Here is a 72089-nt window from a genome sequence, read left to right as displayed (position 1 = left end):
TTCGAACATTCAAATCAATAATATCATATTTCTTCATCGATGCAAGTTTAGGATTTGTAGAATGTTCAGGTTCATTTAACGCGTTCCTGCTGACTGATGATGAGGTTTCTTCAGTAATTGTTTGTTTCAATTATTGCCTCCGTACTGTTCGTTGAGATATCTCCCTTAATACGTCCATCATGCGGTTCGAAGAATTCGTTATTGGATTGTCGACAGTTCCATTATCTGTAGTTCTCATATTGTTTCTATAAATGATCCGGCTACTCCTCAATAGAGTATAATTGATATTTGGCTCAATGTTTGTTCGCTTCTACTCAACTTCGAAACGATACAATCACTCAGTCCCGGGTTTCGGCACCATATATAACGGTTCTTAAATATTTATTGATGAGCCATTAATAATGCAAAGCTCTGTTGAATAAATCTTCCATTTATTTATATTTAGTAGTCCTGACAACGACGTTCCAAAGACTTATTATTTTTGAAAACATTTGAATATCTTTATACATTGACAATCATATTATTTAAAACATTTCTTTCTCTTCTTCTGATAGTAAAAATCAGCCAGCTTAGTACATATTGGGAATATCTTATGATCCAAAATTACAAATATACAATGTACTGTTCTAGCTCAAACCCCATATATATTGAAAATTTGATCGAGACCAGTCGAGTGGTTCATGAGGTACTAAGTCACAACCGCAGCCACTTTCATTTTTATGTATTTCTATATATCTCCCTTCCCCTCCCCCTTCCAGTCAAAGTAAAATTATAAAAAACATCCCAGGCTCTAACCTGATCTGTGTGGCAAATTAGATCGAGATTGGTCTTGTGGTTCAAGAGTTATTAAGTTTTATTTATTTTTAAATATTTCCCCCTCCTCTTCGCTGTGCCATTAAAATCAAATTATAAAATACATTCCAGGCCCGAATCTTATCTATGGTGGAAAGTTTATCGAGATCGGTTGGGTGGCTCAAGATTTATGATGTCACAAGCAGAGTCATTTTCATTTTTATATAGGATAGATTTTCAAAGCTCGAGTTAGATATTTTCTTCTCATTATTTTAATGCAGTTATATGTTATTACAAAATATATACATATAGCAATATATAGAGCAATCTACATTGAAGAAATCGTAGTGACGACGTCTTATACTAACGACATTTCTTCCTAGGCGAGATTACGTCCCACGTACGTTTAGACCAGGCAAGGTTCTGCGTCCCGAGATCAGGACCGCGAGGTTTTGGTCATGCGAGATTTTGGGTGTGACGAGATTTTGAGACGTGAGGTTTTGACAAGGCGAGGTTTTGACCCTGCGAGATTTTGGCCGTGAGGTTTTGGTCGGTGAGGTTTTTGCCAGGCGAGGTTAGTGCATGGACCGCAAGTTTGATTTCATGGACGGATGCTTATACGTTGAATAATTGTTTATCAATATCTTTTAGCCTCCTTAGGCATACGGCAGGTCGAAGATTGACCGATACAACATTATACAACAATAAATAATCCATATTCACAAGTGAGACTGATTTTGTACAGTTATTTCAAGTAACTTGGAGTTTGATGCCGTTATTTTGTATTTCTAATATAGGTCAGAAATATTTATATAAATTGACTTTGCACAAAAGACATAGGCAGTTGAGTAGTTTTCAGTTTTCACTCAAATTATTCTAAAAATATTAAGAGGTTTGACTATAATCATTATTATTTTACGTCTTCTTTTATTTTTTGGCCAATATTGCTTAACATATCATCATCATTGCTATTCTGCCATAATTGGCAGGTCACTTGCTGGAACTGAGAAGTATCAATATACGGTAGTCCTCAGGTAGTCTCTTTGTCTTGTGACGTAGCAATTTTCTGTTTTAATATCTTCCTTCAAATACAGTCTCCTTCGCCCCTCCCTCTCTTTCCTTCCACCATATCTTCCTGCATGTCCCACATAATACAGTTCCTCCTCAGCCAATGTTCCAACCAGTTCCTCTTCCTCCTCTTAATCACATCTAAAATTCTTCTCTTCTCCCTTATTGATACTATTTCTAACACCTTCTCATTCATTTTCCGTCCAACTCAGCCAATTCGCTCCTTTTTCTTCATGCCCTCATTTTTTCCATCGCTTTTGCGTAATGTCCATGTTTCTACCCTATAGAGTACATATTGGAATCAATAAGACCAAATCTCAGTATTTAATTGGAAGTTTGTTCAATACAAAGATTAGCTAATCGTGGTTGAAAAAATATCTGATGTCTGTAGAATGTAAAAATAATTTTGCAATTCATGGTATTTGAGTAATCTGTACCGTCTTGATTTTCTTTCATGCGTCCCAGGGGTAACCTTCCCAGTTTGGGAACCAGTGAAGTATTGCATCTGTTAAAAATATGTAAAGATTACGAAACGTTGTAATTTATCTTATATGTAGTGAAGCGTGATCACTCATTGAAAAAAGAATTAAGGCCATCGCCGATGTTATACACTATCATCATACTTACACGAAGATAAACTATATTATGTTTAGAAACACACATTGTATTTTTGTTACTATTGGCGCATTGTAGAATTTATTATTCCTTATATCCAGAGTAAAATTTACCTATGAAAAGCATAAGATTTCTTAAAAGCAAGACTTGCAAGACTCTTGCAAGAAAGACCAAGACCAAGAGCAAGGATTCCAGTGCAAGACCAAAACCAAGACTGGATGTGCAAGACCCAAACCAAGACCAAGGCTTGCAGTGCAAGAACAAGACCAAGACCAAGGATTGCAGCGCAAGAAAAAGACCAAGACCAAGGCTTGCAGTGCAAGAACAAGACCAAGACCAAGGATTGCAGTGCAAGAAAAAGACCAAGACCAAGGCTTGCAGTGCAAGAACAAGACCAAGACCAATGATTGCAGTGCAAGAAAGAGACCAAGACCAAGGCTTGCAGTGCAAGAACAAGACCAAGACCAATGATTGCAGTGCAAGAAAGAGACCAAGACCAAGGCTTGCAGTGCAAGAACAAGACCAAGACCAAGGATTGCAGCGCAAGAAAAAGACCAAGACCAAGGCTTGCAGTGCAAGAACAAGACCAAGACCAAGGATTGCAGTGCAAGAACAAGACCAAGACCAAGGCTTGCAGTGCAAGAACAAGACCAAGACCAAGGATTGCAGTGCAAGAACAAGACCAAGACCAAGGCTTGCAGTGCAAGAACAAGACCAAGACCAAGGATTGCAGTGCAAGAAAAAGACCAAGACCAAGGCTTGCAGTGCAAGAACAAGACCAAGACCAAGGATTGCAGTGCAAGAAAAAGACCAAGACCAAGGCTTGCAGTGCAAGAACAAGACCAAGACCAATGATTGCAGTGCAAGAAAGAGACCAAGACCAAGGCTTGCAGTGCAAGAACAAGACCAAGACCAATGATTGCAGTGCAAGAAAGAGACCAAGACCAAGGCTTGCAGTGCAAGAACAAGACCAAGACCAAGGATTGCAGCGCAAGAAAAAGACCAAGACCAAGGATTGCAGTGCAAGAACAAGACCAAGACCAAGGCTTGCAGTGCAAGAACAAGACCAAGACCAAGGATTGCAGTGCAAGAACAAGACCAAGACCAAGGCTTGCAGTGCAAGAACAAGACCAAGACCAAGGATTGCAGTGCAAGAACAAGACCAAGACCAAGGCTTGCAGTGCAAGAACAAGACCAAGACCAAGGATTGCAGTGCAAGAACAAGACCAAGACCAAGGCTTGCAGTGCAAGAACAAGACCAAGACCAAGGATTGCAGCGCAAGAAAAAGACCAAGACCAAGGCTTGCAGTGCAAGAACAAGACCAAGACCAAGGCTTGCAGTGCAAGAACAAGACCAAGACCAAGGATTGCAGTGCAAGAACAAGACCAAGACCAAGGCTTGCAGTGCAAGAACAAGACCAAGACCAAGGATTGCAGTGCAAGAAAAAGACCAAGACCAAGGCTTGCAGTGCAAGAACAAGACCAAAACCAAGGATTGCAGTGCAAGAAAGAGACCAAGACCAAGGCTTGCAGTGCAAGAACAAAACCAAGACCAAGGCTTGCAGTGCAAGAACAAGAGCAAGACCAAGGATTGCAGTGCAAGAAAAAGACCAAGACCAAGGATTGCAGTGCAAGAAAAAGAACAAAGCCACTCGGTCTTGGTCTTGGTCTAGCATTTGCTCAGCACTACTTAGAAACGAGAATAAGGGGACCGAGAAAAGAAGAAAAACACGTGGGGAAAACTGAACAAATTACAATAATTAGCTAGAACAAAACAAAGGAAAACCACCGTAATCATAACTCAGCTCTAATGGTCACGCAAAGTTATTCAAATCAGGTGGGCATTTCCAATTTATTAAGCTGACAATATAATATCTTTTGTATGTCTTTGTCCTTCCGTACGCCTAAACCTGAAGCTAATATCACATGACACTGCTTTTAAAATATACCGTTTCTAGTCGAACTCTTTTTAAAAAAGTTATTTTAATTTTATTTGACTGAAAAATTATCATATTTTCCTTTCTTGTCTTACTACAAAAGGAAACTAATCTTCTATTAAAGAAATTAAACAAGAAAAAAAATAAAGAGAGAGAAAGAATTAGTTTCTTATACCCGATACTGTTCATAAAACCAGTTTCTTCGACTTTCGGTTAAAAGTTTCCAACTCCACTATATTGTTACTATCTATCCATATATTAAATAGTTTTAGAAAGCTGAAAATTAGTTTGCAACAGAAACAGAAGTTTTCAATTGAGTATTATCTTGTGATAAACTAATCCAGGCAGAATTATTGCCACCCACTTCCGAAAGTGTTATTCTCCTATCGTTTCAACCATCACGTAGTCTTTTTTTTTTTTTTTCATAAGTGTTTTTTTTTTTCATAGTGAGGAAGTGAAGTCACGATTATATCTAGGCAGGGGCAAGACTACTATTGACGTCCGATCCTTTTACTACTATAGATGTCGGATCACTTACTATGACACAAGAAGACAAACATCTCACCCGAGCATAGATAAGGTTTTCATGGTATCTAATATGGCGTTACACCAAGAGAAATACTTTTGTGTGCTCCGTTTTGTGATGTCGAAACCTGTAATTAAAACTCAGTGTGAAGTTCATTGAATCTTAATAAAAATGTTCTATCATTTCATGTGGTAGCTTGGCTTCCTAGGAAGGCAATGGTATTGGTGTTGAAATAATACCGTAACAGTGGTAAACATATTCAATTGTTTTCACACCATTGTTTTTTGCAGTGTACTATTTTATGGGCGAGTCTTATAAAGTAATACCTTTTTCTGTGGCCATTTTTTTTAAAGTGCAATTTTATTCCCATCTGAAGATGGGTGGGCCGCAGAAGGTAACGCCTTCTCTGCGGCCATGATCATTCATTTACTGGTAGTATCACTGGGAGATGGGGATCAGGATTTATTTATTTTTTGATATATTTATCCGGTTGGGCATACAGAAGAAGGTGACCTGAGCGTGGTATGTAATATACTTAGGTACAACATATGATGATGTTCCGACGTCAATCTTCTGCTCTGGGGCTACTCAGAGCGGGTTTAGACACTTGGAGCCCTGTTAGTTAGAAAACAAAGGAGTGTGTCCATGAGATTATGTGCAATAGATGAATGGATGGTGACAATATATACGACGACAGGGGTTCTAATGAGCGATGGCCTGATCATATTCATGGATAGTAAGAAGGTGATCTAACGGTGAATATGCATAACGTGGTAGAGCTGGAGTCTGGACTAAGAGTGCATGGAAAATCGGGTGAGCGTCTGCTATACGGCGTTGAATGTAACGAGAGCGAAGACCGTACAGATGTGATAAGAGTGTTGGTATAGTTGTGCGATGGAAGATCTCTTATTTTGGGGCCCGTGATGGTAACGAATGAGCAACGTGTATAATATGGCGTTCCAGAAATTGTAACTTATCGCAAAACTTTAGTGGAGCCGATAACCAGGCGACATGTCCATGCATAAAACCAAGACAAACAAAAATTTTATACGTATAACCGAATGAGTTTGATGTTAAGACTTCAGTTAACACCTTTTAAACTTCGTAACAAGTTGAGCCGACAACAAATATTAGCTTGTAAATTCGAGAGGTGGGCATTCAAAGGAAGATATTTGTCGAAAATGACACAAAGGTATTTCATGCTATTTTGTAATTGTAGAAACGAACCTAGCAATGTAAGATATAAACGTTCTGCAGTTCGTGTTAAGCAGCACTTGCTTCTTTTAAGTTCAAATAACATCAGTTGTGTTTTAGATTGGTTTAATTTAAGTTCCCGTTTGAGATACCAACTGACGAGTTTATCAATTGCTGGTTGTAATGTTGGGTTGATTCGATCTACTGACGAACATAAAGCAATATATGCTATATCATCAGCACTCTGAAGTGCATAAATTGGTGGTTCTGGTTTTGGCATATTAGTAACACATAGGATGTATAGTAGTGGTGACAAAACAGAACCTTGAGGAACTCCGGCATGCATGATGATTGATGGGATTTTGCCTTATTTATTTAAATGAAAGTGGAGCGTTTGTGAAGAAACTTGACTATAAATCGAACGTACGGCAATGGTAGAATGCGTGGTATTTTGAAGAGAATGAATGAATGAATGAATAGAGGGATTAATAGGGACGTCAGCATCGAGGCTATATGTCCCCGTCACGATGAAGTCCTTGGTGCCAGATAGTGTCAAATGCGCACTCAATATCGAAGGAAATAAGGACAGATGGCAGCAGTTTATTGAGATGGTTAACAAGATAGCTTGATAGTTTTAACAATTGGTCAAAAGTACTAAATGGTGGCCGTGAGATGAAGAATAAGAACGGAGTTGCTTTGCCAAAATTCGTTCCAATATTTTGCACAATACATTGCTAAAACCAACTTTGAGTCTTATTGAAACACAGAAACGATTATTTGTATAGTCGGAAATACATGGTATATGAATGTTTGTTCGCATTCATTTTATTGCGTTTACCTAGGTACAAGTAACAAGGTATATCTCTCCGAAGATAAATTATAAGAATTTTTAAAAATTAATCCTTTCAAAACAGATTTTCTTTTAATTATTAAAGGAAACATTTTTGTATTTAAGAGAATCAGAAAGGAAACTTGCAGACGCAAGCTATTTTATTAAGAGTGGAATCTAGTAACCATCTAAGATACTACATGTTCTCAACTAAAGTATTCCGTTATAAGAATAAAAAATTACATGATAAATTAAATCTCTATTGGTATGAACATAAAGATTTAAAGACTTAAAATTTAAGGATTAATGTTAAGTTTACGATATTCTGTCTTACTTACCATTACTTCCATCTTGCTATTGCAATAATGAGAGTCGACAGAGTAGAGTAAAGGTTGGTAATATCGTGATGTCAGTAATACCGTATGGTTATTAGCAACTATCCTGATGCCTAAAAGATCGGGATTTCCATTGAGCGTAATGGTACAGTACCACGAAAGCTGCTGCAATGCGATGAAAGGAGGTCGAAAAAAGGGGGGAAAAGCAAGGTAAATTAACGAGTACAAAGGATATCTCTGTTACAGGTAGGCTAGGCATGTACAAAATATTCGTAAAACGGTATATAACAGGGCTGCAAATAAGTAACAGAATTTTACTAGCCCAAGAAAAAAGCTATTAGCCCAAATCTTACAACAGAAATTATTTTCTTACCTTCGGTATGATACTAAATACTCGCCACACCGATGAACCACTCGCCCCGGGCGAATGGGCGAGTGGTTATTTGCACCCCTGGTATATAATGAAGAGAAAACTGGACTGTATCGATGCATAGTTATAAACAATGAAATAGGGAATGAAAAACAATATTATTACGATACATACGATCTCACAAAATGCAATTAGAATGTCGTTGAAGGTCAGCTACTTTGTATACAAAGCTGCAAAGATATATAGTATACCGTGGATAAAGAAGTTAGTCATTGTCCCTAAAAAAGTATTCGACTATCTCCTGTGTCTACCACAAGCATCAAGATCAGACAGCCAACAAACACAATACTGCAAATAGGTTCAAAACGCAGCTAGGTTGCTTACAATGATATCTATGATTTTTTTAAAAAGTAAGTGAACACGTAGAATGGAAGATACCATATGCGTACAATTATATTCAGCACCATGTGGGGCCAGAGCCGGATCCAGGGTTGTCTGGAGGGGGTGCACCAGTAACTACCAAAATTACCAATCATACTGACCCTTCAAAGTGACATGTGACAATATTCTTTACCCCTGACAACACTGATGCATAGAACGGAGGAAAGTTTTAAAGAGAAATAAAAATGAAATGAAATCTTTAAGTTTTACGTCCCACGGGTATGCCGGTTAGGCTCAAGGAGAGGGTGATGATGAGAGATGAATGAAAATGGTGGAATGAAGAAAGTGGGAGGAAACGGGAGAACCCCGAGAAAACCCACGAACACGGTGTTTGTCCACCACAAAGTCCACACGGCGCGAGCTGGGATCGAACCAGAGACCCCAAGCACCCGAGGTGAACGCTCTACCACTGAGCCACCGCGCCCCTGTTTTAAAGAGAGTCGCAAGTGTTATAGAGGGGGGAAAAATGTTCTTCTCTTCTCCTGGCTTCTGTTTTCTTTCGTACTTGATAAATGTTATATTGTTTTGTTTGGTGAATAATTTTCCTTCAACCTTTAGAAAAAACACTTAAACTATTGCTTTTGCAGAGCTCTACTTTTTTCTACGCCCCAAACAGAAACATGATGGCAGAAAGTTTCAGGAAGTGTTGCTATTTTCACTGTCAGCTTCTCATTTTAGATAGTGTATATCTAAAACGAAGGGGTTGGGGATACACGTACACCTTTGCACCTCCCTTAAATCCGGCCCTATGTTTGACTATTAAGTCTAATACAAGTTGAATTTGTGCAACTGCCGTAACTGCTACTGCAACAGTTGTGTGATCGAGAGTGCATAATGTTTACTTTGCAGCAGCTGGTTCCATCTGATGTGTACTGAATCACATTGTCCGCTATGTGTTTATGATGAAAGTTTACATAGCAGATGATAAATATCACTATCAAAGTGACTTTTTGAAACAAAGAACAAAAAATGACGATTCTCACATATACAGTAGTTAGGAAAACGTACAGATGGTGATCAGAAAAATGGAAACACCTTTAGTTGGCAACACGTCAGATGTATGGGTTGGCAGTGGTGTTGTGGCGCCCGCAGCGCCGGACCGCTGGTGGTGGTGTGTTAGGTCGGTCTCCATACTACGTCAGGCGCAGTGGAACAGCAGTGTCCAGTGGTTGCAACAGACGGAGGTAGTGTAAAATGAGAGACCTCTCATATTTTCAGAGGCAAATTGTTGGTGCGCGGTTATGTGGAGTGAGTGTGACGGCAGTGGCTACTGTGTTAGGTGTGTCGCGTGGGACAGTGTCGAAGGTGATGACGGCCTACACAGCATACGGGAAAACCACATCGGGGAAGCGGAACAGTGGGCGGAAGAAAATCATGAGTGACAGGTCACGCCGGGTATTAAAGCACATTGTCACGCATAACCGTCGTGCCACTGCGGAGCAAGTGACGGAGGAACTCAATCAGAACCTCCCCCACCCTGTTTCGACGATCACAGTCCGCCGCGAATTACATGACATGAACTTACGGGGTCGTGTTGCACGGGCCAAACCGTCCATTAGGGACCATAGCGCTTTCGCACGCCGCAAATGGTGCCACGACCATGCAATTTGGACCTTTGAGGACTGGAAACGTGTGATATGGTCGAATGAGTCATCCTTCACCCTATTCCCAACCACGGGCCGTGTTTATGTGTGGAGAACGCCCAAAGAAGCTTATGATCTGCAGTGTCTCCGCCCAACTGTGAAACATGGCTGCGGCTCGGTGATGCTGTGGGCCGCCATATCATGGTTTTCATTGGGTCCTGTGGTCACACTTAGCAGACGAATCACTGCCAACGATTATGTCGCAATTTTAGGAGACCACTTGCATCCTATGGTGTGGATGTTGTTCCATCCGACAATGACGCCATCTTCCAGGATGATAATGCACCCATTCACAAAGCTGGCGTTGTTGCAGCGTGGTTTGAGGAACATCAGGATGAAGTTCAACACCTTCCCTGGCCCGCCCAATCCCCAGAGCTCAACATAATTGAACATCTGTGGTCCATCTTGGAAACAAGACTCCGGCGACGATTTCCACCTCCAACCTCTCTCACAGAACTGGCCGATGCCCTGCACGAGGAATGGTGTAAAATTCCACTTGCTACCATTCACGACATCTATGCCTCCATCCCACGTGGCATCAAGGCTGTTCTGAAGGCGAAAGGTGGCCCGACCCCATATTAATCTGGTAAGTTGCAATTTTGTTCAGGTGTTTCCATTTTTCTGATCGCCATCTGTATATAAGATGGTTTACTTCTCTTTGCATATATGTATGCATTTCCTGTGATTCCTACTTTATGCATGTTTGAGCATTTACTAACGAAATTAGGGTTTTTGTACTTCCTGTTGCATCACGAAATTAAAAAAATACTTATCACGATATTATCGTATATCTACATCACGGTATTATCACACTTCAAGTAGCGACGGATAATCTTCAAATATTTGGTCATTGTACACAAATAGTCTCTTTGTCTCTAAGAATTTAGTTTAAGTCTCAATTTACCGTACTCATGTATTAAAGGTATTGGTACTTCGTAGTATTTATTGTTCCTGACTGGACTACGTATAATTCTTTTTGTCAAAACTATCACAGTAATAACAACCTTTACTCTATATTTTAGTTTCGACTTAACCTTAATAGGTTTTTAGCCTGTTATTGTTGGTGACGAATAACATACATTTTAACACTACAAAAATTAGTTTCTGTCCATTTTTTTTTCGAGAACCAAGATAATGATTAACTTAATTCAGCTCTATATTCAGATGTATTTATTTATATCAAGGTCCACCAGAACAGTTGGATGGTTTTAGAAATGAGAATAACTTACTAAATATTCACAGCTAAAGAAATGCATTAAAACTTAAATACAGCGTATTGTAAACCATTTTTATTTACCATCACATGGATTCCATCTGCTAATATGCGCAGTAGCAGTCCAAGGAAATAATTATGTATCAGCTAACTAACAATCAGTAAGAATAAATCACGTCTGCTAATATGCGCAGTAGCAGTCCAAGGAATTACTATGTATCAGCTAACTCACAACCAGTAAGAATGGATCCCATCGGCTAATATGCGCAGAAGCAGTCCAACGAATTATTATGTATCAGCTAACTCACAATCAGTAAGAACGAATTCCATCTGCTAATATGCGCAGTAGCAGTCCAACGAATTATTATGTATCAGCTAACTCACAATCAGTAAGAATAGAACCGTGATTAATTGATTGATTTTTTGAGTTTAACGTCCCGTTCAGAAGCGAAGCTATATGAGACGTGGACCTACTGATTAACGTGGAATCCGAACCACATTAGCTCCCGGCGGGAATTGACGAAACCGTGAAAATGAGCAACATCGAATGTTTGTTCTGCAGGAGCGCACACAGAAATTTTTGTTGGGAGGAGTTCAAGTTTTGGGAAGGACTCCAATACTACAAGCTACTACTACGTCTATGTTCTATTGAACGGGTATTATTTCCTACCCAAAACGATGCTAACTATAAAATATTTTCACCTATATTTCCAGAAAAAAAAATGATAGAACTAGATTTTTTTTATAAGACAAAGAGTACAGATGAAGGGTAAGATCAAATTTTCATGTTACATCAATCATTTTCCTGTTAAACAAGTATAATTTCATTGACAGTGTACAAATGTATGTTGAGTTAGGAAGTTTTAAGGGGGGGGTCCGGATTTGATGGACCCCATTGCTGCGCCCCTGTTGCAGAGTCATTGTTTAAAACTAGTGACTGAAAATCCAGCGTTTTTCTTCGTCATTTTTATGTGATCTGCCCTGGATGTGTACCTAGTTGCGCAACATTTCCACAGGTAGGTGCAGCACTTCAGATTGACAACATCCGCAACACGCTGACGTTAGTGCACTAAGAAAAAAAAGTGTAGTTGGCGTACTTAAAAAGAAACGTTACATGCATAATTCCTGTAGTTTTTGGACTTAACGTAGAGCAGACGTATAACTGAAAACGCATGTTTTATAATACTTTCTGTATAAGTGTTCCATATATACGTACTTTCCGTATGAAACAATGTAGGGGGTCAGGAACTCACATACAAATGGATGTATATAACATATAGCTGACGAAGGTAACATAAGTATATACATGTGATATACGGAAAATTGTTAGATGTCAGACATCTTGCAACGGCATGATGTAACATCTAAGGACAGTGCCTATGTAGCATACGGATAACGTATGTTCCGTACAGATTTCTATAGTAAGCACGAGGATACCGTATATTTGTACAATATACCACTGTCCGGAGAACGGATTTTTCTCTCTGTGATATGGAAATTGTGTAAGTGTGAAGTCTAATTGCTATATCACTATACTAAAGAATTTTGTTTAACCACAAATTTCGTCGACGTATGATTACTTAACAAGAACTTTGCTTCCAACAAGATTTAGCCACAGCTCACACATCTCGAGTCTCTATTGGCTGCCGTTCGTCAACTTTTCCCAGGACATGTCATTTCCCAGTGTGGGAACAAACCTTGTTCTTCTCGATCACCTGATCTTCCCATTTATTGAGAGGTTCCCTAAAATCCAAAGTATTCGTGCATAAACTTCGTACGTTACATTATCTGAAGCTTACCAGAATAGAGATATTGCAAACTGTTGTCCGTGACTTCTGGGGCTTTGAATGTGCAGAGGCTAGATAGAAGTCATTTGAAGGACATCATTTTCAAGAAGTGTCGTGGTAAATAGAAATGGCACACACTACTCTGTACTTCTGTCCTGATACATTCATTCGGCTCTGAAAATTCAATGAGTTATTCTGATTTCAACATTTTCTAATACTTCTGCTGAATCCAGTATATCTCATCTGTGTTTTTTTAAAATTATATGCACGTACTATTGAAGAGGACATTTTCTTATGCTCTTGTTTTTATTATATTTTTCATTAGATATTGAACGTACTGCATAATTAGCATGACCTTCGAGGAGTATCCTCGTATTCTTACAAAAGGAGTTTCGTTCTGGCTGATTCAAGCCCTAAAAAGTCTGGCTACGTGCCCGTTTCTTGTCTGTGCGAAATATCCCTAATTTTAATTCTTAATCCCTGCTTCATTCCAATTCCTTAATTTTCCATATTGTATTTGGCCTACTATTGCGAACGTTAGAGGAGAGTGCTACCTCTGATCTTTCGGCTTAATTTCTTCAGTAGTTCGGCAAGTAGCTTAGACCTTTCGCGTGAGATATTTAGGATTTAGGATTTACATTTCGGCATCCTTGGCCATGTTAGCCCATCACGTTTGAGTAATGACGTCGCTCGGCGAGCACACTATCAGGGAAAAGGGGAGGAAGAAAGGATTGAGGAAGAAAGGAAGCGGCCTGGGGCCTATATGTTAGGTACCACCCCGGCATTTGCCTGGTGTGAATGAGGAACTGTTATTATCAGCGGCGCAAATCTGTCTTCAGACCGTTCCCACTTTTTTTGTTTGTTTTTTTTTTTTTAATTAAGCGATGTTCAAAATATTTATGAAGTTGAAAAGCAATGCATTAGAGGATCGGAGGATCGGAAAGTTGTCTTCAACATTGGGAGGAAGGCAGATTTGAGGCTTATTCTGGGGAGACATCAATTTCATCTCACTTCCCTTTGTGGCAATCAGACACAAATCATCACATTTCTTCCCCAAAAAACACATTTCAATTAGGATTATTTCGGGAGGGACAGTCCCCCCAGTTCCAAGATTGGAGGGGCATGTCCCCCTCATCCCCTCGGGATTTGCGCCAGTGGTTATCAGAGTAACAACTCAATGTAAGAGGGGAAACCATCTCCAAATATGATATTTTCAATCTAAAGTGAAGGATTTTTTTTTAAATCGGACGAGCGTTTTTGGCTGTACACTCTTTATGCGCCCAATGTTAAATGGAAATGTAAAGTTGCCATTTACCTGGACCCACAACATAAGTGAATGAAATTACTGTCTTTTACGCTAACGTGTGGATGGCCAGCCCCCATTTCAAACAGTAACTTCATTCATGTACGTCGTGGATTCAGGTAAATTAGCAACATTGCATTTTCATTTAACATTGGGCACATACCCAATGTCAGGTGTCTTTTGAGACACCCTGTATATTTACCCTTCCTCTGGGCGTGTCCGCCTGCCCAAGGGTAAAAAATCTCAAAAACTATTATGATAGGTCATCATCGATTTTAGCCAGAAAGTAGGGGGTGAAGAATGGGTCACTGTAGCTCAGTGGTAGAGCTTACCACTGGTATGTGAAGTCCTTCGTTTGATTCCCAGCCAAGTAAGTTTGTAATGTCCAACATCGAGTCCGTGGGTTTTCTTGGGTACTCTCGTTTCCTCCTACATTCTCATTCCACTAATGCTTGCATTATCATTCCCTTGCCTTGATGATCTGTCTCCCTTAACCTACAAACGAAATTAAATGAAATTTTAGAGTTTTACGTCCCACGATTATGCCGGCTAGACGGTGATGACGAGAAATTGATGGAATAGTGGCATGAATAAAGTGGGAGTAAACGGGAGAACACCGAAAAAACCCACGCACATGGTGTTTGTCTACAAAAAAGTTCACTTGAAGCGAGCTGCAATCGAACCAGGGACCCCATGCACCATTAACCTAAAAAGGGTATAATTGTGGGAGGTTAAACTGAGAAATTTCATTCCCGTCATCATTTACATTATTGCTAATAACAATATGTGTTGTGGTGTCATGACCTTTCTGTAAAGTGTGTGATCAGTGAAAAAAGGTTGAGAACCACTGCTCTATCTAGATTATAATAAAGATTTCTATTCTTCACGACAAGGAACATTATTTAAACTACCGTAAGATGGCAGCACTGTTCCAGTCCAATATTACCAGTTGCTAGCATCATCGCTTAAAAATTTCAGGCACGAGTGAACATGTAATCAGGGTTTAATTACATCAGGATTTATTGTTTAAAGCTCTAAGAGAGTTGTATTGTTATTATTATTATTATTGTTTTTTTTCTGATTTTTCTTTGTTGTCTTCCGTTGATGGACGTGTGTGCTCGTCAGGAATGGCAAAACCGTGGTTTTTCTTATTAACGAAATGGTGCAGTAAAAAACGAAAAAAAAAAAAAAAAAGTGTTGGCATGTTAAAGCTGTTAATGTTAAGATTTTCTTCCCTTCTCCCGCCTTTCGTATCGTCTCTCTCTCTCTCTCTCTCTCTCTCATTACTTTCTTGATTAATTCTCTGCTCTACTCTTATGTTCAATAAACAAGTACAATCTCAAAACATAAACAATGGAAAGTTTTTTAAATTAAATTAGCTATTACTTTTAAGATCTGTTAGAAACTATGCAACCGATACATGCAACCTCCAACAATATTATCTTGTGCTATCCCCAGAACTATAATGTGGTGCTGTACAAAGTTTCTTCGGCCTCCGCTGTTGAAACTGCTTTGTTAAATATGAAAGTAGTCAAATAAATGTCGGCAATAGATAAATTCTTGTGTTACGAATGGGCTAAATGTAAGTCTTGTCACCTAAGGGTGTTTAGAAATTCCCTAAACACACTAACATTCTCTCTCTCTCTCTCTCTCACACACACACACACACACACACATCTATGCATAGTAGGACGGCCAATTCCGGATTATTTACTTTCCGGAATCCGGAAAGTAAAATTGGAAAAATTCCGATGACGGAAAGATTTCGGATTTTTTTTTTAAAAAAATCCGGAATTTAAAAATTCCGATTTCGGAAAATAAATTTTCAAAAAAATTTTGGCCATCCCTATTGTAAGAAAATAATAACTTTTAAATATACGTGGGTGTCCAAACTTGATTTGTGCCCATTATCTTACCTAGTTCCAAATCAGATAAATTTTATCTTACTTGTTAGGCCTAAGTTCTCTTACTACACAAACATTTATGCACTGATTACTATTCATATATTTATTCCACTATGTTTTATATCCACATAAGATTATCCAATGTAAAGCCTGATCCCGTTAAATCCCCTGTATCTATTTACCTAATCACAGATTACACCTAGAGAAATGACACAAAAGATTCCTAATCCAATATTCATTTAATTCTGATTGAAATCAATCTTGGTCTAATCATTTGTATTCCATAACAACAAGTCAGATGGAAGGAAATGAGTCTATGAATTCTGGAAATTTTACGTTCTTTTACAAGGAAGGAAATAAAAATCGCCAATTAGGAACAGGGTTTTTCTTTCACAAACAAATATTACCAGCAATTAAGCGGGTTGAATTTGTTACTGACAGACATTCTTTTTTTTTTACTCTTTAAGAGTCGGTGAAGTGATATTATTTTTAAATGTACATACCCCAACAGAAGATAAGGATGACGATATAAAAGACGAAGAAGAAGTTTTTATGAAGAACTGGAACGGATATTTGACCAACTCCCGTGATACCATATGAAAATTCTATTAGAGGATTTCAATGCGGAAGTAGGACGAGAAGATATTTGAAAACCGATTAAGGGAACGAAAGTCTGCATAAGGAAAGTAATGACAACGGTGTTAGACTCGAGAACTTTGCAACATCCAAAAACCTAATCGTGAAGAGTACAAAATTCCCACATCGCGACGTTCATAAATACACTTGGATATCAGCAGACGGAAAAACGCATAATCAAATTGATCACGTTTTAGTAGATAGAAGAAGGCAATCTAGCATAATTGATGTCCGGTCGTTTAGAGGGGCTGATTGTGATATTGATCACTACCTCGTAGAAGCGATAATAAGAGAGAGATTATCGTTGAATAAAGGAAATATTCAATGTCCGAAACCGGAGAGATTTAATTTAAAGAAATTAGAAAAGAGCCAGTAAAAGAGGAATACCAAATTGAAGTTTCGAATAGATTCTCGGTTTTAGAAGATTCGGAGTGCACTAGTGTTGAGGATACTTGGATTGAAATTAGAGATAGCATTAAGATTTCAGCAAAAGAAAAATTGGAACACGCGGATATACGTAGAAACAAACCATGGTTAGACCAGGAATGCATTAAACTAGCAGAGAAGGGAAAACAGGCAAAATTACGTTGGCTACAAAATGCGAATGAAATAACTACACAAAATTTCGTAGACATCAGGCGGGAAACTTCCAAAACTTCTAGAACAAAGAAACGCGATTTTTTGAAAGCTAAAATTAAAGAACTTGAAGATAATAGTAAAAATAAAAACATTCGGGACTTATATAAGGGCATCAACGAATTTGTGTGGAGAAAAGGAAATACACTTCGCAGAACCTTATATTCAAAAACCCAACCAAATAAAAGTAGAAACCGCTATAAAGGAATTGAAGAAACACAAATCTCCGGGTGTAGACGAAATTCCGGCTGAGTTAATTTTAGCTGGAGGCGAAAAATTGTGGAACAAGATACGCAAACTCATTCTCCTTATCTGTGACAAGGAAAAATTGCAAGAGTGGAAAGAATCATCGTTGTTCCAATTCACAAGAATGGCTACAAAACTGACTGTAATAATTATCGAGACATTTCTCTTCTGTCAACATCCCATAAAATCCTTTCAAATATTCTATTAGGAAGATTGACCCCATAAGCAGATGAAATTATTGGAGATTATCAGTGCGGATTTAGACGAAATCGATCAACTATCGACCAAATATTTACCATTCGCCAAATACTCGAAAAGAAGTGGGAATACAATACCCCGGTACATCAACTATTTATTGATTTTAGAAAGGCCTACGACTCGGTTAGGAGGGAAATATTATACAACGTTCCTACAGAACTTGGAATATCGAGAAAGCTAATTAGACTAATTAAGATATGTTTAAATGAATCCCAAAGTAAAGTCCTGGTAGGAAAATTTATGTCCACGAGCTTTCACATCGAAAATGGCCTGAAACAAGGAGATGTGTTGTCACCATTATTATTTAACTTTGTTCTGGAATACGCTATAAGAAAAATCAAAGATAGCAACCAGGGCCTAGAGTTGAACGGTATTCACCAGATTATGGCATATACTGATGTAAATTTAATAGGGGATGATAGGAGAACAATAGAAAGAAATGTAGAGGTCTTATTAAACGCTTGCAGGAACATAGGTTTATTAGTAAATGCAGAGAAAACTAAATACATGGAAGTGCGTCGGGACCATAATACGGCAAATTATGGATGCGTTAAAATATTAAATAATACTTTTGATAAAGTGGATATTTTCAAATATCTAGGATCAATAGTAACTGACGAAAATCATATTCACGAAGAAATTAAATGTCGACTAAAAGCAGGGATTTCGCGTTACTATTCGGTTCAAAATCTCTTGTCGTCGCGAATTCTGTCGAGGAATTTGAAGCTTAAAATACAGGGTGTTTCAGATAAAACGTCCAGTGCTTATAAATCCGAAACGGCTGAGAATAAAAAGATGAAACAAAAACTGAGATAGGAAAATGTCATAGGACGCATCACATGGTGTTGTTGTGGTGACCCCCAGGGCCCTCTTTCAAGGGGGCCCAGGGGCCAACTTCAAATTTTCAAATAGGAACATGTATTGAATCATACCTCATTCAATAGTACTTGAAAAACGAAACAACTTTTGTAGGAAACAATTTTCGATTTGGGCCACCGTTTTTAAATGGTCGCAAAAAATGGGTCCTATATCATATAAAACGTCCAGTGCTTATAAATCCGAGACGGCTGAGAATAAAAAGATGAAACAAAAACTGAGATAGGAAAATGTTATAGGGCGCATCACATGGAGTTGTTGTGGTGACCCCCAGGGCCCTCTTTCAAGGGGGACCAGGGGCCAACTTCAAATATTCAAATGGGAACACGTATTGAATCATACCTCATTCAATAGTCCTTGAAAAACGAAACAACTTTTGTAGGAAACAATTTTCGATTTGGGCCACCGTTTTCAAAATGGCCGCAAAAAGTGGGTCCTGTATCAGATAAAACGTCCAGTGCTTATAGGCCTAAATCAGAAACGGCTGAGAATAGAGAGATAAAACAAAAACTGAGATAGAAACGAGGATAAAGCATATCAAGTGATGTTGTTGTGGTGACCCTCAGGAAACTCCGTGAAGGGGACCCAGGTGCCAACTTCAAACTGATACAGGACTTTTTGCAGCAATTTTGAAAACGGTGGCCCAAATCGAAAATTGTTTCCTACAAAAGTTGTTTCGTATTTCAAGGACTATTGAATGAGGTATGATTCAATACACGTTCCCATTTGAAAATTTGAAGTTGGCCCCTGGGCCCCCTTGAAGGAGGGCCCTGGGGGTCACCACGACAACACCATGTGATGCACCCTATGACATTTTCCTATTTCAGTTTTTGTTTCATCTTTTTATTCTCAGTCATTTCGGATTTATAAGCACTGGACGTTTTATCTGATATAGGACCCATTTTTGCGGCCATTTAAAAACGGTGGCCCAAATCGAAAATTGTTTCCTACAAAAGTTGTTTCGTTTTTCAAGTACTATTGAATGAGGTATGATTCAATACACGTTCCTATTTGAAAATTTGAAGATGGCTCCTGGGCCCCCCTGAAGGTGGGCCCTGGGGGTCACCACAACAACATCATGTGATGCGCCCTATGACATTTTCCTATCTCAGTTTTTGTTTCATCTTTTTATTCTCAGCCGTTTCGGATTTATAAGCACTGGACGTTTTATCTGAAACACCCTGTATATAAAACGATAATCATGGCTGTTGTTTTGTATGGTTGCGAAACATGGTCACTTACTCAGAGGAAAGAACATAGACTGAAAGTATTTGAGAACAATTTCGGACCCAAGAGGAACGGGAATGGGGAATGGCGGAAACTTCATAACGAGGAACTACTTAATTTATACGGTTTTCCAAACATTGTTAGGGTCATTAAGTCTAGGAGGCTTAGGTGGGCAGGTCATGTAGCTAGGATGGAAGAAAGTAGAAACTCTTTTAAAGTCTTAACTGGAAGAACAACCGGAAAATGACCATTAGGAAGACCGAGGCGCAGATGGGAGGACAATATTAAGATGGATCTCGCCGAAATAGGCATACAAAGTAGAAACTGGATCCAGTTGGCTAAGGATAGAAGTCAGTGGAAAGCTTTTGTGAACGCGGCATTGAACCTCCGGGTTCCATAGGCCATAGAATTAATTAGTTAGTTAATTCCTTAACAACTAACATTCTATTCTAAGCATGTGCTTTGGTATCCATAATCCATAGCCGCATTCTCAACACCTAAATATAGTAAAAATTCTTCTTTACGGTAAAGCATAAAACTGTACACGAGAATTTTAGACTTTCCCAATCATCTTTTATTATAAAATTTCTCTTATGTACAGTAATAATAATTACAGTCTTTAGTACTAAGTTCTTTTTAGATATTTGGTGGCTTGTTGATGAGCTTGTAAGAACCCAGAGACCAAGCGTCCTAGGCTGACAGGATTTAAGGTTCTTGTGGCCATGAGTGTGTGTAGGTACCTCTCAGAGATCAAGCGTCCTAGAGGGAAGGATAAAACTCAAAGACTCTAGGTGTGGTTATTGCGAGGACCAGGCATCCAAGCGAAGTATCTCTGAGAGACCAAGCGTCCTAGAGAGTGGTGGTGGTGACCAATCGATAGAAGATTGATGCCTTCTGCGGTATTGTGGCTTCTTTTACACAATATGAAGGTCCGTTTTCCCATCCAGCATAATTCCACCTCACACCATAATGGAACCACCGCCATAGGACGGCCGTTCAGCAATGAAGTTTGGATGATAGCGTGTTCCTGGCTCTCTCCACACTAAAGTCCGACCAGCATTAGACGACAGGCTGAATCTCGACTCATCGGAGAGCATGACACATGCCCACGGTGTTCCCCTCATGCAACATGTTCCTGAAACCATGTGTAACGCACACGTTTGTGCTCCAGTTTCAATGGCACACACAGCAGAGGCCTTCTTGCATACTGTTCTGCTCTATTGAGCCGCCGACGAACAGTTTCACGACTCGCGCGTTATCCTGTAGCCTGAAACAACTCATTGGCCAGTTGAAAGCATGAAGCTTGATGGTTACGTTTGGCAGAAATTGTGAGAAATTGGTCATCGACGGCCGACGTCTTTTTCGGACGGCATCCTCCATTACGTCTACTGACTTCACCACCATTTTGGAAGCGACTCCACAGCCTCGACACAACACTTTTGTTCACGTTGAATTCCTGCGCCACTTCCACTTGCGATCGGCCCAATTCCAACTGCACAATTATTTGTCCGCGGTCAAAGTCACTCAAATGTCGTCTACCAGCCATTGCAAGATGTGTACCCCACACAAGAACCACTAACTCAATGGTTGGAGCCTCGGACACTACTGGGCTGTGGTGTACGCCTCATGGCATAATTTGTTCATCGTGTTTGCAACGGTGCTACTTATGCGATAGAGCGGGTGCTCGCCTTGCCTGTGTGTCTCTGTGTATGTGCATGCCACTAACCAGTGTTGAATGGGCCCCGCACGTCACTTATACCACGTTCTCTTGGGTTGCTTAAGTTTTGTGGAGCAGTATATATATATATATATATATATATATATATATATATATATATATATATATATATATATATATATATATATATAGAGAGAGAGAGAGAGAGAGAGAGAGAGAGAGAGATACAGGGGTTGGACAAAAAATCTAAAACGTTTGCAAAAGTGTGAAAATCATACCTAGTATGGTGTGGGGCCTCCTTTTGCGTCCAATGCAGCTTGGATCCGACGTGGAATACAGCTCCTGAATCGTTGCGTGTGGAATTCAGTAATATTGTTTCTCTAAAACATGCTTCAGTTCCTTAAGGGATGCTGGTAGAGGGTAATGAGACCGAACACGCCTTTCTAACTCAGACCACAATGGCTCAATCATGTTCAGGTCTGGTGATTGTGGGACACAGGGGAGATGTGATAGCTCCTGGTCATGCTCCTCAAACCATGATTTCACCGTTTTTGCAGCGTGCAAAATCATCTTGGTAGATGCCATCACCATCAGGGAACAATATTTGGGCCATGGGTAGAGCCTGGTGCATCAAAATGGCCTCATACGCCTTAGCATTAAACATTCCATACAGGGCTATGACGGGACCTGCAGAAAACTACGATATCACTGCCCATACTGTAACAGAACCACCCCCATGCTTTACAGATGGGAGCAGACAGTCTGTATCATAGACCTGCGATGGTGTTCTCCATACGTAAACACGACCGGTTGTTGGAAACAAGGTGAAGGTTGATTCATCGAACCACATTACGTGTTTCCACTGCTTATAAATCCACGCCTTGTGGACCTTGCACCACTGGATACGCCTCTTCGCATTTACTACTGTGACTAGGGGTTTGGCGATAACGGCCCTGCCATGAATGTTCATTTTATGAAGTTACCGTCGCACTGTTTTCGATAAAACCGGGTTCTGTAGGCCGGAATTGAGTTCAGACGTAATTTCCATTGCAGTGGTCTTCTTTTAAGCTGCTACAATCTGTTTTCATTCCCTCCGGTCCCTATCTGACAGGACTGTCTTTCGACCACTGTTGTGCTTTGCAGACATCGTTTGCCCATGAATTGTGTATGGCCTCGTGACATTGGACACAGTGCCTTTCGATATTCCCACAATGTTTGCCACTGAAGCTCCAACCAGACGGGCACCAACTATCATGCCTCTTTGGAAGTCTGTCAGGTCGCCCATTTTACCGCACCACTTTCACACCACGGCACTTACAGGGAAACTGGTTACTGCTGACGGAAGAGAAAGGTCCACATGAGACATTGAAAACAAAAAACGATCGGGAATCGCAACAGGTGTTGTACAGTGGAGGGCCAAACTTACGTGTCCTGTATGAAGTGTTTTTTTAGTTTTTTTGTCTACCCCTGTATATATATATATGTGTTAAATATATATGTTAAATCTAATATATGTTAACTCTAATACTCTTTAATTTTATTTCTTGAAAAGTTATTATTATTTTGGCTTCCCTACATTTCTCGAGTTTTCCCTCCCCCTCTTTATGGGAAGACCTGTAGTTGTGATTCATCTGATTTTGCAAACTATTTCCATATTGAGTAGTGTTTTTCTACGATACTAGACGAGGCAAAAAGTAAAGTTTCCTCGTCTTATCTGGTCTCAAGTCTCAAATGATTTCTTTCTCGTCTCGCTTTGTAAATTGATGTACAAAATTTAAGCCAGGATTTTCTTCTTGATTTCATCTGGAAGTTATCAGAATCCTGCGACATAAGAGGTCCATGACAAGATATAACAATATATAAATCATATTGCATAATGTCGCTATATCTTTAAACGTTGATAAATGCTCTTCATTGTGTTTGTACAATTACTTTATCAACCTTTAGTATTTTTTACTATTGACTTGTCTCGTGGCTATGCGGTTAGCTTACGAACTTTTGGCGTGAAGACCTGGGTTCGATTCCCGGTAGGAGCTCATGTGGTTCGGATCCCACGTTAAGCTGAAGGTTCACATCTCATATAATATCTCTGCTGAAAGAGACAGTAACTGAAAATCAAATATGTTTTTTTTTACTATGAATCACGTGACACTAAACCAGTTTCTGAAATCTAAGATTTGGATGAACTAGTGTTACGCTCAAGATTCGACCGATTTCTCGTCTCGAAAACTACAGGAGAATTGTCATCTCTCCTGAACTTGTGTAATCTCTCAGCTCGTTAAGAACACTATTATTATCATAAAGTGTCCATGGGTGTACATATTGCAAGTAATTATGTCTGAATATGTGCTATCCCCATTCATCTGATTTGGAAGCTCCTTGTATCGATTATAGTGTCCACGGATGCCAATATTCTATGCAACTTAAAGGGAAAAATGTATAGTATATTAAAGCTTTTTAGTTAATGTATGTTAATAAGGAAAGAAGAAAAATACGAGGTGGTGTCAAAAAATTCGAGACTAGTTCTGTAACACGTCAACAGTTAGCAGCACAAGACTGCACGCACAGACACAGGAACACCGATCTTCATAAGCAGTGTTGCCAATTTGGGGAAAAAGTCGCTAAATCTATGGGATTCGCCTTCCAGGGTAGGGACAAAAAATCATTTTTCCGATTAGCGACTTTTTTGGTGATTTTGGAAAGACGATTTGGCGACTTACAAATCTAGTGACTTTTGTGCTGCGAACAACTTGTCCTAAAATGAGCAGACCTACTATTAGCTCGAAGCTTATTTTCCTTTTGCTTATTTGAATCACTTTAGATGTTGACGAGCTGGAAAAGTACGTAACATTCATCTCTATATTCCCGCTTTAATTACTGTTATCTCTTACCATCTAACGAGGATCAACTCCAGCTTTTAATGTCCTTTAGTTTACAGAGCTTCCATTTAGAGGTACAAGTAATCGGTACCGATAGCAAATAGATTATTTGTAGAAGCGTGAGTAGAAGTGAAGTGTGTAAGATTTTTTTCTAGATCTTTAGTTTTGTTCGTTTTTTTAAACTCATTTTTTATTTCGTTGAAGCAATATTGATCATAAAGTTAAAAATATATAAAAGTGAAATTATTGTTAGTTACATATGTTTCTCTCATATACGTTCTTGTAGCGTAGATAGTACTATGTCTTGAATTGATCAGGTATCTTATATCACACACACACACACACACACACACACACACATATATATATATATATATATATATATATATGAAAGAGGTATTTTTTTAGCGACTTTTTATATCAACTTGTTGGCAACACTGTTCACAAGTCAGTTTGCCAAGAGATATCGTCCTGTGTACATCGGGAGTTGTGTAACTGGTGCTATTCTGACCACGTGCGTTATCGCGTCTGTTAATTCATTGTGCATAGCAGGCTAGAACAACGAGCGAGCTTGAAATTTTGTGTGAAACTAGTCTAATCCGCAGCAAAGGCGTTTGACATCATTCGACAAGTGTACGTTGATCCTGCAATGAGTCGTTCAAGGTGTTTCGAGTGACATGCGCGTTTCAAGAACGGATGAAAATCATTGGAAGACGATGAGAGATCAGAACGATCTTCAAAGAGCACAATACCCGAAAATCGAAACCATTTGGCAATTTGTGCATGACAATTGTCGGAAAACAATTCACAATATTACTGCCACTGTCGAGTGTCATACGAAACGGTGCAGGCAACCCTCACGTGTGATTTGAACTTACGCCGTGTTACTGCCAAGTTCGTCCCTAGGTTGCTGACCGAGGAACAGAAGGAACACCATGTCGAAGTCTGCCAAGAACTTCATCATCGTGCCGTGTATGCCCTAAACTAATTAAAGAATATCGTTTACATCCATCGTCGAGACAAGATATTAAGAGCTCCATGACGGATCACCATTAATTTTGGCCAGAGTGTACTGGGTCTAAAGTTAGGAATATCAAGTTCGTTGATGAGATGATCCACCCAGTTAATTGCAAGAAATGGTCAATTAAAAACAAGTTCCTCATATATTCCTAAAGGAGTAATTACGAATATCATCCTTGCCTGATAGACTAACCCACAGTGCTAGTGAGATTAGAGGGTTAGTATAATACTCAGGCTGCAAAATAGTCATCCGTCCGTGAAATACAACGCTCAAATAAAACCAAATGACTTTCTATAAGACAAATCTAGTTCAGTTGGTTGCTAACAAGTGGCGTTCAAGCGACTCAGACCCGCGAAGAACTATTCCCCCCAAAGTAGTTATTTTACTCGACAAATCTAAAAATTAAATATTTTCTGTTTTCGAATATTCATTTATTTTAAAGAACCGTATATTTCATTTAATTTCATGTGAAATGCTATATTTAAATCTAGATTTAGTAAAGTTTTTGTTTGTTAAGTTGGTGAGCCAAAAAGCAAACAGTGGTTTTCATGTGGTGTACACTGCAACCTTACCACTTGTTTATAATCACTAGTAACTCACTTGATTCAAATTTAAAACTGAGCTCCCTCGTGGCTAAGCGGTTAGCGTACGCGCCTTTGGCGTGGGAGACGCGGGTTCGATTCCCGGCATGAGCTCACGTGGTTCGGATTCCACGTTAATCAGTAGGTCAACGTCTCATATAGTCTCGCTGCTGAACGGGACGCTAAACTAAAATCCACTCCACTCAAATTTAAAAGGTTTACTGTACTGGCCTTGGAGTGTCGTGCCGTGGAATATCAGCGAGCGGGGCGGGAGTATACGACGGCGCTCCCGTACATATGAGTGAGGTCGTCAGACAAGCCGCGGAGAGCCACCTGGCACGAAGAATAAGAAAATTTTCAATAAATAAATAAACCCTGCTTTTCCCGTGATTTTGAGCACTATATTCCTTTTTTCCTTCCATTTTATATACATATCTTCTCTTTTCCCCTCCCGAATTTTTCGCCCTCTTACTTCGGCGCCCAGGGTCGTCGGCCCGCTCGCATGCCTACGAATGGGAAATCTTATAAAGGGTATCCCAAAATTCACGCAAGATTATAATTTTTCGACATTTGTGCGGTAAGATGTTGCAAATAGAAAAAAGAGAAAAAAATACAGCGTGACACGATACGGCCCTGTATCCTTCGTTAAATTCCGGTTTGTATTTTAAGTTTTCTTTGAGCTCACTACGCTTTTAGACTTACAAACTAAGCCATGCCTACGAATGGGAAATCTTATAAAGGGTATCCCAAAATTCACGCAAGATTATAATTTTTCGACATTTGTGCGGTAAGATGTTGCAAATAGAAAAAATAGAAAAAAATACAGCGTGACAGCTGACAGTTCAGTTATTAAAAATGGTGAGGAAAGAACAATGTGTAAATGTTCATTGTTGAGCAACATTTTACAAATAATGAAGATTTGTCAGCTACAGTTCTCAATTTCCGTACAAAATATAGCTTGAATAGTGATTTACAGTAACTTCATCAACTATCATGATATTAGGCCTAGTTGAAAAATTTAGGGATCAATTTCTGATCTTAAACACTCTGGCCGTTCTTCGACAAGTCGTTCAACACAAAACATCGAACGAGTTTGTGAGATGTTGCTGAGAGTTCAACAGGCACGTAGCTAGGATTTCGTGAAGGGGGTCCGTGACATGAAATACTGTGACCATCACGCCAGGGGCTCGATCATTCTAAACTATTTTACTGGAACATATATTGGTTCGTTTAGCCAGGATTTCGTAACGGGGGTGGGGGGTGGGGGGAAGGGGCGTGATATGAAATTCTGAAGGCTCAGGAGCTTGATCAATTACTATCAACATATATTGGTTTTTAGGACAATAAAATGAGGATATGTTGGTGAGTATTTTAATAACAAACTATGAAGAAATCACGAGTAACAAAAGAATAAACAAAGTATCGAGTTTTTTATTTTACAATATTTACGTTCCTTTCTTTGTTCATTCAAATATAATTTTCCTTTCATTATAATCTCAACTATTATGAAAAGTACATATTCACTATTATAAAAAGTACATACTCAATAATGTCTTATAAAATATTTTACAATATCTGCGTTTCTTTTTCTGTTGCATCAAATGCTAATAGAACTCCTTTTCCATATAAATTTTTGTTTTTATTATTCCGTCAAATACTGTCGGTTCCAAATGACAGGTTAAAGGAGCAGTAGAAAATTGTTTTTTAAATAACATGTTTGATTCTGCAAGTATGCGATGTCCACGCTGTTACTAAACGGCACTATGCTTTCGGATGCTGAAATCTCCCTGACTAGAAGCAGAAATTCTGAGAATTCTGTAACTTTTCTAGAAATTTCAAATTCCCTGACTCTTCCAGGATTTCTCGCTCACCTCGCCACCATGTATTGCAAAGTAATACAAATCTCCTCATAAGAAAGAGTAACCAAAAGTTTCCTGTAGTTTTTTCTTTTTTTTTTTAATTTTTAACGCTGATCTTTCTTTTTCTCATTTCATTGTTTCATCCTTCCCTAATTTTTTCATTTCTGGTCTCGAACCCCTCGCTTCCCTGGGTACGTGCCTGAGTGCAAGAACATCTATTTGGCACCATGGTCAAGAATGGGTCATTAGAGAAGCTCTCTACAGGGTATTCTCATGTTAGATTTGCATCTCCATACTTACAAAGTTCAATTGACTCCAGATCTGAAATCTATTGACCATGCGTAGCGAAGAGAGTTCGCTGAATGGGTTCTGAAACAACTTTAAAAATGCCTGAACAGTAACATTGTCAAGCCTGTTTACCCGATATGCTATTCCGTACATAATCCTATACTGTATACGTTATGAATCAATAAAAGAAAATACGATTTTTAATTATAAACCTGTTTTCTATCAAAATTACTTCATCAGAGAATTTTAGGACACCTTTTAGAATGAATATTCTGATTGGTCTTTGCGTTTCGATATTGAAACGCAAATTTGAAGTTTATATATAAAAATTTCAGTGTTTGTGTCTGTTAGTTTAAAAGTTACAGGGGCATATTCGGACACCTCCCCCCCAACACTTAATAATTCAACATACATTTGTATACTTTCTCAATAAAGCCATACTTATTTAACAAGGGGGCGCTCGGTGGTTCAGTGGTAGAGCGTTCACCTCCGGTGCTTGGGTTCCCTGGTTCGATCCCAACTCGGGGTTCTTCCGTTTCCTCCCACTTTCTTCATTCCACCATATCACTCATTTCTCATAATTAGCGTCTCCTTTAGCCTAATCGGCATAATGGCGGGACGTAAAACTCAAAGATTTCATTTTCATTTTTTGATTAACACGGAAATTATTGATGTAGCTTGAAACCTTAATTTTACACTTCGTCTGTACCCCCCTCTCTCTCTTTCTTTCGTATAAAGATAATCTAGTTCTGCATTTTTTTTTTTATTTTTTAATATAGGTGGAAAGTATTTTTCGTCTTTCCGGTTGCAGTATACGTTAATACCCGTTCTGTACTACATAGACGTAGTGGCTTATAGTATTTGATCCGCTGCCCAAAAATAGGACCCCTCCCAACAAAAATTTCTGGGCGAGTGTCTAAATCTGTTCAAAACTGAAACTTTTTATATTCCATTACTTCGAATTATCCAAACACGAGGTTCAAAAACTTCGATTTACCCATTTTTTCCTACCCAACTTTGCCAATACAATTTTCAAGAAGAATAAAACTTTTGCTCGAATTACCCAATTCGTGTTGGTGTGGGAGACCCGGATTCGATTCCCGGCGGGAGCTCGTGTGGTTCGGTTTCCACGTTAATCAGTAGGTCCCGTCTCATATAGCATCGGTGCTGAAAGGGACGTTAAAATCAACTCTACGAATTAGCCAAGTTACCAATAATAAGAGTTCACTGTATGGTCGTCTTCAAGGTGGTCGTGAGAAACAGTACCTTTTACCTCCCTTTTCTTGCAATGAATACTGTCCTCAAAAATCCTAATTCTGTCTATTACAATATTGAATTGAACAGTTGTCATATTGAAAAGTTTAATAACCTCAAAAGATCAATGGACATGACTTATCACACATTGCCTAAAATGTCATTTGGATTATAATTAAGTGTGAAGAAATAAATAGGAGAATTGTGCATTGCAATATTGTTGTAGTACATTTTACATGCATAGGTTGGAATAGTAATACTTATTTAACCATAATAATAAACTGTATTATTATATTTATAAAATACATTCTTCTATTTAGTTTGTTGTTTGAATTGTAAGTAAGTCGCATTATAACAAAATTAAATGCCATCTCCTGAGGAGTGTATAAAAATTAAAAAAATAAATAAAATTAGATTCGAATGCGCCTTAGTAGTTTGTATTAGTAACAAATCTAGTGGGGAAAAAAGGGAAAAATTCCACTTGCGCGTACTGAGTTTCTACTTCATTTCCTAACATATAATTTCTTTTGTAAGTTGGTTTAATTCAAATGTAATTCATTAAAGAAAGTACCCAATTCAGGTCCGTATCCAGGGGGTCTAGGGGTGGCCGCCCCCCCTAAATTTTCGCTGGCCCCGTAAAATTTTCACGGTAGGCTTGCAAGTGAACTATAATATGGTGATGAACTATCATATGGTTGTATCGGGTCCCCCTAACTTCAGCCGGGCCCCCCCTACATTTTTGGGCTGGCTACGGGCCTGACCCAATTCCATATTTTGCGATGTAAAGAGGCTCACTAGGTTATGCACATCTCGGATCTCGTCTCGACAACAAGCGACATCAACATTTCGCAAGGCATGAAAAAGGAATATATTGAACTCAAAGTTGAATACTTCAAAAAGGTAGTAAAATATTGCCTCATCAGCAATCCAATCTTCGCTCTTGTTTCGTTCGGTTTTCAGTTAAGCGATCTAATTTGTTGCATATTGGTAAGACTGTTAGAAATTATTACTGTTAAATAAGAACGCACCGATACCATAGATTAAAATAATCCAGATCGCGGTATCTACCACCGCAATACACGTATAGAATTGCATATAACTTCAGTGCACTACTCAGACATCATGCACTAAGGAAGCATTTTATCACCGTAGTCACCTCTAACGCATTATCAACATTGTTGTGTTCTAGTACTTCTTCTTTATACGTTCTCCTATTTCAGTTCATATAGGATTATTCAAAAAACACGCCGGTTTTGGATCATCTGGCAAATTTTTATTTCTCGGCTGTCGACATTATTTTCCATTGTTGCTCTACCCACAAACATTCCGATTGTCGCCTTAGTTTGAATTTCTCACATTTATTTAGTCTGTGTCTAGCTATGGAGCAGTTTACTATAGCGCAACGTGTGCTAATAGTGAAAACTTTATATCAGAACGGAGAAAGTTGTACAGCAACTGTCAGGCGACTTCGATTTATATTACGAAAAACTGCTGATTGACCATAAGTTTTGACACTAAGTCTGTAGTCATTAATATTCAGAATTAGGGCAATATTACGAAAAAATGCTGATTGACTATAAGTTTTGACACTAAGTCTGTAGTCGCAAATATTATATTACGATAGAAATATCGATTAATTGTAAGTTTTGACACTAAGTCTGTAATTGTTAATAGTCTATTCAGAATAAGTTCTATCTTACGAAAAAAGAAAATGCCGATTGACCGTAAGCTTTGATACTAAGTCTGTAGTCGTTAACACTTTGAGTGCTAGACTCTGAAGTGGAGCCTTTCTCAAGAACGCTGAGCTTTTTTGCAACAATTTAAAAAATTATATCTCAAAATCTAGAAAACCTAAAATGATACAACATGCACCATTTGAAAGTTTAGAGTCTGCTCTTTATTCTTATATACAGTGGCGTATTTAGGGAGGGGCTTCCGGGCTTAAAGCGCCCCGAAATCTTACTTACTATAGTAAATTATATGAAATATCTTGCAGAATTTTCACATTTTCAGGCAAAGCTCCCGCCTGAAAGTTAGCAAAGCCCCCCAGGAAACAAAATCGTAAATACGCCACTGCTAATATATATAATATTCTGTATTCTAACCAGAAAACCATTACAAATCACAAATAATATTTACACGTAGTGCAAGGAAAATGAGTGCGAATATGAGAATTATTATCTCAAAGTTACTTACCTGACATACCTGATATTTCTGTTACTACATAGACTGGATTGTTCTTACAATCGTCCAATAACTCTCCTTCAAACAAATCACCATCACTATCTTTCAATTTCGCTTCTAAACTCAAGCTTATTGAATCGTCCGACAGGCTCTTTCTCACCATTTTGATGGTCAAATACTAAGCACATGATTTTTGAACCCTGGTAGTAACAAGGTATTAACTAGGATCTTCATGTCATCTATTGACGAAAATCCGAACTACGAAGTCCAAGGGATATTTTAAAACTGCTAACTCCGTATAACAAAGGAGCAAAACCATTAAATATATTTTGAATCACATCACGTATAAATACGGAATCAGCTACGAAAGATCAGCTACTCCGTAAAAATACGGAATTAGCACTCAAAGTGTTAATATTCAAAATAAGGTCTATCTTACGAAAGAAATGCCGATTGATCGTAGGTTTTGACTTTGTCAGTAGTCGCTATTATTCCGAAATGAGGTCTATATTACGAAAGAAATGTCGATTGACTGTAAGTTTTGACACTAAGTCTGTTGTCGTTAATATTCAGAATTAGGCCTATATTACAAAAGAAACAGAAATAATACAACTCTGTATTTATAATCAAGTACATTATCCACTCTGACGGTTTAAAATGCCGGTTGCGCTGTAAATGTACACTATAATACAGTAAATTTAACAATTTTAGTTTAAATCAGCACTTTCAAACTGAATCAACTGCTCCAGATTGAGTAAGTTGCCTTCGAAATCCGTTAAAAGGTGTACTGAGATCTGATTATTCTGTTTAATATATATAGATAACAGTGGCGTATTTAGGGGGGTGGCTTCCGGGCTTAAGCCCCCCCCCGAAATCTTACTTAGTATAGTAAAGTAAATGAAATAACTTGCAGAATTTTCACATTTACAGGCAAAGCCCCCCCCCCCCGAAAGTTAGCAAAGCCCCTCCCGAAACGAAATCGTAAATACACCACTGATAGATAATATTATTTTCCCTTCAATACAGTATATCTCAACGGAATTCGTGGAATCAACGAAGTCAAGCCGTGCCCGATTTCATCCGATGAAAGATTTATGACAATTTGAACTCAGCAGATGGTACTGGTGTTGCAGATGGTATTGATGTTGGTCCATGCGGCGTGGTGAGAACAATTGGAGAGCTACCTCCATGAAAAAAAAATCTATATCGAGAGAGAAAAAAAAATAGTCAAGAAAACCTGGAGAGGTGAAATCTGTACGAACTTATGCACGAGATTGTTACTTCGCCAGGGCTAATTTGTACAGCCGTAAATAGATATAAATCATGTCAGTCCTTATCGGCACGCGCAGCATATAGCACATCATCGTACTAGTGTAAACTTAGCAGGACCACTTTTGAAAATTATAAATATTTGCACACCGAACATTTGTACTGCGTTTGTACCGGTTTGTACCGTTACAAATTTGATGATTTTTTTTCTACGAATCGTTTGTACTGCGTTTGTACCGGATTGTACCGTAAAAATTTGGTTTGTACCGGTCTCAAATTCGAAAAAATAATTAAAAAAAAGTGGTCCTACAAATTTCACGTGAACTTAGTAGAACCACTGATAAATTTCTACAAATTTGATGATTTTTCTGTACGAATCGTTTGTACTGCGTTTGTATCGAATTGTACCGTAAAAAATTTTGTTTGTGCCGGTCTCAAATTCGAAAAAATCGAAAAATAAAGTGGTCCTGTTAAGTTCACATGAACATAGCAGGACCACTTTATTTTTCGATTTTTTCGAATTTGAGACCGGTACAAACAAAAATTATTACGGTACAAACCGGTACAAACGCGGTAGAAACGTATGGTGTGCAAATATTTATAATTTTCAAAAGTGGTCCTGCTAAGTTCACACTCGTCATCATTGTTATGTAAAGTTCTTAGTCCAAAAAATCTGTACAACTACAGGAAAGTCACTCATAGATGGATTTAGAGATTTTCAATCTAAATGGTCTGGATTTTTGTCTCCATGTAAGTCTAGAAACGAGACAATGTGCTTACCATACATCACCTTAAAGACATAAGTGCTAAAAGCCAGCTTGTAAGCCCTGACCCCTAAGGATTGTTGAGCCAAGAGTTATTTTTTCTTCTTCTTCAATACAGTATAGCAGAAATGTCTGTTATAACGATATGCATTTTACATTCAACATAGACCACCTTCATCTAATTACAAATACAATGTTGCAAGGCACAACGGAGGGGATAGGGGATAGGAGGGGAGGAGGGTATGTCACACATTGAACGGTTATATCATGCATTTTACCATTATAAAGAGAAAATTGTGAAAGGAATACATACGTTCGTTATTTCTTTACACATAAATGACCTTTTATACACAGGGTTATAATCGCTAAAGCTCTTATCTTTGGTGCGAGAGGTGACGACTTCTATTCCTGGTGGGGAAACTCGTTCAAAAAGGTATAACATCTTTTTCAGGCATTATTGAGTGAGTTTTTTCTGGCTTTCCTCATTCACACCAGGCAAATACCAGGATGGTACCTAACATATAAATCAAGGGCTGCTTCCTTTATTCCTAATTTCTGTATCCCTTTTCCTCTTCTCCGGATACCGTAATCGTAGAAGGCGTCATCCCTCATATGTTATGGGTTTAAAGCCATAGATACCGGTAACGGTGATGCAGATATAAATAAAATGAAATGAAATCTTTAAGTTTTAAGTCTCACTCTTATACCGGTTAGACTAAAGGAGGCGGTGATTATGAGAAATAAATGAAATAGTGGTATGAAGAAAGTGGGAGGAAACGGGAGAACCCCGAGAAAACCCACGAGCACCGTGTTTGTCCACTACAAAGTCCACACGAGCTGGGATCAAACCAGGGACCCCAAGCACCGGAGGTGAACGCCCTACCACTGAGCCACCGCGCCCTCTAGCTATAAATAAAAACAAATAAGTCTTTATGCAGAATACAATGTGTATCGTCTTAGTTTCCAGATAGATGAAGGAAAAGCAAAAGGAGAAACGAAATTTATTATCTAGTTTCAAAGATTTTATTGCCTCAAAAATGTAGGTAATCTTACACACAATGTAGGCAAGATTGGAAAGATCTTTTCCATTTTATCACTATCTTTTTTGCTAACTAATTTCAAAATCTCTTGAAAAATGTTCAAATGTTTCCACTAAGTTTAATACTCAACTATACATATACCACACTGACTTGATCCCTAGCCTTCCGTTGCAAGCGCTGTTATCGGCTGAAGGAATTCCACTCACTTTCTCTCGCTTAGCAACAGCTGAACCCTTATTGGCTCAACACGAGGGTGTGTGAGGGCGTGAGTTTTAGTTCGCATTTTTGCCACGGCTCAAGACATTTTGACAGCACAATAAATAGGTTTTAGACGAAAAAGAAAAAGATTGAAAATTAACTTTTAAAGTAAAACTTATATGTTTCTTGGTTTTATTAGAATAGAAAACTAATCCAAACATTAACAGACTATTATGTGAAACAAGAAACAAAATAGCGCAAACAAGTGGAGTACTTCCAACAACATTTAGGCTAAAGGACTTTGACTGAAGACTGAGAACTTGAAGAACCCGTACAGTACCTTTCCCACATAGCACAAGTACGTCCATGGGATGTCCGAGACTGAGCCCGCAACGGACGACGGGACATTCCGGGATTATTCGAATGTGCTCCCGGGACATCCACAGGATTTCCGCGGGAGATCCAGATGTCCGCTAATATCCCGGGATACGGGATATTCAACGGGACTACGAAGGGATGTCTATGGGTTTTCCCTCGGACCTCCTGTCCCATCTGGGACGTTCCGTGGACATCCTACATGGGAATCCTTCAGGACGTCCCATGCAGGACGTCCATGGGATGTCTTCTCATTGTCCCGATAATCCCGGGAACCGAATGGGATGATTAGGATAAAAATAGTACATCCAAGGGGCGTAGTGTGCTATGTGGGTTTGTAACAAAAATGTCTTTCTAGCACATGTAATTTCTCAGAATTTCAACATTTTGTATGTACTTTATATCAACTGCAAATTGGAATATTATAAAAATCCTAAAGCACAAAACAATCTTTGCCATCTTCAGCTTCTGTGTCTGCTTATGCGAGATGTATTTCACTTCTTAATTGGTGTACACTCAACCAACCTAAGAAAATTATGATTGATACAAATTTCAAAGTGTTTCTTCTTTGGTATTCTTCTTCACTTTCTATTAAAAAAAAAATCTTAGCGTTGTTGGTACTCAGAAACCAAGTCGTTCATATTCGACTCTGCTTTTGTAAGTTCCATCTCGTTAAAAAAAAAAAAAAAAAAAAAAAAAAAAAAAAAAAGAAAAAGAAAAAAAAGAAAGAAATTCTTCTAAAATATTATGGGGTTCCTTACTTGAGAAAGATCTCTAATTCTTTACCAGTGGGTAACGAACCCAAAATGTCTGAAACGTTCTCCCATTGAACGGTGATACTGCTCCGTTGAATAAGAAATTATTTAGATCGTTTATATCCCGATATAAGCAGGCCCGTAGCCAACCCTAAAATTTAGGGGGGGCACGGTAGAAGTTAGGGGGGCCCGACCCAATCATATTATACTTCATTACCATATTATAGTTCATTTGCAAGCCTACCGTGAAATTTTATGAGGACCAGCCAAAATTTAGGGGGGACCGGCCCCCTCTTGCCCCCCGTGGATACGGGCCTGGATATAAGTACTATACGATGGTCGATTTCATTGACAAAATTAGCTCCTTCTTGACCCCAAGTACCACTTGACTCTATGTCAATTGGAACAAACCAATATTTATCAAGGAAATTAATATATTTATATCTTTGTGGTCTCCTTACGAACAGCTATGAGATCGCTTGATGACGAATGTCAAAGATTGAAGGGAGCTATATAAAAACTCATTGCTTAGATGTAGACCAACAGAAAATGACGTTAGACCTTGAAGCCATGTACCGTTTTTCGGGGATGAAACTGCGAGGAATCTGGCCTCGTCTTCGATCTTATGAGTTGAAAGTAATAATGAGGAAATATGATTTTTTTTTTACTATGGGTTTGTCCCAGGCTGATTGAAGATTTCTTTTGTCATTATCCGGAGGAGCAGTCCCACTGAAGTAGACCAATTGACGGTGTAATCCTGTACATCTGAATCGGTGTCCAAATCTACTTCTTGTTGTAGCAGAGTCCTAGTTATTTGCTTGAGCCATAGAAAGAAGTAAGAAATGACAGCATAGCAACATCTGTGTCCCGACAGATTTCGAGATCTCGAATTTCTGACTGGCAATGATGCTTGTAACTATGATTCATTGCTTAGGGATATTATATTGTATATCTCCATAACCAGTGGCGTATTTAAGGGGACTTCTCGGCTTAAGCCCCCCGAAATTTTATCTACTATTTTAAAGTAAATGAAATACTTACAGAATTTTAACATTTCCAGGAATAAAGTTAGCGAAGCCCCCCCTCCCCATCGTAAATACGCTTCTGTCCATAACATTACCCACTTCTTCCCTGAACTTACGTTCAAAATGACTCTTCCCAAACTTGAACATGTCTCAAATTTTGAGAATAACATTTGATATCACTTTCCTTGTTCAGTCGATTCAAAGAAATATCACAAGAGTGCATAATTTATGTTCAGTTTAAATACACTGCAAAATTTCAACTAAATTTCTAGATTTTATTCAACTTTTACCTTAGAGAAACCACAATTAAATTTTGAAGTTCCAAACATTACTTTATGCTTAGCTCAATTTGTTTTATTATTAACTTTGAAAAGTCCAATTTCTGATACTCATTATAAGTTTCCTTTATTCTACAGTATTTAAAAGTATAATAAAGAATTTGATGGTAGTATATTACTAAACGGTTCGAGGAACGACATGCCCTTCTCTTAGATACTATGAAATTTGATATAGCTTATACCCCTTCTCATCCCCTTCATCATACTTCACTTTCCCTTCTATTTTCATTATATCATTACACTTTACCCCCTGATCATCCCGATCTTCATGCCGTTGCTGCTTATAAAACCGACTATTCTTCACCTCTCATCTTTCCATCCTATGTTGCACAATAGTCCTTTTGTTCTAACAGGGTTCCCACTGTCTCCATCATGGTCCTGAGCCACCCCAGGACCGGAAGATAAGCTCATTCGTCCACTAACATATCCCACGTGTTGTGATGTCCGATGCACTTCATTTCCATCTCATATATTCCCCTCATTTATGATTATAGCATTAAAGCTATAATGTCCTTCATATGATCTCATAACCAAATAAAGGCAATGCCATCGCTAGAACTAGTACCTACTCCCCATCCTTATGATTATAGCATAATGCTATAATGTCTGCAGTTGTATCATACATTCACTTCTATTTATCTTCGTAATATACCTGTTGTATATTATTATTTTTTTTGTTTGTTTTGTTTGTTATTAAAGCTAAATAATAAAGAATGCACTCATAGACCAGCACTATATACCTTCTACCCACAATCCTCTTCCTTCTCTTCCCATATAAAGGGCATAATCCTTTGGGGGAGCTAGCCATCAAGCTAGCAAAAAAAAAAAAAAAAAAATTGATGGTAAATAACTATTTAACTTTCTAATTTAAAGATGCGTATGTTTATTAGTATCGACAAGAACGCATGCAGGGGAAGGATCCTGAGACTCCAGTCTCCTCTCCCAAAAGTCCTTACTTTTCTGTAAATTTAGTCTAATCTTAAGAGTGATTTTACAAATTTTAAAATAATTTAACCTCATATTGAATTTTGAGCCCCAAAAAGCTTTAGACCCTTCTCGAAATACATTTCTGTGTGTATGCAGGAATAGTAGGAACATCACTAAGCCTTCTCATTCGAGCAGAACTCGGTCACCCAGGTAGCTTAATTGGTGATGACCAAATTTATAATGTAATTGTTACTGCTCATGCTTTCATTATGATTTTCTTCATAGTTATGCCAATTATAATTGGAGGTTTTGGTAATTGATTAGTACCTTTAATATTAGGCGCACCTGACATAGCATTCCCCCGCTTAAATAACATAAGATTCTGATTGTTACCACCCTCATTAACTCTACTATTAACAGGGAGAATTGTAGAAAGTGGTGCGGGAACTGGATGAACTGTATATCCCCCTCTTTCCAGAGCCATTGCTCACGCCGGGGCCTCCGTCGACCTTTCTATCTTCTCCCTCCACCTAGCTGGTGTATCATCAATTCTTGAGGCAGTAAACTTTATTACAACTGTAATTAATATACGAACTCCTGGAATAACCTTAGAACGAATACCATTATTTGTTTGATCTGTAGTAATCACTGCTGTATTACTTCTTCTATCTCTTCCCGTTCTAGCAGGAGCTATTACAATACTTTTAACTGATCGAAATCTTAATACTTCCTTCTTTGACCCTTCGGGGGGAGGAGATCCAATTTTATACCAACATCTATTCTGATTTTTTGGTCACCCTGAAGTTTACATTTTAATTCTTCCAGGATTTGGTATAATTTCACATATTGTAACCCAAGAAAGTGGCAAAAAGGAAACTTTCGGTGTTTTAGGAATAATTTATGCAATACTAGCAATTGGATTCCTAGGATTTATTGTCTGAGCTCATCATATATTCACTGTTGGTATGGATGTTGATACTCGTGCTTACTTCACTGCAGCCACAATAATCATTGCTGTTCCTACAGGAATTAAGGTATTCAGATGAATTGCTACACTGCATGGAGCACAAATAACCTATTCACCCTCAATCTTATGAACTTTAGGTTTCATTTTCCTATTTACCGTAGGAGGTCTCACAGGAGTTGTGTTAGCAAATTCATCTTTAGATATTGTTCTCCATGACACTTATTATGTAGTAGCGCATTTTCATTACGTATTATCTATGGGTGCTGTATTCGCTATCATAGCAGGACTTATTCATTGATTCCCTTTATTTAGAGGAACAACAATAAATCCTACATGATTAAAAATTCAATTCTTAGTAATATTTATAGGGGTAAATATCACATTCTTCCCTCAACACTTCTTAGGTCTAAGAGGAATACCTCGTCGCTACTCAGATTACCCCGATGCTTACACCACATGAAATATAGTATCAAGCATTGGTTCATTCCTCTCCTTCGTCGCCGTGTTAGTACTTGTAATTATTATATGAGAAGCCTTTGCAAGAGCTCGACCAGTAGTCTTCTCAGATCAACAAACAACATCTTTAGAGTGATTCCAAAATTTACCCCCTGCAGAAAACAGCTATGCAGAACTTCCCTTATTAACAAATTTCTAAGGTGGCAGATAAGTGCATTGGACCTAAGCTCCAGATATAAGAATAATTATTCTTCCTTAGAAATGGCCATTTGAAATCAGCTAGGTCTTCAAGATGCTGCATCCCCCGTAATAGAACAAATAGTATTCTTCCATGATCATACTATACTAATTGTAACCATAATTACAGTTCTTGTTGGTTATTTACTAGCCTCTCTTCTACCAAACACATATATCAATCGCAATTTATTAGAAGGACAAACTTTAGAAACTATTTGAACAATTCTGCCCGCCATTACATTAATCTTCATTGCTCTACCATCCTTACGACTCCTATATTTACTAGACGAAATTCATCAACCAGCAATCACTCTCAAAACAATTGGACATCAATGGTACTGAAGTTATGAATATTCCGACTTCTCCTTGACAGAATTTGACTCTTATATAATTCCTATTAATGAAATAAATCCTAATTCATTTCGTCTACTAGATGTAGATAATCGTATTCTATTGCCCATTAATATTGACATTCGTATCCTAATTACCGCCGCCGATGTTCTCCACTCTTGAGCCATGCCCGCCTTTGGTATTAAAGCAGATGCTACGCCAGGACGCTTAAATCAAGTGGCAGCTAATATTACACGTACAGGTCTATTCTTTGGTCAATGTTCAGAAATCTGTGGTGCAAATCACAGTTTTATACCAATTGTTGTCGAAGCTTGTCCTCATTCAGTATTTATCAAATGAATAACAAAGATAATACAAGAACTTTCATTGGGTGGCTGAAAGTAAGCAATGGTCTCTTAAACCAAAAGATAGTAAAATAACAATTACTTCCAATGGAAAAATTAGTTAAATTATAACGTAAGCATGTCAAGCTTAAATTACTACTTAATAGTATTTTTCTATCCCACAAATATCTCCTCTAAAATGACTTATACTATTCATTATATTCTCCTTATGTTACCTACTATTTGCATCTATTATATATTTTAATTCAAATACACCTGATCCTTCCTTAGGTACTACTAACATTAAGAAAACAACTATAAATTGAAAGTGATAACAAATCTTTTCTCAACCTTTGACCCCTCTACTTCAATTATAAACATATCATTTAATTGACTTAGAACAGTAATTGGTCTTCTAATCATCCCAATTCCATTCTGATTCTTACCGGGACGACCAAACATTTTATGAAATAAAATCACTCTAACTCTTCATAAAGAATTCAAAACTATTCTCGGTCCTACTAGTCACCAAGGAAGAACTTTCCTATTTATTTCCTTATTCTCCTTCATCCTATTCAATAATTTTATAGGTCTATTTCCTTATGTATTTACCAGATCTAGTCACCTAACCTTTACATTAACTCTAGCCCTTCCCCTTTGAATAAGCTTTATAATCTACGGCTGAATCAATCACACCCAGCATATATTTGCTCATCTCGTTCCTTCTGGAACTCCAGCTCCTCTCATACCATTCATAGTATGTATTGAAATAATTAGCAACATCATTCGACCTGGAACCTTAGCTGTCCGACCTAATAGCAAACATAATTGCAGGCCACCTCCTCTTAACTTTATTAGGTAATACAGGTCCTTCCTTATCTCTCTCTATACTCTCACTACTAATAATTGGACAAATTACCCTCCTAATATTAGAATCTGCTGTTGCAGTAATTCAATCGTACGTATTTGCAGTTCTAGTTACACTTTATTCAAGAGAAGTTACTTATGTCAGCACCACAAAACCACCCCTACCACCTTGTTGACCAAAGTCCTTGACCACTTACTGGGGCCCTAGGAGCCTTAATTACAACCACAGCACTCACTAAATGATTCCACAAATATGACCCTTCCCTATTCTTTTTAGGTATACTAATTACATTACTGACTATAATCCAATGATGACGAGATGTAACTCGAGAAGGAACATACCAAGGATTACACACTATACAAGTTACATTAGGTCTTCGATGAGGCATAATTTTATTTATTATTTCTGAAGTATTCTTTTTTGTTTCATTCTTTTGGGCCTTCTTCCACAGCAGATTAGCACCCACAGTAGAAATTGGATCTTTCTGACCTCCAGCAGGCATCATACCATTCAACCCTATGCACATTCCCCTTCTTAACACAGCAATTCTACTAGCCTCAGGAGTTACTGTAACATGAGCCCATCACAGATTAATAGAGGGTAACCACACTCAAGCCACACAACCAAGCAAGCGTACCGTAAAACTTTTAGGGGGTCAGCGGAAATTTAGGGGGGTGCCCGGCCCCCTAGACCCTCCTGGATACAGGCCTGAAACCACACCAATTTAAAAATAGAAACGAAAAAACTCGAAGCTCTGTCAGCGACAGTGGTACGCTTTTGAAGTTTATGCAAGAGGCAAGATTACGACGTATGATGTTAGGCACGTGTATTTCAGTGTTGCCAAAGGTACTGGCTTATAAAAAAGTTCCACAACAGTTTTACAATAGGCCGTTATTTTAATATTATATATATATATATATATATATATATATATATATATATATATATATATATATATATATATATATATATATATAAAATCTTTTTTTTTTTGCTTTAAGTGATTCTTTAAAACAGCTGCACTGTTATTTTCCTGACACATGCCGAAATAATTGCGTACAGATTAATAAAATGCGTGCAAACTGATGCTTCATGAAAACGATTATTAGAGAAAAAGAAACAGTAACGTGTGCATAGGGTATACTAGAATAGAGTAGAGCAAAGTAGATTAGGGTAGGATACGGTAGATTAGATTAGGTTGATAAAATAGAATAGGATATGTCAGGTTACGTTTTAGTATTCATTAGATTACGTTGGTAGAGTGAAGTAGAGTAGGTTATATTAGAAAGAGTAGGGTAAATTAGGTTAGGAGAATAGCTTACTGGAGTAGGGTAGGGTAGATTAGGTTAGTGATTGTATGAAGAATTTATAAAGATAACCAACAAAGTTCTGTCGCTTTTTCATACACCATTTTCGAACATCAATATGTCACCTAAGACGTACCTGGAAGATCAAAATAGTCCCCATCAGCATCGACGATCTTCTGCGAACGTTCTGGGAGGCCATGGATTCCATCGCGGTAGAACTTGGTAGGCCGTCAAGCAAAGAAGGTATCAAGTGCATTTTTGCACCTCTACTAGGGATTTGAACTGCCGTCTTCTAAGGTGATTGTCCAAGGAATGGAACAGGTGATAATCGGACGGTGCAATGCGCGGGGAGTATGGCGAATGCAATAGTGTTTCCCATTCAAGGCGTAGAATGGTGTCCCGGGTCATCCCAGCCACGTGGGCCTTAGCATTCTTCTGTAACAGGAGTATCCTTTTGTGATTCGGAAGTGCTGTATCCAGAGTTTTGAGTTTTCTTCAAACAGCTCAATTGCTGATAGTACATAGTTGCATTGATGCTCTGACAACTGGTAGCAGTTCCCGATTCATGATGCCACGAGGAATTCACCAAACACCAGGAGGACCTTCTTCTTGTGGAGTCCTGGTTTCGGCTGCTTTGGAACCGGTTCATGGAATGCTAACCAATGATGACGGCGCCGTGGAGCTTCATACAGGACCCACTTCTCATCACATGTCAACACCTTGCCCAGAAATGGCTCCTTCCTCAGACGAGACAGCAAAGAAACACCGGTGTCTGCTCGCGTTGCCTTCTGGCCAGGACTCAAATCATGTGGGATCTATCGATACAACTTGTAGTGCTTCCCAAGTTGGTGGAGGTGCTGCTAAATGGTTTCTCCACTCACACTGAATTGAAGTCCCAGTTCATCACTTGTATGGCCACTGTTCGCCTCAATTGCTGCCTTCAGATCTTCATTTTGTACATGTATCGGTCTTCCGGCATATTGTGCGTATTCCAGTGTTTCGTCACCGTTCTTAAACTTGTTAAACAACCGCTGCACTGTCCGTGTAGTCGCGACACCCTCACCAAAGGCCTGACATATCTTCCAACCCGCTGCAGCGGCGTTTGACGCCAGTTTGAACTCGTACAGCATACATGTCTTTATGACGCTCCGTGGAGGTCCCATGTTCACTCTGTCCTTACACAAGTTCACGGTGTAACTGAACTAGTACAACCAGATAGTATATTGGATATACCCACACCAACAACTGGCCTTTGACTTATTTCCATTCGTATTCAACTCACGGTGTGAGGGCCAATTGAACACAGACCTCCACAAAAAGTGACGTAACTTTCTAGGTTAACTTTATACAATATCTTTGATGTTTGTTTTTATTAATGAACTGAGTTCCTATAGCTCTCATAATGATTTCAAGTAGTAACCCTACACTTGTAAATATAATTAAAATAAAAAAAAAAAACAATTTTCCTACACTGTGCAGAAATACTCCCCCGGCGAAAATTAACATACCCAAGATACCGTATTCACTCACTTATTTTACCCGCTGTAATTTTTGTGACGGTTTGAAACAGCGGTTTCTTGGGTTCGGGCTCACTAACTTCAATTGAACTCGTGCAGGCTCACGTCCCTCAACTGCGCTCGAGCTCACTGACATCAGTGGGGCCTGTACTCATATCGACTCAGGTTCATTATTTTCAGAGCGGCTCGCGTTCACTAATCTCATTAAAGCTCGCGATTGCTCAGGATCGGGCTCACAGTTTTCAATGAGGCTCGAACTCACTAACCTCCTTGGATGTCGCGCTCACTTATTTGTTTCAGGCACGCATATACTTGGGCTCAAGTTCACTATATTCAGTGGGACTCCGGCTCATTCGCGCTCATCCTCACTTTCGTCAACTGGACTTGGACTCGCAATTTTTAATGGGGCTTGAGCGCAATTATTTCAGTAGGACTTGCAGTCATTGAGGTCGGGTTTTACCTTTAGTGGGCTCGAGTTCATTTTTCTCATTGAAACTCGTGTTTACTCAGGCTCGGGGTTTGCACTCACGGGTCTTCTAGAGCTCGCGCGCAATAATTCTGTTCGAGCTTGAAGTCATTTTTTTTTTCAGTTTAGCTCAAACATATTATCACTGGGATTCGCGCTCATTCGGGCTCGGGCTTATTGATCTCAGTTCGGTACACGATCAGTCTCACTTCCAATTGTTTTCTTAATTTTCAAGAAATAATATATTGCATTTTTTAAAACTTATGGGACATTGATTAGAAGTTGAGCCAACAAAGATGTTGAACTGGACGTAGCGAAGCTGTGACAAACGGCTTCATTATTTCCAGTCCTGGCACAACCTTTATATCAGTGGTGTGTTTTGTGGGCTACCGGGCCTACCGGCAGTAACCTTAGAACATTACAAAACAAAGTTATTATAATAAAAACTAATTTATATTTGTACTTTTATACTTTAGTATCTTCTTTAAATGATACAAGTTTCTGAGAATCGTGTGTATTTCGAATCATCCATTAACTTCTTTGCACGGACTCTGTCTCGCTTCCTTGAGAGATCTTCGAATTGACAACGCAGCAGAAACCACTATCTAGTTATTTACAACAACAAAAGTCGCATTCCCCTTCGCTCCACCTCACACCACAGCTTGCAAACGTGCTGCTAGGTAGCACCAGTTGTTTACAAAGTAATCTTTTTCCTGGACGTGCGCGAAGGATAAAAGGAAGTTAGTTATACTAGTAATGACAGCGCATTTTGGAGGGTCGCTGGGAATTGTTTTGGACATCTTGAGCCTCTTTCTGTAGTGGTTTTCCTCAACGCAGCGCTATTTTTTTTTTTTTTTTTTTTTTTTTTTACATTGCCATAGGTGTTAAAAACATTTGTTTCATTATTTTCGTTTCGTTGCGAATGCTCTTTACAGACTGAGGCTACATTGTTGGTTAATCACCTATTTCAGCATTCTTTATTACACACGCAAATTATTATATTTACTCTAGTGAGAAGAGTTATCACATATCCAAAGCAAAATGTAGGGCATTTCATGCAGAAAATGGAGGTAGAAATGTACAATTCTCTTCCATAATAAAATAATATAGGCCTATATCTTCCTAGTGATTTGTTCGTCACCTGATAAAAGGAAAGTATGTTTTAAGCTTTTGTCTTATTTTGAAGACTGTACAGTATATTAACGTAGAAACTAAATTATAATTATTATTATTATTATTATTATTATTATTATTATTATTATTATTATTATTATTATTATTGATGTACAGGTGTTATAAAGATTAGTGGTAGCCCAAACCATCAAACCAATATACGCCACTGCTTTATGTTACAACATCCTGGGTTCATACTACAGGAAAAGGTTAAGATCTCACTATATTAACACTTATCCGGGCAACCGGGGCCTCCCAGGCCCAGTAGCTTCGTATTTTTCTTCGAATTTCTTAATAACCATAAATATTTCGATGCCATAAAATTCTGAATTCTTATATCTTTAGTCGAAGTTAAAGTTATGAACATATCGAGTTGGTAAGGCTAATAGAGTTGGTAAGGCCCCAGTTGCAGTCTATGTTACAAAAATAGCTTGCCCGGATAAGGGTTAAAAAATCTTCTCTATCCGCAAGCATGCACCTACGCATTTCAAATTGTCATAGAAGTGGACTTTAATACTACATCTAAACTACTAAGATTGCATGCAAGACTATTGTTTCTTAGTCCACCTTTCAAAAAACGTGTTATTGTAGAATGGTGGTGGTGGTAACATAACAAAATGGCTTGGTTCATTAGAAGCATACCTTAACATAAATGACTTGCAGAATTATGAATTTCAATACCGTTATGATAGTTCCTCAAACGTATATAAGATAATAGATCAATTCGTGTACGGAATCAGTTTGTGTTCTTAAGCTTTCAAAGTTTGTTCTTTGTTCTAATAAACTTGTTCTGAACTATTCATTGATAGTATTATGGGGCAGAGAAAGTGTTATCTCTTGAGGAAGAGAAACTAAAAACGTAAATAAGAAATAATCCACCAGCAAATAAGAAAAGTAATAATCCGCTAACTTAAGGGTCAGACTTACTAAAAATAACACAATATTTACCATATTTCTTTTGCTTGTTTATTCATGAGTGAAAGAAGATTACGAAATGCAATTTACCACAACCATAGATAATGATATTTCTACAACAGAAGATATGAACCTGTAGAACTTTTAGTGTTGCCGTTCATAGAAATTACAGTGATGCAAGCAGTGTTTCTTCCAATGTGTTTTTTGCGGGGCACTGCCCTCCCCGGAGGCGAACAAAATAATACGTTTATGATATAATAATAACCAGAATAGTACAAGCAGTGCCCCCAGAACACTTTTTTGAAAGAACGACTGGATGCAAGAGTAACAACTCCTCCAGGCACCTAGCCAGGATTTCGTGAGCGAGGGGGAGGGGGTCCGTGACATGAAATACTGTGGTCATCACACCAGGGGCTCGATCATTCTAAACTATTTTACTGGAACATATATTGGTTCGTTTACCCAGGGTTTCGTGACCGGGGGGGGGGGGGAAGCGACATGAAACTGAAGGCCCAGCAGCTTGATCAATCAAAACTAATATTGCTAAATTATGTTAGAACAATAAAATGAGGATATGATGATAAATATTTTAATAAAAAAATATGAAGAAATCTCGAGTGAAATAGTGAAAGAAACGTATTGAAAAAAATTTTTACAATACTCTGTTTATTCAAATAAAACAATTTTCCTTTCATTATGACCTCAACTATTATAAAAAGTACATATGTATTCACTATTATAAAAAATACATACTCAGTACCGTCTTGTAAACTATTTTACAATATCTGCGTTCCTTTCTCTGTTGAATCAAATGCTAACAGAACTTTCTTTCCACATAAATATTTGTTTTTATTATTCCGTTAACTACTGTCGGTTCCAAACGACATATTAAAGGAGCAGTAGAAAATTGTTCTTGAAATAACATGTTTGATACTGCAAGGATGCGATGACGAAAAATTATGATAAAAAACCTCTACGCTGTTACACAACGGCACTATGCTTTCGGAAGCTTAAAATCTCCCTGACTAGTAGCAGAAAGTTTGAGAATTCCGTAACTTTTCTTGAAATTTCAAATTCCTTGATTTCCAAGATATCTCGCTTACCTCGCCCCCACGTATTGCAAGTAATACAAATCTCCTAATAAAAAAAAGAATATGAAATCTTTGAGTTTTACGTCCCACGGTTATGCCGATTAGGCTAAAGGAGACGGTGATGATGAGTAATGAATGAAATGAAGAAAGTGGGAGGAAACGGGAGAACCCCGAGAAAACCCACGCACACGGTGTTTGTCCACCACAAAGTTCACTTGGCGGGGGCTGGTATCGAACCCGAGACCCCAAGCACCAGAGGTGAACGCTCTACCACTGAGCCACCGCGGCCCCAATAAAAAAAAGAGTAAGCAAAAGCTTCCTGTAGTTTTTATTTTTAACGCTGATCCTTCTTTTTCTGATTTCATTTTGTTTCAGCCTTCCTTAATTTTTTTTCATTACTGGTCTCGAAGGGGGGTCCAGAACCCCCAGAGCCCCCCTTGGCTACGTGCCTGACTCCTCCAAAATTTAAGTTAAGGCAGCAACTAAAGGAACGAACCAAACTGCATTTGATTACGTATCATGTTCTTTTGGTATCCTATGAACTAGTTTTTAAATAACATTATCATTTAATTTTAATAACTGTATGTTAAAACTATTTTGTTTATTACAAACTAAATACAACTTATTATTTAAAATACAGTTCACGGGCTACCAAGACAACATGATAAGTAATCAAATGGAGTTAAGTTCGTTCCTCTAGTCGCTGCCTCAACTTAGATTTTGGTGGAGTTGTTATTCTGGGACCACTACAATTTCTACGAATTGCAACACTGAAAATTCTTTAGGTTCATATTTTCTGTTGTAGAATAACATTATCTATGATTGTGGTAAATTGGATTTCATTATCTCCTTTCACTTATGAATAAACAAGCAAAAAAAAAAAAAAAAAAAAAAAAAAAATGGTATATTTGAATTTTTTTAGTCCGTATTTATTTCGTATTCATTATATTACGGAAACAACGTCATTTATTAAGATAACACTGATACTATACTGATATTCATAACATACTTGAATTAAACATTTCATTATGACACAAGCGAGATGGCAGAATGCTAACTAACTAACTAACTAACTCTATGGCCTATGGAACCCGGAGGTTCAATGCCGCGTTCACAAAAGCTCTCCACTGACTTCTATCCTTAGCTGACTGCATCCAGTTTCTACTTTGTATTCCAATCTCTGCGAGATCCATCTTAATATTGTCCTCCCATCTGCGCCTAGGTCTTCCTAATGGTCGTTTTCCGATTGGTCTTCCTGTCAAGACTTTGAAGGCGTTTCTACTTTCTTCCATTCTAGCTACATGACCCGCCCACCTACGCCTCCTAGACTTCACGACCCTAACAATGTTGGGTAAACCATATAAATTATGTAGTTCCTCGTTATGAAGTTTCCGCCATTCCCCATTCCCGTTCCTCTTGGGTCCGAATATTCGTCTCAGGATCTTGTTCTCAAATACTTTCAGTCTATGTTCTTCCCTCAGAGTAAGTGACCATGTTTCGCAGCCATACAAAACAACAGGCATGATTACCGTTTTATATATTTTAAGCTTCAAATTTCTCGACAGAATTCGCGACGACAAGAGATTTTGAACCGAATAGTAACACGAATTCCTTGCTTTTAGTCGACATTTAATTTCTCCGTGAATATGATTTTCCTCTGTTAATATTGATCCTAGGTATTTGAAACTATCCACTTTATCAAAAGTATTATTTAATATTTTAACGCATCCATAATTTGCCGTATTCCGGTCCCGAAGCACTTCCATGTATTTAGTTTTTTTCTGCATTTACTTCTAAACCCATGTCCCTACAAGCGATTAATAAGATCTCTGCATTTCTTTCTATTGTTCTCGGAGAACAATAGAAAGAAATGCAGAGATCTTATAGTTTTCCTCCTATCATCACCTATTAAATTTACGTCATCAGCATATGCCATAACCTGGTGAATACCGTTCAATTCTAGACCCTGGTTGCTATCTTTGATTTTCCTTATAGCGTATTTCAGAACGAAGTTAAATAGTAATGGCGACAAAGAATCTCCTTGTTTCAGGCCATTTTCGACGTGAAAGCTCGTGGACAAAAATTTTCCTACCCGGACTTTACTTTGGAATTCATTTAAATATATCTTAATTAATCTAATTAGCTTTCTCGGTATTCCAAGTTCTGTAAGAACGTTGTATAATGTTTCGCTCCTAACCGAGTCGCAGGCCTTTCTAAAATCAATAAATAGTTGATGTACCGGGGTATTGTATTCCCACTTTTTTCGAGTATTTGGCGAATGGTAAATATTTGGTCGATAGTTGATCGATTCCGTCTAAATCCGCATTGATAATCTCCAATAATTTCATCTGCGTATGGGGTCAGTCTTGCTAACAGAATATTTGAAAGGATTTTATAGGATGTTGACAGAAGAGAAATGCCTCGATAATTATTACAGTCAGTTTTGTCTCCTTTCTTGTGAATTGGAACAATGATTGATTCTTTTCACTCTTGTGGCAATTCTTCTTTGTTCCAGATAAGGAGAATGAGTTTGTGTATCTTGTTCCACAATTTTTCGCCTCCAGCTAAAATTAACTCAACCGGAATTTCATCTACACCCGGAGATTTGTGTTTTTTTAATTTCTTTATAGCAGTTACTACTTCTATTCGGTTGGGTTCTGGGATATACAGTTCTGCGGTGTGTATCTCCTTTTCTCCACGCACACTACTTTTCGGTTGCGTGTTAAGCAAATCGTCAAAGAAATCTTTCCATCTATTTAAGATGCTATCCGTGTCAGTGAGAACTGTACCATCAGATTTCTTTAATATATAAGCACGAGGTTGATAGCCTTTCTTAAATTCGTTGATTCCCTTATACATATCCCGAAGGTTTTTATTTTTACTATTATCTTCAAGTTCCTTAATTTTAGCTTTCAGAAAATCGCGTTTCTTTGTTCTAAAAGTTTTGGAAGTTTCCCGCCTGATATCTGCGAAATTTTGTGTAGTTATTTCATTCTGATTTTGTAGCCAGCGTAATTTTGCCTGTTTTCTCTTCTCTGCTAGTTTTATGCATTCCTGGTCGAACCATGTTCCTGGTTTGTTCCTACGTATTTCCGCGTGTCCCAATTTTTCTTTTGCTGAAATTTTAATGCTATCTCTAATTTCCATCCAGGTATCCTCAACACTAGTGCACTCCGAATCTTCTAAAGCCGAGAATCTATTCGAAACTTCAATCTGGTATTTCTCTCTTACCTGGCTCTCTTCTAATTTCTTTAAATTGAATCTCTCCGTTTTCGGACAATGAATATTACCTTTATTCAACGATAACCTCTCTCATATTATCGCTGCTACCAGGTAGTGGTCGGTGTCACAATCAGCCCCTCTAAACGACCGGACATCAATTATGCTAGATTGCCTTCTTCTATCTACTAAAACGTGATCAATTTGATTATGTGTTTTCCCGTCTGGTGATGTCCAAGTGTATTTATGAATGTCGCGATGTGGGAATTTTGTACTCTTCACGATTAGGTTTTTGGATATTGCAAAATTTACGAGTCGAACACCGTTGTCATTACTTTCCTTATGCAGACTTTCGTTCCCTATAATCGGCTTGAAAATATCCCCTCGTCCTACCTTCGCATTGAAATCCCCTAATAGAATTTTCATATGGTATCGCGGGAGTTGGTCAAATATCCGTTCCACTTCTTCGTAAAAACTGTCTTTTATATCGTCATCCTTATCTTCAGTTGGGGCATGTACATTTAAAACAATAATATCACACCACCGTCCCTTAAGAGTAATAAAAGAAAGTCTGTCAGTGACAAATTCAACCCGTTTAACTGCTGGTAATATTCGTTTGTGAACGAAAAATCCTGTTCCTAACTGGTGATTTTTATTTCCTTCCCCGTAAAAGAACGTAAAATTTCCGGAATTCTCAGATCCATTTCCTTCCCACCTAACTTCATGAACTCCTACTACGTCCATCCTGTATTTCTCTAACTCACTCGTTACGGATTTTAACGCGCCTGCTCTATAAAGACTCCTAATATTCCATGTTCCAAATCTCATGTCCATTTTCTTTTGCTGAGGTGGTGCCAAGTTATCAGTCCTTGTCCGAGGCTTTTGTGAATATTTCTGAACAAGTGCTTTTTTTTTTTTTTTTTTTTTTTTTTTTTTTATAGGATGAGGTTGTTAGCCCTACCCAAACCCCCAAGCTGGAGGACCACTCCTAGTCGGCTGTCCGCGACTGCTTATTCAGTATATTCGCAGCTAACCTCTATATCTAGAGGCCTTCTCCTCGATCCGCAACCTGAGGACGCACCATGCCGTGGTGACAGGGACCCACGTTACACGGGATGGCAGAATGCACTAAAATTATTTAGGTACACCAAGTGTTTCCGTAGCCTTGGTAAAACATGGAGAATTGGTGGACCATGACAAAAGAAGTAATTTGAGATACAGAACCAAGTCCCGAAATGCGTTAGTTCTTAGGTATTGCTCGACGAAAATATGTCGAAATGATATATATATAGATATTCATGACTAGAGAAAGAAGTGTCTAAACAAGGTGTATTCAAGCGAAATATTTCATTGTTGAATCTGTAGATTTTATTAATGTAAAAACGGATGGGGAATACGGGTGGCGTTAAGGTTATCGCAAAGAGAAGTATGATTTCGCGTGTCCTTTACGAAAATACGACGAGAAGACATACATTGTAATCACTAATTGTTTCAAGTAAAAATATGTAAAATATTATGTCTGAAAAATAATTTTAAAATGTGGGTGTAGAAAAGAATAAATACGTTAAAAGCACCATGACTTTGGGTACGACTTTTTAGGAATGATGGAGAGTGACAGAAGAAACAGTTTGAAATTCAAAGTCGCTGTCTTCAAATTCGTTAGTTTCGAGCTACAGCCCGCCAAAAATTTGTCAGAATAATAATAATAATAAAAAAATATCACCATAACTGGAGATTGGAGAACGAATTATCGGATCGTAATTCAGTCAAAAGAAATGAAAGAAAGATACTATGATTTGATTTAATTTTAGGGTTCCTTTCATCTGTGAGGCTATATCAAACGTGGACGTACAGGTTAACGTGGGGATTCGAACCACGTGAGCTCCAGCAGGGTATCGAATAAGGGTCTTCCACGAAAAAGGCGTGTACGTTAACCGCTTAAAGAATACATACAATTTACATTTTAGAGTATCTATTTATATTGTATCATATGGAACGAACAGTGGTTGAAAAGATTCATTTGATTTATGTAGGTCCTTGGGGTCCTTGGTTCGATCTACGGCCAGGACAACATCGTGTTCGTTGATTTCCTCAGGGTACTTCTGTTTCTTCCCACATTCTCATTCCACTAGTTTTTCTATCATTATTTATTTGCCTTAATTATCCGTCTCCCTTAGCATAAAGGGCGTCATTGTCGGACGCTAAACGAGAAGGTTTCATTTCAAAGAAGAATTTGATTCATGTAGTTCGAAAACGCAGCGGTTGAGCAACCGTGTGGTTAAAAGTAGGGATGAAAAAAAACAGTTTTTATAAAAACCGGAAACCGGTTTCTAGAAAAACTGAAACACGGAAAACCGACATTTCGGTTTTTCACCGAAACCGGTTTCAGTTTTCTTCGAAACCGGTTCGATTTTCAGCGAAACTGGTTTCGGTGAAAAACTTTTGAAAAACACATAAAACTATTTCTGTGGAAAACGGAATCGGAGAACAAAGAAACACTATTCTGGTCAGAAATAGAACACACTTTGGAAAAAAACGGAACCGGTTTTGAAGAAAACCGAAACCGAACCGGTTTGGGAGAAAACCGATAACTGGTTTCAGTGAAAACGGAACCGGTTTTTGGAGAAAACCGAAACCGATTTCTGTGAAAAACCAAACCGGTTTTTGAAAATTTTCTAAAACCGGTTTCGGTTTTCCTAAAAACTGCAAAACCGGTTTTTGTGTCCACCACTAATTAAAACCAGTCCAAGAAAGTATTTTTCTTATTTATGTTGCATGAGCACAACACTCACAGTACTTGCAACATGAACACTGATCAGGGAAGCAAATCTAAACAACTAATTCGAGACGGCACGGATTTGAGTGAAGTGCTATCATTTGAATGTAATGTATGATTGATCCAGATTGCACACAATTATTAAGCTCGTGCTTTTCATAATAAAGTTAAATAAAATTTAGTTTACCTTGTAGACTTCTGACTCTACCGTAAAGGGCTACCGGAGCAGGGCCGGGAAGGCTCATATAAAGTCCACAACATTCATGAGGGGTCCACTTCAAGGTAAAAATTTATTGTTCCATATTATACGATACGAACATGAACATACATAAATTAAAGATGAAAATGGTTCATCACAAAAAAAAAAAAAAAAAAAAATCGAATGAAAATGTACTTTGCTCTCATTTTAGTAGAATGTCCACTATTAGGACCCTTAAAGATAATGTAAATTTCCTAAAGCTTTTAGTTGTGTCAAACATTGTCCCCTCGATTTAATTTGTAAAGCTCATTATTGAGTGAGCAAGGCATACCATTTTCAAAAGAACTGCTGCTTTTTATCATCTAAGCAAAACATATTTCCTTAAGATGAGATATAAATGTAATCTGGGAGTCTCATTTCGTAGCAGTTTGCATCAACGTACGCAAAATTGGTACCGTACTTTGCGATAATCGGCATTATACTTATATTAATTAATTATTGCATTATTTGAGTTGAGTTGTGATCCACAAATTTTCAGAAGACCGTTTCGGAATGAGAGCTTAGGATATACTTTAATGAAACAACCCTTGAAGTAATAAAAATATGTTTATCAAGCTTTAAAATTCAAAGGAGGAGCAAATATTATATTTGATATTTTTCTAGGGGAAGGGCAACTTCATACTTTTCATCGAGACTCAAATATTAATGTAGTGCAGGTTTACTTTTGCCGCACCACTCGAAATAACTGTTGAAAAATTATAATTCTTTCACCAACTTCCTATTGTTTCCTATATGATTTGTGCTGGAGACTATCAGAAGTAACTGTCGAAAAATTATAATTCTATTACGATTTCCATATAAATACGGCCTCCGGGACGTATGGCATAAAAACTATAGTGCAAAAAACACAAACCAGCCTGTAGCGTAACGGGGGGAAACGGGGCTTGTGCCCCCGGCGCCGGATTGGGAGGGCGCAAAATTGGGCAGAATATTTGAGGGAACGTTTTGGTTTGGTTGATGAGGGGGCGCTAACGTGAGTCCTTGTCTCAGGCGACAACTAGCCTAGTTATTTCGCTGGTGCTAGGTAACCACTAAAGAGCACGCCATCTAACCGCTTCAGAACAAGGTAAAGCTGAGGTACCCGAACGTAAGCGAGGTAGTGTCCCCCGAAGGAAGCAGGCACGTTAGCGACGGTGGGTATACGTGTAAGCGCGGGTAGTGAAAACAAATAGGTTTTAGCACTGATACGAGTTTCAATGGCACTTGTCATGGAAAATAGTATCTAATACAGTCATCTTTCATATACACTCATTCATTTTATCCGTCGTAAAAAGAGAAACTTGTAATGATTTCGCATTAGTAAACTTCCAGTTGTAAACCTAAAATACTGATATATAACTTGGCATCTATCTCCTGCAGAAATTTGTTCTTTATAAATATGTCTTTTCATGCAAAATATTGAATAATACCTTAAATCTTCCAAAATGTGATGCGTCAAAAGTAAACCAGCACCATTAATGTTAACCCTTCCGGACAAAGTTAAAAGTTACGACACTACAATATACTATTTTCGTTACATTACATTGCGTATACACTTCAGGTTTCATATGCCCTTCAGATGCATGATTACATTTTTAAATGCAAGTATCATTTGGATTATTCTAAATATGTACAATGAATATCTGAGCATAATAATTTGCTATAATTATTTTTAAAATAAATTTCGTATAAATGTTCAATAATAGTATGTTTCGTTTACTACAAAATTAAGTGATATATTATTTTGAAAAATTATTCTTTATAGTACCAAGATGCTTACATTTATGTTTGCAAAAGTCATTTTGCCAGTTTGCATTGCCATCTCCCGAGAGGAAAAAAGTCACTTGTTAATAAACTCTTACAGTATTTTTCTTCAAAGATTTCTACGATTTCAAACAATGTTAGCAGCATACAAAGAAAGAAAACGTCCAATGGAAGATGAAATATAACAATTCATAAATCTCATCAAAATGAAGAAAATAATATGACTGAATCGCGTAATTTTCAAGAAAATTCAGATTTAAAAATTTTGGCTGGCAGGTAAACATCACGTGGAGTTTAGTTTATGTGGCGTTATAATTTCTCAATTAATATTCAAACCGGAAGTGGTAGTATATTTCTAGTACTTCTGGTTTCAATACAGAAATTAGAGTGAACATGAGATATATTCTTGAGGTGCACAGTGGCGTATTTAGGATTTTGTTTCGGGGGTGGGGGCTATACACAACACGTGAATAAGCACATATATTTTATTTTGGGTGCCTACAAATTTTAATGAAGTTGTGCATATAACAAATTTGTTTCAGGGCGGGCTTAAGCCCGATATCTCCCCGAAATACGCCACTGGAGGTGCATAATTAATTTAGAAAATCGCTTCTCTCTATCTATTAATGGTCTTACTGTATAGTGGTCCCTGTTAAAACAGTTGATTTTCTTCCATTTCCAGTTTTAATACACATATTACAATGGAGATGGAATATATTCTTGGAGATCTTAATTGATTCTAGAAAATCACTTATCTCTATTTATTACTGTTTTTACTCTATGTATAGTGTAATATTCGCTAGAGTGATGGCACATGGTTATCCTTCACCTCTTTTTATTATATAAGTTTGTATGCAGTTTGTACAATCCGCGGCAAAAAACCTGCAACATGAGGATGTAAGTTTATTGTGAAACTACGCCTAACAGAACAGGGAATGAACATAACGTCTAAATGGAACGAATCACTCCAGGATAAACCTCGGCCTCCTCCCGTGCACACTTATTTTGGAGCAAAAGACTTCGTCATTTCACAATAAACTTATATGCTCATGTTGCAGGTTTTTTGCCGCGGATTGTACATTACGTTTCCAATAAGTAATTTCTTTAATAGTCCGTTCGTTCCTCTGTAGGTTGAATCTCCTGCCGACAGCAGCTCGGAATTTCTAAGGTTTGTTGGTTAAGTACGATGCAACACGGAGATGGGTATAAGGAAGCTCTTGCCCGATGCAGCGTAGAGGTAGGGTAATATCTCTTGCCCGATGCAGCACGGAGATGGGTAAGGGATCTCTTGCCCGATGCAGCGCAGCGATATGTGAGGACACCTCTTGCCCGACCCAGCTCAGAGGTAAGGGCAGAGAAATTTCTCCCGCCCAGTACAGCTTGGAGAAATAGGTAGAATGTGCTGAGTTGGCAACTGATGTCTTCTGCCTCCAAAACGTCCGCTTTTATAGTCAATTTTAGAGTCGTAGCCTGTGGAGGGGCCAAAGGGATCCTCTTCGTATTTCTTCGTGTCCTCGTTAGTATTTCCTCGGAAATGTATTCCGTCGGATGCTTGCTGGTGCTTGCCGAAGTACGTAGTATTGTTTACTGATATAAGGGGACATTCCAATAGCGAACCGATCTGACTTCGGCTGAATCAAAACACGGATTTACTGAGGAGAGTAAAACAGATGGATTCATTCAACGTAGTTGATGGATTGAGCCAGTGGATTACGGTTTAAGGAACCAAATTACAGAACAGTAGATAAAGTAGATGAATAGTAGCAGATAGTAGCAGACAAAGCCAATACCTCAGAACAGGTTGACATTATATGACGAAGAAGTATACAATGAACCTACTGTGTAGGTCTAGAAAGGATTAAAGTTTCCTTCTTCTTTTGGTGTTCCTTGTTAATATAAGTAACAAGAAATAAATCAGAAATGGTGTGGGTCAATGAAAACTTGACCATGACCAGTCTTGGGAAGTAACGGAAGTAACACGTTACTTTTTAAGTAACGTTTCCTAGTAACACGTTACATTTTTCCAAAGTAACTGTAACGGTAACGCGTTACAAATTTTTAAGTAACGTACCTAGTTTGCGTTACTTTTTTTCGCGTTACATTTCGGATGAGTAACTACAATATAGTTATGTACATTTTTTCCCGGTAACAAATGTTTCTTTCCTGTGGGTGAATTTCTCAGAATGGAACAATGGAGCATAAACTACGTATGTCAATGACCGACCGTCACCGACACACAAACAGAAAAGATCATAGTGACATTTGCTGCTTTTAGAAGATGAGGACAATCTGAGAGAAATCACGTGTACTGATTGATTGATTGATTTTGTCATAGATTTTGACAGCTCCAAACCAAGACATTCAGTGAGTGAACTACGAGTGCAATAGTACCGGTAGTCTGTTTTACTTTGATTAGTGTTGTTTTTATAAAGATGGAGAACGAAAATATTTTATCACTCGAACATTTTAAAGAATACTTTTTCTTCAAAAAGAGGAGAGTGCTGGAGGACATAATTTAACGTAAAGTGTCTGAAGTGCCCCGGCGGGAAATATTTATCAACAACTAGGGTCCCATAATTAACGATACACAGTAAGGGATTAATATGAACAAACTGTGTTCTGATAAGCAGGCTACTTCATTACTAGAAAATAGTTTGTTGATGGTATGTGATATTGGAGTTCTTTCAGATCAATTTGCGTATCCTCGAGTCCCGTTGATTATAAAGTTTGGAACAACTAGCTTTAAAAAGCATGTATCTATTTTAAAGTTACTGGCAAGTTTTGATTCACCCCCAATTCATGTGTTCTCATTTTATTAGTTTTACTGCAATGCTTTCCTATATCTGTACTTTTAATTTTACGTAACAACATTGTTATTATTGTATAATTAGTTTAGCAGTCATTTGTTCCTAACGCATAGGGATGAGCATGAGTCGAGCTAAAACTCGACTTCACTCGGATTCAAGTCGAGTCAAGGGTAACTTTCTCAAATCGAGTTCCGAGACGATCCACTGTTTTTGGCGTCGAGTTTCGAGTAGAGTCGAGTTTGATAAATGGCTCGCTCATTCAGCTCGTTTTAACTAGTTTTGGAATCATGGCCTGATTTCACTGGAAAGCGAAAACCATGAGAAATGTAAGCAGTAATATGGAATACTTTTAGTGTTACTAACAAGAGGGTACACTGATCGGATCTCGTCTCGTCTCGATAACGGGACCACAAGAGATTCTTATAACGAGCTCAGTTCGGCTCGGGTCAACTGAGTCGAGGGCCCTAGCTGGTTTGGTTCGATGAGCTGTTGGCTCGGCTCGCTTCTCGGTTCGGATTGATAGTGAATGAGCTGCGAGCCGAGATGCTCGAGTCATTGACAATTTTTAACCCGGGCCGAGTAGTTTTGAACACATTTGGCCAGCACCCTATAACTTTTAACAATGTTTAGCTCGAGCCCGAATGCTCAACAACTTAGACCTTCAACCTAAATTCAGAAGCTCGTACCCAATATCCTTGACTCCAAGACTTCACGACTACCGAGGTTGACAATCAACTAGCTTTTTAGTAATCAGATACAAACCGCCTATCTTTCATGTTTATACAAAGTGTTGTTATGAATAATAGTAATAATAATAATAATAAGTTGAGTAGTAATAGTAGTATCATTGATAATAATTATATTGTCTACGTAGCATACTTGAAGAGATTACTTGATACTACACACAAGATTGGCTAGATTTAGCTCGGTTCGACTCGAAACTCGACCCGAATTCGAGCCGAGTTGAAGGAAATTTTTCGAGCCGAGTTCTCAAGTCGAGCTCAAAGATGTCTGTTTCGAGTCGAATCGAGTTTCAAGGAAATCTCGCTCGAACTCGTTCATGTTCATCATTACGAGTAACGCAGTACGGCATTTCAGTCAGTGTTACATTATACAAAAATGTTCATATAGCTGTCTAATAAGAATTTGTTCTTGTATCTACATAAAGAGATTCAAAACGTGCAATAATAATAATAATAATAATAATAATAATAATAATAATAATAATAATAATAATAATAGTGGTAGTAATAATAGTACGGAAAATTGAAGTAATAATATTTTTTTCACATATTGAAGTCTCGGACCTAAAAGTAACGCGTCACTTTTGAAGTAGGGTGACAGTTACTTTTTTGAGGCAAGTAACGCATTACATTTTAAGGGACAGTAAAGTAACTTGTAACGCATTAAATTTTTACAAGTAACTTACTCAACACTGCCCATGATCCACTGAGCCACCACCACCATGACCTACGACCCACCATGATCCACCACCCACCAAATCCCATCGTCATCAATTCTGACCCTGATTCTCACCTTCCTCTCCATTTACTAAAGATTTTACACTTGTAATAAGACAAGGTTCTGAAATTATTGCTAATAGAAGTTTGAATTTCAACGGCCACTCGCTCAAACACCGCTGTGTTACAATACCGGTGGATCTGACCTTTACGATATAAAATGGTAAAGTGCTTGTGATGCATCATACACTAGACTCTCGCTAATCCGGCCATTCCTGGCACATATGGGTGCCGGATTATTGAGTGTCTGACATTAATTTGATTTTTCCCAACTCACTATCCATTTGTATTGGTACTGTTGAATAACATCTTCTTTCTGTTTGATGTCGTAAACAGTTGCTCGTCCAACATTGAACTCAGCAACAATGGCTTTCTGTGAACTAGCATAACGTGTTTCCTTTTAGAAGACATGATTCCGAACTGTAAAGAATGCTACAATTTCGAATATGTACGGTATATAAAGCATTGTTTAACTAAGCATTGTTGCACAGAGAAAAATCCGTTCTCCGGACAGCGGTATATTGTACACACAGTACCCTCTTGCTTACTATAGAAATCAGTACAGAGCATACGTTATCGTATGCTACATAGGCACTGCCCTTAGGACTTACATCACGCCGTTGCAGGATGTCTGACATCTAACAGTTTTCCGTATATCACATGCATATATTTATGTTACCTTCGTCAGCTATATGTTATATACGTCCATTTGTATGTGAGATCCTGACCGCCTACATTGTTTCATACGGAAACTAAGTATAGATAGAACAGTTGTACAGAAGGTATTATAAGACATGCGTTTTCAGTTATACATCTGCTGTAAGTCCAAAAACTACAGGAATCCCTATGTAACCTATATTTTTAAGTACGGCACCTACATTTTTTCTTAGTGTGCACATGCGCACGATAATTCATTGAGCACGTGCTTTTTGTGGATGTGCGCCGGATTACTGTGAGGCCGGATTAGCGAGAGTCTAGTGTATTACGACGAATTTCATTTTAATTATCATATATAATTGTTTTCTTGTTGAATTACAGCAGGCCGGTAGCCAGCCCAAAAATGTTGGGGGGTGGCGGCTGAAGTTAAGGGGGCCCGATCCAACCATATTATACTTCATCATCGTATTATATATAGTTCATTTGCAAGCCTACCGTGAATCTTTTAGGGTGGGCCAGAAAATTTAGGGGGAGCTCGGTCCTACCTAGACCCTCCTGGATACGGGCCTGAATTACAGATGCTTTTCACTGGAAATATAGTACGAAAGTCTGAAATCAAGATAAAGTAGGCCAGAAAAAACTGTAAAATTTGACTGACTCAAAAGCCAAGTAGTAAGTCTTATCGCTATTATTACAATTACAAATATCAATATCCAAAAGTGGCTGAAGGTCTTTTTTTCGGTTTAATATACTCATCTCAGGTAAATAAATAGAAACAAATGAAAATTAAGAAAAATGGAGGCATTCAAAGTAAGAACGCAGACAAATTCACCAGTGCTCAGATACTGCCTACAATGTACTGAGCAGATTCGGTCAGTGGGTCAGAGTGGGTTACGATGGGTGGTGGGTTAGAGTGGGTCAAGTCCTGTTGACCTACGACCCACTGACTCACTTCATCTCTGCAATAAATTAACAATAAATGTACGTTTCTGCGCATGTCTCGAAATATGTCAATCCATCTTTTTTTTTTTTTTTTTTTTTTTTTTTTACACTTTTATATATTTCCAACAAAACATCACCTTGCAATAGCTTATCAGTTGATCGAAGTGGCTGAAAGGAGAAACTATGTCATATATATGCAGTGGCGAAGGGTGGTAAGAGGCCCTGAGGCCCGGCCTACCCATTTACTTTCAGAAATTATCATTTATAATTAATTCATTTTCCTTGCATAGAATGCATGATATTTTCTAAGTTGAAAAAAAAAATGTTCGATAAAGAAATCGTGGTTGGCCCCACTGCTGGGAGGCTCACCGACCAGTGTCTCAGGCAACAGTAGAACTACCGCCAAGCTTATCAGAAAATCCCGCGAGAGAACGTGTTGGAAATGACGTTTTCTTCACCAGCGTATAACCTGCGAAAGAGACCGGCCTCAGCGCTTATGAACTTTCGTTTCTACCTACCAATTTCTCTCGAGACCTTCAATTAGGTCCGTTACCCCCCTCCCCCACATTCAAATAGTAGAATATTTTGTAGTCAGCTGTTATGTGCGTCTTATGTGCGCTTATGTGCGCCGAGTTTCAGCTTATGTGCGCACATATTTACACACGAAAATGATGATAGAAAAGCGCACTCCAGGGTAACGCCTGAGTGCAACATTCGAATTCAGACTTCAAATTTCTGTACCAAGTAGTATTCCATATGTGCGCTTATGTGCGCATAAAATTTCCATTTGTGCGCGCACATGAACGAAGAAAATCCATAGACAAAAATGTACAGAAAATTCATGACTTTCTCTAAATCAAAGAATAACAACTTGAGATTTCTGCAGCAAGTAATACTCCATATGTGCGCCTAAGTGCACATAATATTTTTAGTGTGCGCACAAACAAACGCAAGATATATCTTATTAAAAATTGTAAATCAGTGAAGTTCAAAGAGCGCACTTAAAGCAATGAAATAAGATAACAACTTCCAACAACATTTGTTCTTTTGTGCGTCATATTTGCCTTTATGTGCGCTCAATATCATTTTCTGTGCGCACATACTAACACATGAAAACGACGATAAAAGTGTACACCATCAGGGAAACGCATAAGTATGATATTGGAATTACGACTTCATGTTTAGTTGTCAAGTAGTATTCCATATGTGCGCTTATGTGCGCATAATATTTCCATTTGTGCGCGCACAGGAACGAAGAAAATCCGTAGACAAAAATGTACAGAAAATTCATGACTTTCTCTAAATCAAAGAATAACAACTTGAGATTTCTGCAGCAAGTAATACTCCATATGTGCGCCTAAGTGCACATAATATTTTTAGTGTGCGCACAAACAAACGCAAGATATATCTCATTAAAAATTGTAAATCAGTGAAGTTCAAAGAGCGCACTTAAAGCAATGAAATAAGATAACAACTTCCAACAACATTTGTTCTTTTGTGCGTCATATTTGCCTTTATGTGCGCTCAATATCATTTTCTGTGCGCACATACAAACACATGAAAACGACGATAAAAGTGTACACCATCAGGGAAACGCATAAGTATGATATTAGAATTACGACTTCATGTTTAGTTGTCAAGTAGTATTCCATATGTGCGCTTATGTGCGCATAAAATTTCCATTTGTGCGCGCACAGGAACGAAGAAAATCCGTATACCAAAATGTACAGAAAGAAATAAGGAAGCACGTCTCAGTACGTAAGTTCAAACACATCCAATCCACGGAAGTCGCTTCACAAGTAAAAAGTCAGACTTCTGTAGGATGTGACCTGAATACACAATACCAAATTCTAATAGGAAGATTTGTCGCAACACCCTCTCGATTCACATGAACTTGACATGATTTAATACACAAGATTCAGAGGCCGTCTGCACCTGGTCAGTTCCTAAAATCTCAAAGTTACGAACAATGCAGGATGCTTGAGGTCCAGTTGTTCCAGTCTGTCTGACGTCTAACAACTTGAGTCCAACCCAGCTGAGTCAAGTAGGTTTTATCATTGTGGGTAAAAATAACGCAAAAAGTGGTACTCACAATCTTTTATTGCACCTAACAACTACCACGAATATCCGGTGTCTAGTCTACTCGGGGATCTGGGTTTCAGTATGTTGATCCGGCTTTTGGTTCAAAAGCTTTTAAGGGGTGCCGATAGATGGATAGAACACTCGCAGTAGCTCTAAGATTTTTTAATATGTCGCCAAAAATTAACTTATAATTACTATTATTAACCCTTTCGAGACCAGGCATTTTTTTCGCGTTTTCGTCGACTTTAAGTTAAAGAATGATAACTCAAAGACTATTTACCCGACTGATTTACATTTATAATACAAAGTTCAAGAAACCAAGAAGGTTTATTTTATTTGAAAAATAAAAAGTAACCTTTTCTGGGAGGGGCGATCGGGGCAATTGCTCCTCTGGATCCGCACCTGGATGACGCACATTAGTGTATGCAGCTCACCGGTTGCGGAACACTGGGCTTGTGTTGACGACTTCGGAAGCTTCAGAATTGACTAAGCAACATACTGGTATAATTCTAAATAAGTACTAAAGTCATTATCAAAACTCTTTTTAGTAATAACGTTAATAATTATTCCTGAACTTAGCATATTAATAACATGTGATTTCCTGTCCCCGATCCCCCGCTCGAAAAATGTTTATGATGTAACAGTCAGAGGCGAAGCCAGGATTTCATTTCTGGGAGGTTCCAGGTCCCTTCCAAGAAAATATTTGGCAATGTGTAAACTGAAAACACAAAAATGTAGTAGACAGGGGAAATTTGCGGTATTTCAGTTCAAAGGATAATATTTATTCTCTGTTCGGTCTTCTTGATGGCACATAATGTTACCAGTCTTAGAATAACTTTTCCAGTATTCTATCCAGTTATTTATTGCAGGATTGCCAGCTGTAGGCAGAAAAAGACGGAATTTTGCAGAAAGGGAATTTTTCATGCAATATTTCAGTACATAAAATCCCCCATCCCAGTACAGAATACCGAAATGATAGTTACATTGTCAGAATGTATTGTCCTATAGTTCTGTTCGGCATACGGAAGTCAATATTACATTTTTAATGTACATGTTGTACAGGTAGGGAAAATTTCGGCATTTCGGTAGAAGGGATAATATTTTTTTTCACAGTTCGGCTCGCTTCGATCATGACGACATTTGCAGGAAACATTCCCAATATTGACAGGTTGTTTTTCAAATATAAATTATAATTTTACTATTGCAGGGTTGCCAGTAAAAATAAAAATCGGAGTTTGCTCTAGAAAAGGAATATTTTCGAATATATGGGTATATAATTTCCCAACGGTACCGGTTACCGGAACGATTGTTAAATTTTCAGAAAGTACTGTCATCGATGAATAGAAAAAGGTATAACACATTCCGCAACGATAAATAGGGACGTAATTATACGTTCCTGAGTAAAACCTAACAAAATAAATGTGAAAAACATGAATTATTTAAAGGTAAATTCCACATTTACTGGCAACCCTGATCTACCAGCTAATTTTAAGTGTGATATTCGTGTTCAGCGCCTCGAAATCTATAAAGATTGGCTACTTTCGTTTCTGTAAAAAATAAAAAGTGAAAATTTGTTGAGCAGTGTTATTGGCGCCTTTCTGCAGTATGTTTATGCAACTCGTAAGTTCGCTCTTCAGAAAGTTATATATATTGGCTAGTGCTGGTCTTGTAGTTGTCTGCTCTGCTACACAATAAGTCTAAAAACATAAGTTATTCCAAGATAAAGATCCCATTGCTGTCGAAAATTTTGTTGTTCCTGTGTTTGAATTGTAACAACTTATTTCACTTGACTTTCAATTTACCGTACAAAGGTGCTGCTTTTTTATACGAGATAAGTAGACTCTGCGATTTATATATATATTTTTTATTGCCTTAACCCTTACGAGACCGACCTGGCGCGTATTTAATCCTCTCCTGTGTGAACATTAATTAAGATATTTGGAAGATTGTTTCTATGCCAAATATGGTTGAGCCAAAGCATAGGCGCCGACTTCATGGGGCTTGGGGGTGCCCGAGATTCCTCCAATGTTAATGATGAGTACTGAGTCACCCCAATCTTAAAGATATGGGAGTAGAGCCCTCCAAATAACTTTGCTTAAGATAATCTAATGTATTATTTCTTTTGTCTGATGAACTTTACTCTGAATTGTACAGCATAAACTTAACTTGAAATTTGAAATGTTTTATTTAGACAATCAACTTTGGGGAACTAAAGACTGTTACCAATGACGTAGCCAGGGGGAGGGTCCGGGGGATCTGGACATCCTCAAAACTTTGAAAAGTTGTTAAAATAAGGATTAAATTGCATATGCAGTCTACTTATTGCCCCCCACAAAATGGGGCAGGATCCCCGGACCCCTCGAATTCGCAAGGATCCTTAAAATATAGCAAAAAACTGTGTTTTCTGTTTACACATTGCCAAATATTTTCTTGGAAGGGACCTGGACCCTCCCAGAAATGAAATCCTGGCTACGCCTCTGACTGTTACATCATAAACATTTTTCGAGCGGGGGATCGGGGACAGGAAATCACATGTTATTAATATGCTAAGTTCAGGAATAATTATTAACGTTATTACTAAAAAGAGTTTTGATAATGACTTTAGTACTTATTTAGAATTATACCAGTATGTTGCTTAGTCAATTCTGAAGCTTCCGAAGTCGTCAACACAAGCCCAGTGTTCCGCAACGGGTGAGCTGCATACACTAATGTGCTTCATCCAGGCGCGGATCCAGAGGAGCAATTGCCCCGATCGCCCCTCCCAGAAAAGGTTACTTTTTATTTTTCAAATAAAATAAACCTTCTTGGTTTCTTGAACTTTGTATTATAAATGTAAATCAGTCGGGTAAATAGTCTTTGAGTTATCATTCTTTAACTTAAAGTCGACGAAAACGCGAAAAAAATGCCTGGTCTCGAAAGGGTTAATAATAGTAATTATAAGTTAATTTTTGGCGACATATTGAAAAATCTTAGAGCTACTGCGAGTGTTCTATCCATCTATCGGCACCCCTTAAAAGCTTTTGAACCAAAAGCCGGATCAACATACTGAAACCCAGATCCCCGAGTAGACTAGACACCGGATATTCGTGGTAGTTGTTAGGTGCAATAAAAGATTGTGAGTACCACTTTTAGCGTTATTTTTACCCACAATAATAAAACCTACTTGACTCAGCTGGGTTGGATTCAAGTTGTTAGACGTCAGACAGACTGGAACGACTGGACCTCAAGCATCCTGCATTGTTCGTAACTTTGAGATTTTAGGAACTGACCAGGTGCAGACGACCTCTGAATCTTGTGTATTAAATCATGTCAAGTTCATGTGAATCGAGAGGGTGTTGCGACAAATCTTCCTATTAGAATTTGGTATTGTGTATTCAGGTCACATCCTACAGATGTCTAACTTTTTACTTGTGAAGCGACTTCCGTGGATTGGATGTGTTTGAACTTACGTACTAAGACGTGCTTCCTTATTTCTTTCTGTACATTTTGGTATACGGATTTTCTTCGTTCCTGTGCGCGCTCAAATGGAAATTTTATGCGCACATAAGCGCACATATGGAATACTACTTGACAACTAAACATGAAGTCGTAATTCTAATATCATACTTATGCGTTTCCCTGATGGTGTACACTTTTATCGTCGTTTTCATGTGTTAGTATGTGCGCACAGAAAATGATATTGAGCGCACATAAAGGCAAATATGACGCACAAAAGAACAAATGTTGTTGGAAGTTGTTATCTTATTTCATTGCTTTAAGTGCGCTCTTTGAACTTCACTGATTTACAATTTTCAATACGATACATCTTGCGTTTGTTTGTGCGCACACTAAAAATATTATGTGCACTTAGGCGCACATATGGAGTATTACTTGCTGCAGAAATCTCAAGTTGTTATTCTTTGATTTAGAGAAAGTCATGAATTTTCTGTACATTTTTGTCTACGGATTTTCTTCGTTCCTGTGCGCGCACAAATGGAAATATTATGCGCACATAAGCGCACATATGGAATACTACTTGACAACTAAACATGAAGTCGTAATTCCAATATCATACTTATGCGTTTCCCTGATGGTGTACACTTTTATCGTCGTTTTCATGTGTTAGTATGTGCGCACAGAAAATGATATTGAGCGCACATAAAGGCAAATATGACGCACAAAAGAACAAATGTTGTTGGAAGTTGTTATCTTATTTCATTGCTTTAAGTGCGCTCTTTGAACTTCACTGATTTATAATTTTTAATAAGATACATCTTGCGTTTGTTTGTGCGCACACTAAAAATATTATGTGCACTTAGGCGCACATATGGAGTATTACTTGCTGCAGAAATCTCAAGTTGTTATTCTTTGATTTAGAGAAAGTCATGAATTTTCTGTACATTTTTGTCTACGGATTTTCTTCGTTCATGTGCGCGCACAAATGGAAATTTTATGCGCACATAAGCGCACATATGGAATACTACTTGGTACAGAAATTTGAAGTCTGAATTCGAATGTTGCACTCAGGCGTTACCCTGGAGTGCGCTTTTCTATCATCATTTTCGTGTGTAAATATGTGCGCACATAAGCTGAAACTCGGCGCACATAAGCGCACATAAGACGCACATAACAGCTGACTACAAAATATTCTACTATTTGAATGTGGGGGAGGGGGGTAACGGACCTCCTTCAATTTCGATTCGATATATCAAACAAATAAAGAGCAAGATAACGTGGGCTCCATTCCGTTCCAACTTTGCTTAATTTTGCGGACTCAAACGCAACGCAAAAACTGGAACAAGAAATTCTAAAGGCGCTACGCCTATTATCGCAAACTAATGCCCCTTTATTCTGTTGCGTTGACGCAAACCTGTACGAAATTAGACTCGTTGAGCTCCTTAGAAAGAGTGTGTGTTTTTGAGATTTGAGTGATTTTTTCTTACATTTGCAAAAGTGAATGAGAGAAAATGTCAGTATGTGGAGAATATGAATATACGAAATATAATTCCGATTAAAGAACCTTTTATGTGAGTGGTCTTTTGGAAATTAATGTGTTATTAAGGAACGAAGACTAACGCTTGTCTTGAAAATATAACAAACAGAGGGCAAGAGAGTTCTGCATGCATTGGTACAATATATATAAGTCTGATTATTTTAGTCTGATTCTGTTTTTAAAGGGGAAGTAAGTGACACACAAAATATCTTGATTGAATGCTTGTCATGTGTTTTGAACAATATAATTAAAGACAAAATTTTACAAGCAGAGTTTGTTTCAGTACATGTAGACTAAACAACATATATTTCTTGTGAAGCGCAGATAATGTGATAGTCCATCTCCCCCACCCGATCACGCCAATTAAAACAATTAAATTGCATTATGGCGAATTAAGATCATCTATGAGTCCCATACGTCAATTTCATTATGAAAATTGAGATCCGGATCGAATAAGTGCTGTCGATGAACTACAATTGCATTAAATTTATGTCAATTCGTCTTCTTGTATTTCTGTAGTAAAATATTTATGTCTTAATTGTTTCATTTTACTACTACTACTACTACTACTACTACTCCACTATTATTATTATTATTATTATTATTATTATTATTATTATTATTATTATTATTATTATTATTATTATTATTATCGTTATTATTATTAGTAGTAGTATTTATTTATTTTATTTATTGAACAAATTCCCAGATACAGCATAATTGTGCCATTTTACACAGGGAAATATCAACAAACAGGAAAAAAAGAAAACAATTTAAAAATAAACAACAACAGTAACATCAATATTAACAAAGAGTGCACAAGTAATATTATTTAGCCAGCACGCGTTTTATTGCTCTTTCAAACACCGGGTAGCTCGAAAAAATGTCCACCTCACTGGTTAGATCATTATAATAGTTGGGTACTCGGTGAAAAAGAGACCTCTGTATAATTGCCAACCTAGGGCGTGCAAGATGGAATAGGTGGGTATTCCGGGTTTTGCGGGAAGGGACATGTAAGGATAGTTGTTGAATTAGGGTTTCTGATCTTAGGTTCCCATTTACAATCTTATGAAGAAACTTCAAATCCGAGTTATTTCTGCGTACTTCCGGCGTCTGGATATTAAGATATCGCAAAATTTCCTCCTTAGGTAATATTCGAACTGCGGGAACACGAAAACGTACTATTGCAATAAAGAAATTGAGAACAGACTCAAGCCTAGAGAGATGTGTAGGTGCGGCCATGGCCCATATGGGAGAACAGTATTCGATCTTGGGTGCTATAAGAGTTTTATAGAATGTTGTTAATGATGCCACAGTACGTAGTTCAGTGAATCGGTAAAGAAGCCCCAGCATACGCATTGACTTCTTAACTATTGAGGAGATGTGGTCAGAGAAAGAGAGTTTGGAATCAAAGATGACACCAAGATCATTATGACTGGCAGAATGTGTTATAGGGGAATCGTTAATATGGTATTTGGAGGGAACAGGAGACTTTTTCAGAGTAATTGTAATACCGTCACATTTCTTACTGTTAAGTTCCAAATGCCACATTTCACACCAGTCTACAAGATAATTTATGTCTTCCTGTAGGGCAATTGTGTCATGGAAGCATGATATTTCTCTATATAATTTGCAATCGTCAGCAAAAAGCAAAAGGCCACTAGGATTAACTGATAGGTGAGAGTAGAGATCGTCCATATACAGGACAAATAGCAGGGGCCCTAGTACGCTTCCCTGAGGCACCCCCGAGATCACAGGTTGGGGGTTAGAAGTCGCCCCTGAAAGAAGAACTTTCTGTTTACGTCCCTTTAGATAGCTGGTGATTAAAGAGAGAAATTTACCATGTACATTAAACCTATTGGAAAGCTATTTTTCGCAGATAATAGATATTACAGAAAGAAGAGAGATTGGCCTATAGGAGGATACTTGATCTTTAAGTCCTGATTTATATTTAATATATTGGGGTCACATGAGCTAGCTAATTTCCAGCTGGTGGAATAATATCCTTCTCTGAAGCATCTATTGAATAGAATGGATAAAGGAACTGAAATAGCTGAAGCAGTTTTGTTAAGATAGAGAGAGCCAATGTTGTCGGGCCCAAGAGATCTATGTGGAGAAAGCGACTGAAAGAGAACCAAAACCTCACCCGGGGTGGTAGAGAGGTCTGATAAGGTGTTAGTACAAATGGGGAGGAGAGGGGGAAGATGGGTTGTAGGGGGAAAGGCGGTAAATGTTTTACAGAAGTAGTTATAAAAAAGGTCGGGTCTCTCACCATCACTAGCTTCAAAATTCTCGTCATGAACTGTTGCTGGTATGCCGGGAGATTTCGATCGAGATTTAATTACAGTCCAAAATAGTTTAGGGTTGCTAACAGTAAAATCACCAATTGAGTCCATGTATTCAAAGTACTTACGTCGCTGTACCATCTTCGTAAAGCTTCTAATTTTAGCGAATTGTTTGTATGTGTGGTCACTCGGATGTGACTTCCATAGATTCCAGGCAACCTTTTTGTTTTTAAGAAGATCACGCAGCTCATTGTCGAACCAGACCGGAAACTTCTTCGATTTTGATGTTTTTACAGGGACAAAATCCTTTATAGTTGAGTGGACAACAGATGTGAATAGGTCCACCGCCTCGTCGACAGATCCTGCCTCCAACAAACACGAAGGAAAGAGTTCAATAGCCCGACAGATGTCGCCCCAGGGGGCTTTCTTCCAAAGAAGTTGTGACCTACTTTTAAGGGGCTGGTTTGTAGTGCTGGAGGGGGAGAAATTGAATGAAACATCCAAGGAATCGTGGTCCGAGGGAAAGAGATTTCTGCATGGAACAATACGACGAGGCTCTAAATTAGAGAGAACATAATACAGATTGCTATTTTTGCGGGTATTATGCATATTGTGCTGACCCAGTCCAAGTCCATGAATAAAATTGTCCATGGAATAATTGTCATTTCCGTCTTTGCCGATGCCATGCTTACTGTCCTGCCACGTGATGGAGAGGTTGAAATCACCCAATAGGATGACGTCACCGAGTGATAATGCTTGTAACAGTGAGTCATGGCAAGCTTCTAAGATGTACTGAGGAGTGTTCTTATGCGGTCTATAGAAGCACCCAATAAACACAGAGCTACACTTTGAAATAAACACTTCGACCCAGATAAGTTCACAATT

General features: G+C 38.2%; 1 pseudogene; it reads left to right on the top strand.

Moving 5' to 3' along the window:
* The first annotated feature begins 39955 nt into the window (after positions 1–39955).
* Positions 39956–40621, top strand: LOC145670596 (cytochrome c oxidase subunit 2 pseudogene; annotated as a pseudogene).
* The last annotated feature ends 31468 nt before the right edge of the window (positions 40622–72089 follow it).

The sequence above is a fragment of the Thermobia domestica genome, chromosome 14 (genome assembly GCF_964235325.1).
Source record: "Thermobia domestica chromosome 14, izTheDome1.hap1.1, whole genome shotgun sequence".
Classification (NCBI taxonomy): domain Eukaryota; kingdom Metazoa; phylum Arthropoda; class Insecta; order Zygentoma; family Lepismatidae; genus Thermobia; species Thermobia domestica.
Note: the sequence above shows the minus strand (reverse complement) of the source record. Positions and strands in the feature narration are given on the sequence as shown.